This window comes from Miscanthus floridulus, chromosome 2 (genome assembly GCF_019320115.1).
Source record: "Miscanthus floridulus cultivar M001 chromosome 2, ASM1932011v1, whole genome shotgun sequence".
In the NCBI taxonomy this organism is placed as follows: domain Eukaryota; kingdom Viridiplantae; phylum Streptophyta; class Magnoliopsida; order Poales; family Poaceae; genus Miscanthus; species Miscanthus floridulus.
The window spans coordinates 49,274,810-49,333,794 of record NC_089581.1 but is presented as its reverse complement, the minus strand read 5'-3'; the positions used below and the strand labels follow the sequence as shown (position 1 = coordinate 49,333,794).

At 45.2% G+C, this 58,985-nt stretch overlaps 2 protein-coding genes across 2 annotated transcripts; both read right to left on the bottom strand.

Annotated features, from left to right (window-relative positions):
* Positions 1 to 5,262: 5,262 nt before the first annotated feature.
* LOC136536515 (uncharacterized) lies at positions 5,263 to 8,296 on the bottom strand. Its single transcript, XM_066528783.1, has 3 exons — positions 7,792 to 8,296; positions 6,067 to 6,325; positions 5,263 to 5,950 (listed from the first exon to the last, which is right to left on the bottom strand). The coding sequence occupies exons 1-3, from the start codon at positions 8,294 to 8,296 to the stop codon at positions 5,263 to 5,265; spliced, it is 1,452 nt and encodes a 483-aa protein (XP_066384880.1).
* A 24,761-nt stretch (positions 8,297 to 33,057) lies between these two features.
* LOC136523574 (mRNA-decapping enzyme subunit 2-like) lies at positions 33,058 to 36,894 on the bottom strand. Its single transcript, XM_066517210.1, has 9 exons — positions 36,543 to 36,894; positions 36,076 to 36,215; positions 35,827 to 35,978; positions 35,611 to 35,738; positions 35,119 to 35,217; positions 34,351 to 34,503; positions 34,056 to 34,159; positions 33,785 to 33,852; positions 33,058 to 33,460 (listed from the first exon to the last, which is right to left on the bottom strand). Exons 1-9 carry the CDS (start codon positions 36,549 to 36,551, stop codon positions 33,276 to 33,278), a joined length of 1,038 nt encoding a protein of 345 aa, XP_066373307.1. The 5' UTR covers positions 36,552 to 36,894; the 3' UTR covers positions 33,058 to 33,275.
* Between the last annotated feature and the right edge of the window lie 22,091 nt (positions 36,895 to 58,985).

The following is a 58,985-nucleotide window of genomic DNA, read 5'->3' as shown; positions in this document are numbered from 1 at the left end:
ACTTTAAAGTGGATGAATAGGGCATGTTGTGGTTTGACGACCGTCTTGTGGTTCCCAAGGATCGAGAGCTTAGGAATAAACTCATGGATGAAGCTCACCTTTCTAAGCTATCTATCCATCCCGGAAGTAGTAAGATGTATCAAGAACTAAGGTCTCGCTATTGGTGGACCAAAATGAAGAAAGAAATTACAGCATATGTTGTCAGATGTGACACATGTTGTCGAGTGAAAGCAATTCACATGAAACCTGCCGGTATGTTGCAACCCTTATCAGTCCCTAGTTGGAAGTGGGACGATATCAGTATGGATTTTATCATGGGTTTGCCCACTACTCAAAAAGGACATGATTCGATTTGGGTAATTGTGGATCGTCTTACCAAAACCGCTCATTTCTTGCCTGTCAAAACAGATTATCGACCACCTCAATATGCCGAGAAGTATATCGCAGAAATTGTGAGGTTGCATGGTATACCAAAGACCATAGTATCTGATAGAGGCTCACAGTTCACGGCCCACTTTTGGGAACATTTACACAAAGGCTTAGGAACTAGTTTGATTCGCAGTACCGCTTATCATCCTCAGACAGATGGTCAGACTGAACGAGTGAATGCTATTTTGGAGGATATGTTAAGAGCCTGTGTATTGTCTTCTAAAGGATCATGGGAATCATGGTTACCGTTAGCTGAGTTTTCTTATAATAATAGTTATCAAGAAAGCATCAAGATGGCCCCATTCGAAGCTTTATATGGCAGAAAATGTAGAACACCATTGAATTGGGTCGAGCCTAGTGATAGAAGGTATTATGGCATTGACTTTGTAGAATAAGCCGAGAAGAAAGTTCATATTATTCAGCAGAATATGAAAGCTACCCAATCACGTCAGAAAAGCTATGCAGACAAAAGAAGGAGACCCCTTGCGTTTGAAGTTGGTGACTATGTTTATCTGAAAGTCACGCCAATGAAGAAGAAAAGGTTTGGAATCCAAAGGAAGCTTGCTGTGAGATTCGTAGGACCATACAAGATCCTAGAACAAAGAGGTCCAGTAGCCTACAAGTTAGAGTTACCTGAAACAATGAGTACCGTTTTCCCAGTTTTCCATGTATCACATCTCAAGAAATGTTTGCGTGTTCCAGAGGAAAGAATAGAACCTCGAGGTATTCAACTCAAATCTGATTTGGTGTATCATGAACAGCCAGTCCGAGTGTTAGACACTAAGGAACGTGCTACTCGGAATAGTGTGGTGAAAACATACAAGATACAGTGGGATCATCATAATGAGGGAGATGCAACTTGGGAAACAGGAGAGTATCTACAAAAAGCTTATGAAGAATTTTATAACAAATGGTTCGTAACCCAAATCTCGGGACGAGATTTTTATAAGGGGGGAGAGCTGTAACACCCCGGTGTTATGCCTGCATTTAAGCACTGCAAATCATGCATAGCATGCGTCATCAAGCATCCAAAGCATACATGCTTAATCGTGTGAATAACAATTGAAACATTGCTTTGAAACATCTGAAACATGTTGTGGAACCTAAATGTTGCATACCTTTGTTAGAATTGTTTTGCCCTGATTTTGCTTGCTAGGATAGTAGAACTTGTTTGGTTATGATTGTAAATCATCTAGAATTGTTTATCACAATTTTTGGAGCAAGGTTTGTATTTGAATTATTGCCAAATTTTGCTTTAAAAATAATTCTCCAAAAATTAGGGTCCAAGTCAAAATTGACTTTAATTGTATAATTCAAAATCTATAATGAATTGGACGTTGGTCTTAAAATCAAAGTTGTAGAGGATAAAATTTTGAGCAACTTTTATTTTTGACCCAAAGTTTGAAACTGCTTTGATTTAGTCCAAAAATTCATTTGAATGAAAAAGGAATTCAAATTAATTTGAAAAATCTTGTTTTTACCTTCGTGGGCCTTGCGCCTCGCTTCCGGCCCAGCCGCACTGGCGGCCCGGCCTGCCTTCGTGCCGCACCTTGCTCCCGCAGCCGCTTCGCCGGCCCAGGCCCACGCCGCGCCTCCTGCTCGCCCGCACTCGCGCGCCCGTCGCTGCGCCACGCTGCGACCGCGGCAGAGAAATCCCGCCGCGTGGCGACCGCACGCTGGCGTCACCCGCTGCGCGGCAGCCGTGGCCTAACACCGTGCCCATGCGCCCGCCTTCACCTGCTGGTGCCCGCGCACTCGCTCACTCGCGCCCGTGCTTCCTCTTCTCCCCCTCTAGAGCCGAGAGCCCCGAGCTCCGCCCTCGCCACGCCCACAGCTCCGCCGGCGTCGAGCTCCCGCACCACCGCGCCATTTCCCGATTGCTCGCGCCCATAGCTCCGCCTCGCCTTCCTTCGACTCATGCTCACGCTTGCACCGCTTTCCGAGCCTAGGGTGAGCTTCCCCGCGCTTCGCCACCGACGGCCATGGCGCCGCCGTGCTCGGCCGCCATGGAAGTCGTCTTCCTTCTCCCCTCCAGCCTCGCCTAGCTACCCTACTGCACTCGCCTTCTCCTCGCACATCTCCTGCGCTCGCTTGTTTGCACTGCCGTGGCCAGAGATGGCCGCTGGCTGAGCCGCGCCGCCGCGCCAGCGCGCGCCCCGGCGAGGCACCCTGCCTCGGCTGGCCAGGCCGAGCCAGGCCGTGGGCTGACGCCCTGTTGGGCCATCTCCCGTCCCTCGCGCTCAGGCTGCGTAGGCCGGTTGTGGCCGTGGGCCAGCTGTTCCCCACGGGCCGGCCCAGTATTTCTTAAATGAATTGATTTCCATTTATTATTTGTTAATTGAAATCTGAAATGGTTTGAAAAATGTTTGGGTGATCAAACTTGCTCCAAATTTGTTGAAACAAAATTTGCTAGGTTCATTATCACCAGATCTACTTGGGAAAATTATTGCATGTCAATTTTGGGATACTTTTCTGTAGGATTTTATTTAATCATGGATATTGCTGATAACTTGAAAAATATGTAGAAAATTCTATAGGCTTTAGAAAAATATGATCTCCAAGTTTGTTAATCTTCTTATGTCATGTACTTCCTAGGAAAAATATGTTTCATGCATGGGCTGTGGAAAACTTTGGAGGTGTAGTTCAAGTGCCTTTAATGGCTGATTTTTGTTATTTTTGCTAAAGAGCAAACTTTGTATGAAACATGCATGTGAAAATTTTTGGACAGTCATTATATGCTATGAAGAACCTAGGAAAAATATTAATTCTGTTGTTTGACACTTTTCATAGTACAAAGTAATTTCAAGCTTATTTTTATGCTATAGCTTGTCATTTTTGTGTAGGATAGTTTACTTATCCAAATGCCATGAAATTTTTATGGTAGTCTGTTTAGGGTAGTATTATGCTACTGTAATTTTCTCAGATTTTGAGGAGCATCAGAAATATATGTTGATATTCAAACCTATTATTAATTAGGGTTTAAGCAAGTGTTGCTTTAAGTGTGATTAAGAAATTAGTAAAGCTTTGGTGTATCTTTGAAGCATTTCATAAGATATGTTAACTTAACATATTAGTAGTAGAAGAGAATGCAGTAGATGACATGTGCTTGTAGTATAGTTTCTTGGATGATGTTGACTACCTTGCATTTAAACATATCCATGGCATTCATCTCCTTCGATGCACCGTTTGCATAATCACTTACGTGCATTGCATCATACAGGATCGCAAACCGAGAACCCAGTCGTCATACCCGAGGAGCCCGAGGAGCAGCTCGAGGTGCAGCAGCAGGAAGTGCCAGAAGCCGATGAGGAGGACGTTGAGGAACTTCCGGAGTGCCCCGATCACCGTCCGAGCTCCTTCGAGAGAGGCAAGCCCCGAAGCATTTTTCTCCCGGTTTGCAATGATTTAATTAAATGCTTTACTTTAATTGATGCATTACGTTCAGGAGTTGTTTGCAACCGTTGCTGCATTATACCTTGCTTACCTTTGTTATACTATATCCTTGTTACCCTGGTATCCATAGTCGAGTCAATGCTTAGCTGGCTTAGACCGATAGAAGTCGGGTGATTTCCTGTCACCTGCGAGCTATAGGTGGTTACCTGGATCTGCTTGGATGACTATGAAGTCATGGTATAACTAAGTGTTAAATGAAGTTGAGACCGGACGGAGACTTGCAGAGTTTTGGACTGTAGTGTTTCCGTCTGTGTCGATTAAGGACCGACCGTTGTTGGGCCTCGAGTCATGTTGAACGCATGTCTTACATTTAGCTGGCCGGATAAAGTACCTTCCGACCGCGAAGCTGGGAGATTTTTCGGGCCGAGTGGATTGCCCGCAACGCACTGTGCCGGAGCAGGTGTGGTAGGACACGGGGGCGGGATGATAAGACCAAAGTGCAGTCGGTCGGCCCCTAGGTACATGTGGTTCCTGGCAAACTCGAGATTCCTGGAAAGTTGACTCGGTGATCAATATCTCACTTTAGCGGGTGAGTGAGGTTTGTGTAAGGAATAAATCACTAGCTGGTTAGGAAACGATTCGAATCGCCATCGCTCCTGGATAGTGAGCACTGACTTGAGTTACTTCATCGTAGTAAATGTTATGGAACACTTGGACAGTTATAGTGAATATGACAGTACGGAAGTTGTTTAATGATCATTGGTTATCATTATCTGCTTAATCACATGTTTACTCTAGTATAGGTGCAAACCTAGTTGACATGTTAATAATAATTAACTTGGCAATAATGCTTTTAGAAAGGTTCTTGAAATGCTAAAAATGCTTCTTTTTGCAAATGAGTCAGCTACCCTACTATAAAGCCCTTCATAATCCTTGGTGTCATTTATTTTCGGTTATGTCGGGTAAGTCTGGCTGAGTACCTTCTCGTACTCAGGGTTTTATTCCCACTTGTTGCAGATGGGCAGATGTATTACGGCTACTGTATCAACTGCCTGTATCCTGCGATGGGTGATGCTTAGGACCATGGGCATGGTCATTCCTTACGTCTCATCTGATGCTTTTGTTGGAGATGATCATTCGCTGGCACTATATTTAAACTTCGCGTGAGTGTGTGTATGGTTTGAACAAATGACTTCCGCTACTTTTATTCGAACTGGTTTTGTAATAACTATGTTGAAACTCTGATGTATCCGTGATGCAAACTTTTATGTAATATGTGATGGTGACCGCTAAACTTATTACGATCATGGCTGGGACACGAGTTGGTTTGAAATCCTTTGTGATTTCATGGACTACCGGGTTATACGGGCTTAAGTTTGCTCAATCGTCTGCTCTGGTGGATGATTTTCTTACTTAATTTTGTATAATTGGTCGGTTCTGTTACAGATAGGTAGATCTTATGATATTATCAATAGGGGAGCCAAGTTTTGGAACCAAGATGTCATGAGGTATCTCAACCAGCTCAGAGTCTCCATCATCTGTATGATTACTACCAACAGTAGTGCCATCCCCAATACTCAACACCCAATCATTAAATGCTCTCACCTGATCAGTTGGCAAACCACTACGAGACATCCCAAGTAAGCGCATATTGATTGTTAGCTTTAGAATCCTAACATGGTTCCATAGATAAGAGTTAGTTATGGATGCATCAATGGTGTCTAACCTGCTGCTGCCCTCGACCATAGGCAACACTTGGCGGAAATCTCCGCCGAGCACCACGGTCTTACCACCAAACAAGTTATTAAAACATGAAGAGTTTGTCTCCCCAAGAATGTCATGCATACTATGATCTAAAGATTCAAAGCAATGTCGGTGGGTCATAGGCGCCTCATCCCATATGATCAAAGAGCTATATGCTATTAAGTCAGCAAGAAAAGTTCCCCTCTTAATATTGCACACGGACGACTCGTCAATAACTATAGGAATTTTAAACCGGGAATGCACAGTACGAGGTCCAGGTAGTAATAGGGAAGCAACTCCAGATGAGGCCACAATGAGGACGATAAGCTTCTCAGATTGCAGGCGCGAAATAATTGCATTCCAAAGGAATGTCTTGCCGGTGCCACTGCATACATACACAAAAAAACACTGGCCTGACTTCCCATAGACGGACTGTGTGATAACATCATAAACATTTTTTGTTCAACGTTCAGCTCACCAATGAGGGTACCATGGATTCACACAAGGTCCTCACAGTCATAGGCTAGTTCCTCAGCTAGAAGCCTATTTGTAACTTTACTACGCATGGTTCGATCACGCTCTGGTAAACCATAACCAGTCATTAAACCACCATTTTTGACAAACAAACTATCCAGTTCAAGGAAAACATAGTTTTTTAGGTGATCCTCTGGAACATTATAGGTAGGCAATTGCACCATCTTTTTTATGTTGTAAAGTATATCATCAGTAAAATATTCATAGAATTCATTGAAGAGGGAGGCTGCGTCACAGACAGTGCAAAAAAGGACTATAGTAACAAGAAGTTGCCGCATCTGAGCAGCTGATCCCCACATAGATGCTTCCCTAAGGGCCTCGCGCCACTCATTATCATTGCCAAGAAGACCCATAGACTGGCACGCATCCTTAAATGTTGGATATAGTTCACCACTAATAGTTCGGAGGTCTTCGTACGAAGTAGCACCCTTGGCAACGTTGAGCAGCATACGAAGGTAATACAGCTCACCACAACTAGGATTGACATATATAGCCCTACCAATTTTTGTAGGCCCCTTGCGTGGGCGCCATTCCTTGTACTTTTTATTCTAGACCCACTTTGTTGGGAATTCTATATACGTTAACTCTCGAGCGCATGGGAACTTCCTATTAGCAGAAAACCATTCAGTGAGGGTTGTCTGCATGTAACGATGGTCATGTACAATAGCAGACAAGGGTTGGTTAGCTGGGTACACAATGTTATTCATGAAAGGAAGGTGCATAGCCAGCCTTTCCACCACAGGGGCCCTATAGTGAATATCAAATTCAAACAAGCGCCAGATAGCTTCATGCGAAGATAGATAGTGACAATCGATGTACTCACGGACCTCATCCACATCCTCAGGCTGCCTCTAGGAATCTAATGGCTGGGCACTAAGGCAGCTACTACCAACCTCAACGTGTGAATTATCCCCAGTAACGTTAGGTGTGCACGTTTCAATGACAGCCCTAGCACGGTCCAACCCTTTTGTAATATATTTAAATAGGTACTTGATAAGATGTGTTTTGTTACACCATTCAATGTTTATATGTGCTCTAAATCTTTTTAACAATGTCATATTGTATGGGACAACCCATTCGTTATCAAGTTTAACACCATATCGCTCGACAAAGTGCCCTATGTTAGGACGACGCCTATACTGCACAAAGCCATCCTCACCAATAATTGTGTTTGGTTGAGTGCCCTTTGGGAAGAACTTGGAGCACTTGTTGTTTTTCATGCACGGGCAATTCTAATTTAGCTAACCACAAGGGCCATGCACCATGAATTCATCGACAAGACTATAACCTAGTGGGTTAGATGACCTATCTGGTATCTCTGCACATATTATTGAGTCAATAAAAGAAGGACAAGGGTCTTTAGTGTTACCTTCAAGCCAAACCAGAATATGAACATGGGGCAGGCCACGCTTTTGGAACTCGATGGTGTAGAGTACTGAAATAGGAAATGGCGGCACCAAGATTAGAAAGATGGCATGCAATCAAATAAGTCATTCCATGGGACACTATTAGCATGTACGTCCCTAACTGGATGGCAAGGAATAACACATGGGACCACACTTAGACAAATCAGCTACCCAAATGGTTTGCCCTGGTAAATCCATTGTGCAGTAAGCATCCACTAGATGCCTAGTGAAGCCTATTTTCCAAATAAGAAACATAGTGACAGAGGGTGGAAATTGCTAGCTATACCTGCACGTGCCTTCCCAAAATAAGTTCCTTTCTTCAACCTAGAAACAAGCTCGGCCACCTTTAGCTTGAAGACTTGACTAACTATATCAGGTCTAGCGTCAGGCCTTTGCCCTAGAACAAATGTAAGGGCATTAGCTATCTCCTGCCACTTTGGATTACATGTAAAAGTGATAAACATATCTAGAGGCCCAGATGATCGGCAGATGGCCATTGCATCCTGGTAATTCTGAACCATATACCGTTTGCTCCCTGTAAAGCTAGCAGGCAAAATAACCTTCTTACCAACGCCACTGCCATCAACATCACCCTTGTGAAGTGCATCCTCGAGGCCCTTGTACACCTCTGACCTCAGGTTCTTATTGTTTCTAACTATAAACCTAAGCCTATTCTCCTCCACGGATGCAAAGGCATCAACAATATATTGCTGGAATAATCGGTCGCCATGTATCAATGTGGTTGCCTCACATCTATGTTGTTGTAATCTATAAGCATAGTACTCAAGCATTGTGACCTCACCTCTAGCTCCAACCCTCAAGGGCGCTGACCTTTTGTACCTAATTCCTATTTTGAAGCCCTGGTCCCCATAAGGGAACAAAACTAGGTACTGTAATGCCATATAGTTTGCATGTAGGTTGCTAATTCGTTTAAGGCCGCCACCCTATCCTGAATGATTATATCTAGGCTCTTTTTTTCTCAGAAAAGTCCTCGACTATCAAAGCAGCTATCTCAGACCCTACCGACGCACTATGGGGCGTGTTCTTGGACCTATCATGTAATAGCCTAAGGCATAACGGCTGACATCGGCTCCGTACCAGTAAGTCCGTAGCTGCCCTAAATGATTTTACCAGTGCATTTGATTCATCAAACATTCGTACCAAGCCTTCAACTATCTGTTTGTCAACATGGCTACCATCGTCAGACTCCCTATGCTTATCAAAAATCGATATTCGATTTTGAACTTCATTTTCAGTGTAAAAAATATAGAGCTGTGCATAAACTAGGGACACATCCTCATCCGACAGCAAAGATCTAATTCTATGGTGGACCTAACCATTAATCTTAAACACATATGGACCAGGCCCCTTGTTTACACCTGTGTCAATCTTAGCACCAAGCGATGTGAAAGCAAACATAGAATTGTACGACCGAACAGATTTAATAAAATATTTGGAAAGAACACCACCATTTGGATTCAATAGCCCATCTAGGAATGGAGGAGGGTCTTTTTGGAAAGGCAAACTGACCTTGCCTCCCTTGCAGCAAAGATGGAAATGAATAGTGGTTGCGTCACCTAGATATGACCTTTTCACACGCTCTTGGTACCAAAACTGCGCACCACAGTGTTGGCACTCATGTGCTGGAGGCCCGTAATATGAAGTTTCAGTGGAAAGGCAAACTGCACAAGGCACAAGGCATCAGACAACCTAGGAATCTATTTTACCACCACCTAGTACATATGTCTGTAGGGTAATCATAGATTTGTAGGCCATATATTGGCACCTGCTTTTTGTTGTGGCCCACCACAATTTCCTACGTATGGAATCAAAACTTGCATGTTAACATAAGGGGAAAGCAACGCAACACCTACGCACACACACCTATACAAACAAGAAGGTACACAACTAACCTTTTTTCTTTAGCTGTCTTTTAGAACTCGGACGTTGCTGCCTTTCATGTACTGTCCCATCAACTATAGCTAGAGGCGGAGGGCAGGGAAGATAGCCAGAGCGAGGAATGTCTAATTAGGGCTGGGAACAATGTAAATGAAAGGGGAGCGGTAAACAATCAAACACCTAGAATTAAAGCTGCACTCTCCCCACGTTGCCTCTTCCTTGGATGGCTAGAGGAAGCTCCTTCCATGTGCCATTAATGTGTGCCTATACACGTCGTTCGGAGCACCACAAAAATTACATAATGACGAGACAAAGGTTAGGAGAGGAGAGGACCGACGCAAACAAAAGGAAAAGAGAATAAGAGAACAGGAAGCCAAATGTATAGCAGCAAGGGCACGAGCAAGGCTGCAAGCACCACTTCCGAGGATTGAGATCATGCGCTAAACACATATAGGCATAGCGAAACAATTTGGTCGAACATGATCAGAACATGTGTATATGCACAAAGTGTGCCTATTACGTTCATATGCACATGCTAACTAAGTGACGTCAAATTCAAAGCTTTGTCGAGCCACTCGCTACGTTCATAGTTAGGCGTTAATTTTACATAATCTTTCATTACGATAGGTTCACAGCACAGACCTACTGTGTCATGCTTCCTAGGTAGTCTATGCTGGTTACGCCATTATCCATGCCTAAGAAATGCCACAGTATCTATGCTGGTGGTTTTAGTGTAACAAAGGCCAGGAACAACAACACAAGCTACTGCAGGGGTGAATTATATGAACTACAAGGACGGCACTTGCAAGCAATGGGAGGAAGCGATGAAGCACCAGGCAGCACACCACATGCTTATATAGGCAAGAGCTAGAGGCTTGGATGAGGCATGGGCGCCTCTGCCACCACCAGGTGCAAGGACCTCATCAATGGGAGTGGGGTCCAACCTAAATAAGGTGTGCATGCATGCTTGGATGGCTATGCAGTGCATTGGTATGAACACGTTAGGGCCCAGTGGGTGCATGCGTTACTGCGATTACACAAGTTGTACCTTTTGTCCACTGGCATGGTCACTTGAGGGCCCTTCTAGGCGTCGCCTCCTACCCTACATAGGCTTTTAGGAGTCTTTGTCAGTGTGTAGTAGGTGCACCTCAACTGTCCCATACCATAGATAGGTTTGTGTGCCTACCCTAGATAGGGTTTTAAGAGTTTGTGTGGGTTTCACTATGTGCACGTGTGCACAGAGAACTACATTTTTGGCCACCTACATGCATCCATCCACACCATAACAAAACACACATTAGGTACACCTTGTGTATTAGACCTTTCACCCTGCTGATGGTAGTGCAGATGCTGGAACAGGAAGATGTCCACAGTTCTGAAGTGAAACTACAGTTGCACACATCATTTTCTGCTTTTTTTAGACAACCATTCAAAAAGTCAAACTTCTTCGTCCCTGCTGAATTCCACTAGAGAAACAAGCCTTTGTTGTGGCCACAATTGATTAGCAAGTGGTGAAGCTTGTATTTTCATTCCTTATTAGGCACAAGGGTGATCTGTATGCACTTAACAACAAATCATGTGTTAGTCATGGCACCGTTGCCCAGTTTTACTGTAAACCATCATAGGAGATAGCCAAATTTGTCCAGTGAAATATCCTTTTTCTGATTACTTTGATTTGAAGCTAGTTGATTATGATAGCATCTACTGATTTTTGCTATCTTCATTTCCACTTGCAACTTAAATGTCTAAAAGGGCCTGAGAAGGAGCTACTTTAGCTTGCAACGTTTGGGGAACTACGTGCACTCTTTCTAGGTGTCCAGATTCACATTGAGCTTGTGGGACCAGAAGTTCCCCAGTCTAGGTAAGCCACACAAACAGGTTTTCGTTTTGGCCCTATACTCCTATGATATAGGAGAAGCTTAGTGTCCAATTTGGTGTTTCCTTTTATTTGTCTGACATCCATAGTTTGGTATTTGCCTTATAATTTGATCACAATACCTTTCCCATTTTATATCTCTGAACTAAAATATTTTTTTAAAGTAATCTGTACGTTGATAAGCCTAGTGTTTTTTACCAAACATGCAGCAGATCTGTTTATCATTATATTAAGAAGGGAAAGGGGAAGAACCCTTACAAACCACACACCCACATTCCCACAAAATGTTCTTCATCTCATCTTCTTATTTGTTTGTTGTGTGCTTTATTCAACAAGATCTACATTTTAAATTAGCTACTATATGCTCCTCAGTGATATATTGGTTTGAGTTTATGTTCTTTTCCCTGGTTCTGTAACTGGTATGGTACCTATTCATAGGGATGGTGAGGTTGTAAACATTTCCAGATATGCATGTTGTTCTGATGAGAGCTGTTGTTGTAAATCTTCTATTGGTTCCAAAGACTTGAGCTGCACTGCAGCGACACTCAAACTGTGGAAAGGCTTCTATCATGAGAGATGCAGTGATATAATGAAGGTTCTCTCTACAACTACCACTATTTTATGAAATTATGTGAAGTTACCCACCATATTATAGACCCAAGCATGCCATTGACTGTAAAGTTTAGAAACAATGATAATACTGACAAGCTTTCACATGCATCGCCCACAGTTCTGTATTGACTAGGTGCTGTGCATAGTTTTAGATCCAGTTAATTCTAGAAGTACTAAGTTATTTGCAGTTTTTTTCTTTTGTTGTATCTTGTATGTTCAGCTCTCCAATAATCACTGGAATGTGTAGAACTCATCTCCTAGCAGGTCTATTTCTGATTTTCTTCTAATTTACAAACTAAAGTAAGAAAAGAAAAGAGCACCACTCACCCATGAGCCTGCCGCCGCTGCTTGCTGATCCTACCAGAGCTACAGCTGGCCCTATGCGCTGAACCATAGACCCAGTGGCAGAGCGTAGTGGAGGCGAAGCTAGGGCTTCTAGGCCCCCCTTGCCTAGCATTGTCACAATCACATCTGCTACTTCTGCAGGCGGCTGTAAGAAATAGGACAAGGTACGGTTAGGTAGGTCATAACTCCCCTCCTATGTCCACATTTATGGCACTAGTACAGGTTGCCCAATATACCACTCGGGTAGGTCATGAATCCCTTCCTGAGTCCACATTTATGGGACAGTACATGTTGTCTAGTATACCACTGTCATTTATGGTGCAGTCTAGTTTGTCCAATATAGCAATGCCACCCAAGTCCATTAAGTAGCCATTCTCGGGACTGCATTGCGCAGACAGTTCAGTGCATCCTGTGAATCGAGTCCCCTTATTAGAGTCTAGAACAAACATTGTGCAGCATGCTAGGTGCTGAGTGCATGGCAGCGTTGGTTGGCAACTAGTTTTGCCAGCCATGCCCACTGCACCATAGAGCCTGTAACTACATCTGCCTAGATTGCCAAGGACTACATCAAGAAGCTTTGTGCCTACACTGCCGAGTAGACCATGTATCCCACCGGACCCTACAGGTTCTAGGATTCGCCCTTTATAGACAACCCTAAGCCTTTCTTTATGGCCATCCCTAAGTAGCTCATGTTTAATTGAATAACCGCCTAACTCATCATGCAGGTGCTAAAGAAAGCAACGAGAGACGTGGTACGTGTACGAGATGTGTCGAGTCTCATTGACATATCAGAGGTGCAAAAGTGCGTCTGTAATGAGTATAAAGTGGTTTACCTCAAGAAATGGTCTGGTAATAAAGGCTCCGTGTTTAGGCCCAAGCTTCGGTACCTCATGATGTCTGCATGTGTTGGCTGCAGATGGAGACTCAAGAGTGCATACAGGTTTTGCTCCATTGAGTGCAAACACGTAGGTTCCTGTTTCTTTTCTTTTAAAAAACAGTCATGGTCTTAAGCTTGGTGATCATTTCTTTGAGTCATTGTTATGTAGGAAGCGACTGCAACTCACATGGCACAGGACGCTAGGGCTGCCCAAGTGCCCATTCAAGCTGGAGGATGGCGTTGAATCTAGCCGCTCACTCAATAAGGTCGCAGCGCTTCGGAGGACATCACGCAAGGGGCGCCCGATACGCACGCCATTTTATTGAGGCATACGTAGTGGGGGAGGAGGAGCGTACAGATGAGAGCCAGTATGGAGAACATACTATTGTAATCAGATACATCGCTGCATGTCTATCGACGTTTGTAATATATCGATGTTTGTAATATATGGATGCGGCAACTTAGATCTTGTTTTAGGTAGGGACCGGGCTACTGCATGGCATGGGCCACTTGTGCGCATGCACCGCTGGTATGCTATCCATATGTCTAGATTTTCAGCACGCAAATGATGTGTGGGCAAGACCTAATTTCGTTTCTAAGAATGGAAGCAAGGGCTCGCATAATAGGTGTTTACATGTGTTGGTAGTACTATGTTTTTTGGCCATGCGTGGGCAACATCTAAGATTTTCTGGATACGGCGACACAACGATGGAACGGGCGCGCGGCAATAGCCATCGGCCGGCTTGCCAGGCAGGGTAGGGCCCAACGTACCAGGGGTGCGAGCGCGCGGCTTCCGCCTGGAGGTGGCCGCCTGGGCCAACAGATAGGCAACCGGCTTGGGCGCTGAGCTAGGGCCGACTGGCGCTTGGGCGCAAGAACCCAGCAGCTGGGTACGCAGGCAGCAAAGGCTGGGCAAGCAGAGGACGAGCAGAGGAGGGTGTCAAACTTAATCAAGTTCCCTAACTAAGATCGTGATGTCATGAAATATCACCTATAGAAGCCTTAATCAACTGCGATCGTACGATCAAAATCTGGTTTGGCTGAAGCTTTGCAAGTAGAGTCATTCTTCTTCTAACCAAACCATCTTAGCCAACGGCGACCGCAAGTAGCGAAGTATGAACCTAAAAAGAATGGAGGTGACCAAATTTGAACTAACTTTTTCAACGCCTTGGAAGCGTAGACCATGTCTTTAAGCTTTTGTATGGTCCTAACAAAGTAGAAGGCAATTCCTGATGTTCACATCACGCTATCTCTGGCCGCGTCTTTAAAACCACACCCTCTATCTCATTGATTAAATTTAAAATTGTCTGACATATTGAAAAGTGAGAATTATATTCATTTTAGGACGGAGAGAGTACTTAAGTGTTAGCCGACGGTGAAGAATAGTTTAGTTGATTATCCCGTACCAACCCTTGAGGAAATTAAATTCGTTCCTCTTATAGCAAACTTGCTTAAAATTGGTATGGAAAAAGTACAAACCGCGCTGCTATTCTTTGTGCCTTTCACTAGAATAACATCGTCATCAGCAATTCTTTCCTCCACAACTTCATCAGCATGTCCAAGGAATGATGAATCAAATGTTTCTTCACCCTCCATGTCTGCAAATGTACTCACCTGAAAGGTTCAATTGTTAAGCCACCAAAAATCCTAATAATGCAGTCAAACAGCATGATGATTAACGCTTAGTTACTTCTAGAGAACCTCAAGAATAGAAGTTCGGCCAGTATTTTTTTTCCAAATTTTGTCATGTAAGCATGACAAGAACCTTTATTTCGAAATTCAAAGAAAAAAATCTATTCGCGTCGGAAATGAGAGATATTTTGTTTCTCCATACATAATTAGTTTCTTCTGATTCTGACGTAGCAATTTCTATGAAACATCAGAAACCCCGTTTACCCCTATTTATACGATTTAAGTATACATAAAGGCACAAAGCAAATTATTTACTTTAACTTAAACTACACTTTTGACCTTAGAATGCTAACAGGTCTCATTTTTTATTTTGAATTTTAATTTTAATTAATAAATAAAAGGAATCAGTTACCATAGTTGCACCAGTGGCTTTGGCAACATGGCGCAAATCTTCCTTGCGCACACGCCTTACTGCAATCGCTCCAGCCTCAACAAAGTACTGAAATATGTTCCATGACACAATAACAAAGTGATTTAGCGACAGTCATCAGGATGAGATGTCTGTACAAATATTAGCATGGAAAGATCAAAAGTTCCCAATAGATGTTAAAATGACATCATCAGAATCAATTTAAATCATGGAAGAGAAGCTTCATTTTGAGATCTCAAAAGTCACATGAACCACAGGAGACAGGTAGACAAAAATATGTTAGTGCAAGCTCTGGTAAGTTTTACAAGAATCAGTTAAATGAAACATACTACATTAAGTGTCAGCAAAAGGACAATGCATCGGACAACCAAAATTACTAGTAAGAAAGCTAAATGTGCCATTCTGTTGAAAAGTCAACCAGAGCAACTAAAATGCTTTGGTGCTAGACAACTATAATAGGAAATTACTGCTGCCCGCGCTTCGCTACGGGTGATGTGCTTGGTATAGGAAAAATCTTGGAAAATATGACTTATATGTCTAATATGTTTTCTCATCGTGCTACTACGAAAGGTTGGTCTATTTGGTACATTAAATGAGAAAATATGGGAAGGAAAGGTAACACGACCTTTTTCATTACAATGTTATAAATGAACATAGAGGTTGGTTGTCATTACATGGTGTCTATTCTAGGCCAGCAAATCAATGATATGTTAGTGAAAAGAAGTATTTGATGGAGTTAGGCTCAAGCAACTGACACACTTAGATTCAAAACACAACATTGGCTAGGATTACATTATAGGTGGAAAGAGCAAAAACTACAACACAAGTAGGATCCACTTTCCTTAGGCGAAACTGCAACACATTTCGTAAATCTAGAATGACACGAAAGATTACACGGCGTCGAACACTAAATTACACCGGGATTTAAAGTTACATGGTTAAGAGCAACCTAGTATAACCAAGTCTTACTCCAGAAGTCGGGATAGACAAGGCCGGGCAATGGAGAAACAACAAGATAATTGTCAGTGTTTTGAACAAACACCGGCTAGTAAATTTATGATTACTGCACGTTAGGCCCGGATGGTGCACTAAAGGACATGAGGTTTATATTGGTTCGGGCTGAACGTCCCTACGTCCAGTTTGCTGCTGCCGCTCGTGTTATTAATACCAAAAATGGTTCGTAGTAGGGGTACAAACAGTCGAGAGAGGGACGAGTCCCAAGTCTCTGATGGAATGATCGAAAAGGTCGCCCAGAGCTTGGTCGCTGATCAGCTGTGTGTGAAGTGTTGTGTGTTCAACTTATCTGTCAAGAGTCGATCCCTTAGTGAGGGGCCCCGCCCTCCCTTTTATAGACCAAGGGGGGAGCAGGGGTTACAGATGGGAGAAAAACCGGAAGCCAAGAAGCCCCTTCGAAGGTGTTGGGCCCTCCTTTTCCGATGAGCCAGCCTTGCTGACATGGCCAGACGGTGTCAGGGATTGGCACGTTCGCCGGGTGCCCATGACCTGCCGACGCCATGCCCTTACCGGATCAGCAAGTGTCCCGTCCCGCCCCTTCGGGCGGCGTGTCGGACAAGGGTGTTGACCTGTGGCCCTGTGGGGAGCGGGCGGCGCGGTGACAGCACGTCCGTCCCTGTAGAGGGCGCGAGTCTCTTTCTGGACCGTAGTGGTTGTCGTATGCCTATGTCAGGTTCTGTGTCTGATGGCTGAAGGCGGTGCCTACAACACTATTTGGACTATGCAATGCTGGAATGGTCTAAAGTGCCCATCCCGTCGTGCCCTGGTGGTACTTTTCCTGCCGCGGCACAGGGTATGGTCCATGGTGCTGCGTTTGACTTGAATATCATGTCGTACCCTATGCTCATCCTTATGAAGGCGTAGGGTGTACTTGTTGGGCGAGGCGGAGTCTGCCCTCGGCCGTCGGGTGAGGCGGAGCCCACCCTCGGACGTCGGGCGAGGCGGAGCCCACCCTCGGACGTCGGGCGAGGTGGAGCCGGCCCTCAGCCATCGAACGAGGTGGAGCCTGTCCTCAGACATCGGGCGAGGCAGAGCCCGTCCCCGGTCGCCAGGCGAGGTAGAGCCAGCCCTTAGGGGTTGGACGAGGCAGAGCCAGCCCTTAGGGGTCAGACAAGGTGGAGCTAGCCCTCGGGGGTCGAGCGAGGCGGAGCCAGCCCTTGGGGGTCGGGCGAGGCGGAACCAATCTTTCGTCGTTCGGGCAAGAAGCGTAGTAGCATTCTTGTCTGACTGGAAGCGTCAATGTTCGATGGTTATTAGTCCTACCTCATTGGGTACCCCGGTGTTAGGTCCCCGACAGTAGCCCCCGAGCCCTGGGTGATTCGGATATAATCGCCCGGAGGGTATTTCGATTCGCCAGAGGGTGCGCATGAGCGCACCCGTTGGGTGTAGCCCCCGAGTGATTCGGATAGAACCGCCCAGGGGGTAATTTTGGATCCTTCATGGGTAAGGTTGTGGGATTTGGTTTTTGTCAGCTAGATAGTTTTTAAGGGGACCCTGGTATCCCGTTCACGAGGATTTCATCCAGGGTCAGCCTGGCTGGGACTCGATTGTGGATCGAGACCTCCCTGCTGATGTTTGCGTACCTAGGTCTTAGTTGCCCGTGGCCCCGTCCGTCGTTAGGATGGCCATTGAGACCATCGGGCTGACCCTTGGGCTTTCTGGGCCCTCCTGGGCCGGCGGAGAGATTTTCTAGCCCGTATCCCCTTCGCGGGGGGAGAGTCCGATTCATTCGGGAAGGTGAAGCGTCCGGAGCAATTTTCATGGGAAAGGATAGGGATCGCGGGTGCGTATCCCATGATATGACGTGGTGACATGTCATGGCAGGCTCGGAGATTGAGGCGGACGGTTGCGCTTCTCGCATCCGTCGCCCCAATAAAACCACGGGGTTTGCCCCCAGGGTTTCATACTCCGTCTTTTCGCCTTCGCATAGCCAACCTCCACCGCCAATCACCAGAGCTTCCCACACCAGTACTGCCGCCACCATCGAGCTTGCATCCGCATCGCAGCTACCGTTGGGCTCACATCCGCATCGCAGCCGCCGTTTCAATGGAGCCGTGGTGTAGATCCAACATTACCTCTCAGTGCCTGGAGGGCCTCGTCCGCTGCGACCTCCTTACCCCGTTGTCCACCTTCGTGGAGTGGCTACTTCCTAGTGATGAGGATGAGCCGTCGCCGCCCGAGGGGTATGTTGTGTCCTTCGCTCTCTTCCACGAGCGGGGATTTGTTGTCCCTACCCATATGTTTCTTCGGGGGCTGTTGGATTACTACCAAGTGGAGTTGCAGCATCTTAATCCCAATGGAATCTAGCATATCGCGGCGTTCGTCGCCCTGTGCGAGGGGTTCTTGGGGATTAGTCCCCACTTTGATCAGTGGCGGCACTTCTTCACCGTCAGTCTATCGAAGAAGTGGGTCAGGAAGCAGGAGCTGAGCACGCTGATAGGTTGTGCCAGCATTCATCTGCGCAACAACCGGGCGTCCAACTACCCGTTGATGCGCTTGTTGAGCTCTAACAAGGGGTGGCACTCGCAGTGGTTCTACATCAAGAACGACATGACCGCCCCTTTGCCGGTGTACACCGGGCGCCTCCTGGAATAGGCTCTAGGGTCGTGGAGATGGGGTGTCCCGGACAAGGATAAGAAGAGGGTCAAGGACCACCTCGCCGCCCTCCAAATTCTAAACGATAGGGGCATGAAGGGGTTGGGGATCATCGGCGCCTACCACACGTGGAGGGTTGTGCCGCTGATGAGCCGTGCACTCCCCCTATACCTGATGGCACCTGGGGCGTCATTTGAAGGGACAACGCTCGTCGACGGAGCGCTCCCTCCCACCGAAGTGGCGCAGTGGATCAAGGAGGCGATGGAGCTTTCGAAGGACACCAACAGCGTTGTCCTTAACTTTGTGTATCCGGTGCTAGGACATCCTCCGATGCGGCCAGAACCAGGGTTCATCGATTTTGTAAGTTCTCCTTTCCCGTGTCTTTTACTTAAACTTCCGACCCTTTGACGCTGACCTCAGGATTGCAGGACCAGCTGAGGAGTCTTGTCCTTATGGATAGCCTGGCTCCACTGCCGAAGGACCGGATCCTGGTGGCCACGAATCATATCACGGCTGCCTAGGACAAAATGACGAGGGAGCTCCAGAAGAAGGAGCGGCTACGAAAGTAGCAAGCGCGTGATTGAGGAGAGGAGACAGATAGTGATGATGATGATGACGATGACGACGATGAGGTAGCCACTGGTGTGGATTGGGATGTCCTAGAGGACGAAGGTATGCTGACGGTCGCCCACTGACCCATGCAGGGACCCTTCCCCTTCCACATGGAGGGAAGCGAGTCCTTAGGGTCGGTGGGAGCCGGAGAGTCTACCTCCCCATCCAGGGTGCCGCCGAAGGATCGGTGGATAGGAGGAGACATGTCGCCCACCGCCCCCGTGGTGCTGATGGAGGGGGCGGCTCTGCTGCCATGCCCCATGAGCTGATGGGGGCGAGTGGGTCCGCCACCTCATCCGAGGCATCGACGGAGAGGGGTGGCTCTGTTGTCATGCCCTCGGAGATGAGGGAGACAAGCCCCCCCTACCCAGGAGCAGGGGGTAGGCTCGAAGTGGTCCCGCCCAGACGGCTTAGGACGGGGGTCTAGGGGTTCATCCCTAAAATGTTCCCACCGCCCAAAGGCGTCAGAGTAGGCCACTGACTCTCCTATTTTTTCCCCTTTTTATTCTTTTGTTTCGACCTTATGCCTTTTTTCCTCTTGCAGATTCTTGCGACGGGGCCACTCTCTGGGGCTTGCGCCCAAGAAAAGCCTTGCCCATCAGGCAGGACAGACGGCGCTGCCCGACGTCGCCCCTGTTTTGAGCAGGAGCAGTTGCTGATGCTGTGGCCCCATTGGCCGATCCGGTGGCGCCCGTGGTGGCGCCTACACCCTCGGTGGTTGCCGAGCGGGCGATGTCTTCCATGGCGGGTGCAGCACCGCCAGCCGGGGGTCCGGTGTCACCGGTGGGGGTGGCCGTGACCGCGCCAAGCCAAGAGCAGCCAGACGTGGCCATGGTGATGTCTGAGGGGGTGGCGCAATCCGCGCCTTCGCGGCCCAAGCAACGGCGCCCGACGCGGGCCGGGTGGAGGAGGACGCGGTCAGAGGGTCCCCATCCCCGATGAGCCAGGCGCAGTCGGACACAGCCGTGGTGGCTTCTGAGGGGGCAGCATAATCCATGCTACCGGTGGCCCAGGCTGTGGTGCCCGAGGCAGGCCAGATGGAGGAGGACACTGCCGGAGGGTCTTCAGGCGTCATGGCGGTGGTGGAGAGGACCAACAGGCGGTCGCCCTTGGCCTTGTTGTCGGGGGGCAGCTGCTCCCCCATGTGGGGGGAGCCACCGCTCCAATGGATGGCCGCCGAGGACCCGACATCGGCTCTTTTCTCGCTTGATGATGCTGCCAAGAGCTTGGAGCGGGAAAATCTTGACATCGGGTTCTCAGCTATGACGAATGCCTTGAGCCAGGCCAGTGGTGCCTTGCATGAAATCCTCATTCCTACTAGCAAGGTATCTACTTGATCTTCTCCCTTGTTTCCTTCTTTCTTCACGCATTTTTGTGTTTTCGTATTTTTGATACCGGTCTTCTTTTCAGTGTATCGCTGCTCGCAGCCGAAACAAGTCCTGGTTCCTCCATGAGCAAAAGGCAGAATGGGACCACCTTACCAAGGAGGCCCGGCTACGAGGAGAAGTGGGCGCGCAGCTTGCTGCCACCCAGCAGTGGGAGGCCGAGGCGCGTCGGGACGTGGAGGAGGTCCATGGGATGTTCGAGGACTTGTCGGTGAGGGTGAAGCTGGACAAGGAGGAGACCGCCAGGATCCAAAAGGAGCGGGATGAGCTGCTCCAAAAGGATGCCACGGCCAATGAGTGGGCCATCGAGGTCCTAGCTGAGCTGGAGATGGAGCAAGATCTTAGGCGGAAGGCCGAGGATAGGTCCACAGCCTTGCAGTAGAGGGCAGACCGGGACGCCGAGGTGATTGTCCGGTTGCACAGGGAGCAGGACGAGCTGCGCAGAACCAAAGAAAGACTTCAATCAGAGTGTGGCACGGCCCACGAGGAGCACGACCGGGCCGTTTGGGAGCACGACAAGGCGTGTCAGGTGGTCAAATCCCTCTGGGCGGATCTTGGAGCTGCGGTGAGCCGAAGGTTGGACGCTGAGAGCATCTTGGCTAGGCTAGTCGAGGAGCTCACCAAAGTGGAAGGGATCCTTCAGACTAAGAGTGATGAGCATGACCTTCTGCAAGCCGCTGTCAGGGTGGTCATCGATGCCCTGAGGGTGGCGCAACCAGAGGGAACCAGCTCGCTCGCGGCTCATGCCATGGGTATCACGGCGTGGGTAGGCCAACTTGAGGAGGACGCCTTTCACGCCGGGATCACCCAGGCCTTCACCGTTGCTTGTTCCCATTATGACCGAGAGATCAACTTGGAGGTAATGAGCCAAGGCTTCATGCCTATCTATGAAGATGCTGAGCTAGACGAGATGGAGAGGGTGGTGACTCCCCTTGCGCGGAACCTGGCGAATAGGCTGAAAGAAACAGTTCTCCCTCCGCGGAAGTAGTTAGTTGAATCAGTTCGATAAACATTTATCCATAATATGTGAACAAGTGTCGGTTCTTTTTGTGTCTGAAAACAGATTCGTGGCTTTGTTTCATAATTTCGTTTCATTTGTTTGATCTTACCTTCTTCCCTTTTTGCGATGCGGCTTGGTTCCTATCTTCGTGCTTTGGACTTTGCTTGATATGTTGGGTCTTCTCTTGTGCTCCTAAGGTCTTGCTTGTGGTGTTGATCCTCGAATCATCATGTCGCCTTTGTCCAAGTCACGTCTTGCACCCTATTGAACTACAAAACAAACACTTGCAAATTCATTAGTCCAATTTGGTTGTGTTGGTCATCAAACACCAAAATCCAAAGTAAATGGGCCTAGGGTCCATTTTCCTTACAATCTCCCCCTTTTTGATGATTGATGACAACACAACCAAAGCAAGCAAATAATAGAATTTTGAAATTTAAAAACTACCTACTTGCTAGGATGCAATGCAAGGTGCAAGATTATATGATGCTAAAAGATACTACTTGTAAGACTATAAAAATTTATCTTGCCCTTGTAAAAGTCCCCATGTGGTATTATGGATTTAAGCCTTGCTTCCTACAAATTCTCCCCATTACACATAGGCTAATCCATAATTCACTATCCTCCCTTTCTCGGACCATTACTACAAATTAATGCTTGCTTTTGGTCCTCTAAATTCTCCACCTTTGGAATCAAACACCGAAAAGGAAGACATTAGTAGCACAAGGGAGGGTCAAACTTTGAGATCCTTTGTGTGTAGAGTGAAATAGATCACAAAATTTAACTCCCACATTATATAGACTAAGCTCCCCCTAAATATATGCATGCATATGATAGAAGGCAAAGCATATGCATAATTGGCAAAGTATTGCACAAGGGAGTTTAATCTATATAATGCTTGGAGAGAGCATATAAATATCAAAATAAAATCAACATGGTGATATTGGTTTAGAAATACCATATGTAGAAATCAATTTGCAATCGGTGGTGGATATTTGTAGTATGATGCTTAACTCTGAGGACTCTATTTTCCTTGCAAAGAGACTACTACACACATGATAAGCTTGAAAAGGTGTTAGTCTCAAAGCATCCAACTTGTAGAGTAATCTCCCCCTAAATTTGTGCACACAAGTGTGGAATACTTGTAGGAAACATGCACATTGATTTTAGAATAAAAATTACCACTTGAAAGATGACATCACATGAATGTGAGAGTCATTTTCGGAGGTGATATCCGGGAGAAATTATCTACAATTTGGACTATGGCACATATTAGATGAACAATTGAAGGACAAGCTATGTGCGGTGCTCCTAAACAATTTTAAACCATGTAGGATTGCTCCAAGGAATAAGAATGAAACCGAGCAAGCCTACCATATGAAATACCTAGTGTATGCATGACAAAATATATAAGAATGCAAATGCAAACCTAGGCATGAAGAGTAACTAGATGCTAAAAGATACCAATTGTAGGAAAATTTAAATCTAATACCAGTTGAAGTAAATTGAATCTAGTTACCTAACATGGGAAGGAGAATTTGGGTCCATGGTATTCACTAACCCACTTGGCAATGATTTTATCCATCATGATGCACCCCATGAAATGCACCCATACTTTGTCAAGTCTTCAAATTCCCCAAAATCCATTGGACTTCTCACTTTCCTTTCGGGATCCAAACCTTCTTGATGCTCTTCGTGTTGGAAATGATTTCCTTTGGCACTCAAAAGCGTTTGACCCCATTGTTGGCTTGCTTGTTCACCTTGATGGCCACCACCTTGTCATTTTTCTTCTTCTTTAACAAGTATGGTGTGGAGGCCTTCTTGTCCACCTTGTTGGTGTAGGTGTTGGAGAGCTTGCTTGTTTGCTTCTTCTCTTTCTTCTTTGCTCCTCCCCCATTCTTCACATTGCACTCATAGGACTTGTGACCTTCCTTGTGGCACACGTAGCAAACCATGGTTTATCCTTCATCAAGCTTCTTCACTCCCTTGATGGTGTTATCTTGATAAAGTTGGGCTTGCTTCGCCTTGCCTTTCACTTGAGTCAAGTCCTTGGTGAGGCGAGCTACTTCTTGCTTGAGTTGCTCATTCTCCTTTGCAACCTCTTGTGTGCATGTATCTATAATAACTTTCTCAACACAAATTTGGTTGCACAAAGATGAGTCTAAACATAAATCATTACAAGAAGTAGAGGCATCCTTTTTAGACATGTTAAAGATAGAACTTTTCTTTTTAGATGCCTTGGTGGGGGTTGTACTAACGGCTTCAAGCTTAGCAACTTTGTTAGTTAGCTCATCACAATGTTTGCACATGGTTTCCATTTTAGCAAGCAAACTTTTATAAGCATCTTGTGAGCTAGCTAACTTTTCTTTTAATTTTTTATTTTTCTTCACAAGTTGCTCATCATTAATTGTGCATGCATTTGTTGTTGCACTAGCCTTAAGTTGCTCAATTTTAGTAGATAGTTCAACATTGAGATTAGCAAAGTTCTCATATTGTTGAAGCAAAGTTTTATATGCTTCTTGTGAACTATCTAGCTTCCCTTTTAATTTTTCTAGCTTCTTTTGTTGACTAGTGCAAACTTTAGCATAATTAAGATTTTGTTGCACAATTTCATCATAAGAAGGCATTTCATCATCACTATCACTCTCACTAGAGGATGAGCTTTCGTTACCTCGTGTCATAAGGCACATACGAGAAGAGCTTGATGATGAGTGCTTGTGCCCTCGCCTCTTGTGATGGTGTTCTTCTTCACTTGAAGAATCGTCCCATGACCTTATTGATGTGAGGGCTTGGTTCTTGCATGCCTTCTTATTTATCTTGGGTGTGGGCTTGTTTGGACAAACTTCCACAAAGTGCCCCAACTCGTCGCATCCATAGCAATTCTTTGCTCATTTCTTTGATTAGTGAAAATGAGATCTTAGATTTGGATGGGCACACCCTTGATATTAAGCCTTTGGATAATCTTCTCCACCTTGTTGATAAGTTTGATTGATTCTTTATCAAGGTCGGAGGTGGAGGAGGAAGATTGATCATCATCACTTGAACCTTCATCATCATCATCATCATTATCCTCATCTTTTTCTTCATCTTCACTTGAGGAGCTTGAGCTTGAGCTTGCTTGTCTCAACTTACTTGCCCTTCATCTTCTTTTTCTCGCTACATGCGAGAGCTTTGCCTTTGCTCGGCGAAGAGGCTTCTTCTTGACCCATCTTACATGACATTTCAAATGCCACTATCTTGCCAATGACTATGCTCGAGGTCATGGTGCTCAAGTTCTCCATGTTGTGAAGGATGGTGATGATGCTTGCATATTTCTTTTGTGGTAGCACGGAGATGATCTTCCTCATGATGTCCGCATCATCTAGCTTTGTTAATTCTATAGAATGGAGCTCATTGATAATTAGATTCAAACGAGAATACATATCACGAACAAGCTCATCATTATTCATTGTAAAGGAATCATAATTTTGCTTAGCTAGACAATGTTTTTGCTCATGGACATTACTTGTGCCGTCATGGAGCTCTTGGAGTTTTAACCAAATTTCATGTGCCATATTTAAAGTGAACACTTGGTTAAACACATCCATACTAAAAGATTCAAACAAGCAATTCTTAGCTCTAGCATTGAAATGCATTTCTTTTTATTCACTCTTTATGGGTTTTTGGGATTCTTAATGAGTTTCATACCGTCACGAGTGACTCTCCAAACACCCAAATCAACCGCCTCAAGGTAGCAAGCCATTCTATCTTTATAATAAGAGAAGTTAGTGCCGTCAAAGTATAGAGGCCTAGATGTATCCATCCCAACCACTCTAAATAGCGTCGGCTCAACGGTGGTTAAGCCAAAGGTCCAAAATGAGCCAACCGGCTCTCATACCAATTGAAGGGGACCATGACGCCTAAGAGGGGGGTGAATTAGGCAACTTAAAATTCTAACTCTAAACTATGGCCTCTTGTTCTAACCCTAGCAAAACCTATGCAAAAGATAAACTATCTAAATGTGCAACTATGATTTTGTTAGTGTGTTGCTATCTCTACTGCAAAAGGAGTAATGTAATCAATGTAAATGCGGAAGCTAAAGAGCAAGGTAGAGATATGCAAACTCCCATTGACGACTCCGGTATTTTTACCGAGGTATCGAGAAGCGCACAAGCTTCCCCCTAGTCCTCATTGGAGCCCCTCATAAGGAATCCCTTGCAAGGGCCAAGCTCCCGGTTGGGTAACTCCGTGGATAGCCTCAGGCCTTCCCCACGCGCAAGTGGCTCTCCGACGTGCCTTCCGGCAAGCCTCTCCCGGATGCTCCTCGCCGTCTTCACTATCAAGCTTCCAGCCAAAACGCCACGGGCCTTGTTCCCTCCGGTACACGGTGGCGGCCACACCACAAACGCGGTTGGTGTGATCTCGCAAGACTACAAGCCCCTCTGATGTACAACAATAGTGCGCGCAAGCACCGAGTGGTAAGAGGTATGCACACCTCACTAAACACTAGGCCTAAACCTAGAGCAAGCACGTAAGCGGCGGTCTAATCAACCTAAGCACTTCGCAAAGCACCTACGCTAATCACCTAATAAAACACTAAGCACTATGCAAGTGGAGATCACTAAAATGGTGTATCAACACCCTTGGTATGTTTCCTCAGCTCCACACTACTCAAATGGCCGGTTGGGGGTCTATTTATAAGCTCCACTAAGAAAGTAGCTGTTGGGGATGAAATTCCGCTTTTCTGCTACTGACCAGACGCTGGAGTCGTCCTGATCAGACGCGTCTAGTCGTCCCGACCGTTGGAGCCGTGAACAACTAATCGGACGCTGCTAGCGTTCGGTCGCAATTTCACCGCTCTAGAACCTCTCTATACTCGATCGAACGCTGCTGTCCTACGTCTGGTCGGTTTGCCGCCAGCGTCCGGTCACTTGCTGAGTGTGTTGTCGGACTGATGAATAGTGTCATCGGTGCATCCTGTCGATTCACTTGTTCAGCGTTCGGTCGCTGCTGCTAATGCCTGCTATTGTCGAGCCACTGATTGGAGCATCCAGTCACTTTCTTCTAGCGTCCGGTCCAACGTCCGGTCACTTTTGTGAGCTCGTTTCTTCGCGATCTTGCGTGCGGCTAGGTTCCTATCTTCGTGCTTTGGACTTTGCTTGATATCTTGGGTCTTCTCTTGTGCTCCTAAGGTCTTGCTTGTGGTGTTGATCCTCGGATCATCACGTCGCCTTTGTCCAAGTCACGTCTTGAACCCTATTGAACTACAAAACAAACACTTGCAAATTCATTAGTCCAATTTGGTTGTGTTGGTCATCAAACACCAAAATCCAAAGTAAATGGGCCTAGGGTCCATTTTCCTTACACCTTCCTTATCCACAATATGCGCCAACCTTTGTACGAAGTGAGATCTCAACATACATGCTTCCTCCGAAACACCTCCTATTGTTTACTTTGAGAGAACACTACTTCATCAATCCGTTGTGGATTTCCCATTCAAACACCCGATTTTTTGTATCAAAAGTGGTATGGCGATGTAACTTAGTAAAGGTACTTGGTCAACAACCTCGATACCAGCGTGTGCCGAGCAGCGTCACCATGTGGCAGCTGTTCCACAGGGGCCCTCAGTTTTATCACGGCACCATAAGCTATTAACCAGGCAACTACTATCAACTTACACGCAATGAAGACGGTGGGGTCATAGACCACAGAATCAGAGGAGTATTGCAAGAGAAGATTCAAACAACATGAGTTCCTTTCGCAACAAGGGACAAGGACTTCAAATCCAATAACGGATTTGATTTAAAGAGATTCAAGTGTTCTGCTGGAACATCCACAATTAGTCGATATAGTGTCCTATGTTATCCAATCATGGCTAGTCTACTCGCATTTGAATGGTAACTTATCTTGTAACCCACTTACTATCACCCTCAAAAACCCTAAGCACGTCTAACGTGACTTAAGGTAGATGGACGCAACAACACAGTGAAATAAATAAAATACATATTCCGAACGTCCTTATGTTGGTACATCATACAGGCACTTACTCTCCCATTCTCGACACATCGTTCACCTTTCCTATGATCGGACTACCTCAACAACTACAGACGAAATACAACGGAAAAGATTACAATACCGGTGGACAACAACGAAAGACACTACTAACTATGGGTACATCATCCCAAGGCAACTAATCTACTTTAGACCACACATCTTCATTCCCGGGCTTAGTGGATTCTTCTACGGCCCTGGCTATGGATCTGCCTCCTCTCTTGGCAACGGCTAAATGAGAGGAATCAACGGTTCTACTTCTGACACTTCCGAGGGTGGAGATGCTGGCGGTACTACAACACCGGTTCTCCTTCTTTCTAGCGGGTGGATAGGGATCCCCTCCACGATCAAGGGATCCTACCATTTAGCAGCCAGCGTCCTCCGCTTGGCCCTGGTGACAAGGTAGGCCTCTCCCAATTGATGGGCATGTCGATCTTCAGCCTCCTTCAAAGCTTCTGACATGGCAGTCTCCCGACTCTCAGCGGCTGCCGCACTGGCATGCGCTTCGACAAGCTGCACCTAGAGCATCCTGGAGAAGATCTCAGCTTCCTCGACTCGTTGAAGGCACTTCCTCAGCTCTAAGGCTTGCCAGTCATACTGCTCATCTAGAACAAGCAGATACGTGATCAAGTGCACCGCGGTAGGACTACCTTCTTGCGCATCCCGCCCTTGCAAAGCCTCCATGCGAGCCCTCCATGCTCGTCGATTCTTTTCCAAAGGTGGAAAGAACCTCATGGGGGTACGTGCAATGGGCTCTTCATAGATCTAGCAAAGGTACCACAAGGCTTTGCGGGCCACAACCTGGTAGGTGTCGACGAAGCGAAACCCAGTTGCGGTCATATTCCAGGCTTTAGTGATGTCGGGGAACTCTTCACTCTTTCCAATGTAGACGGTAACTTCACACCGCTCAGTGCCATGCTTTTCATACTCACGGCCCTCATACTCGGGACGATCTTTGACTCTGAGCTTTTGCAGGGTGGCATACAGGATCTTGGGAAAACCCTCAGTGTTCAGGCAGTAACTACTAACCTAGGCTCCTACCATCGCTGGCGGTGGTTGCAAGGAAGGACTGAGCGAAAAGTTGGCTCAAAAGGAAAAGCTAGGCGATCTAAAGTGCACCGGGTGGTGGTACCAACAGCTAAGCCAGACCCTGCTTATAAAGGTTCTAGCACGAGATCACTATAAATGAATCAAATGAATTTTTCGCACGTTCGAGGCGAGTGATGTCTGAGGCCATTAATGACTAATATGGCTGCAAGACAAGGTACCGACAAGAGCCCAAAAAAGAGTATGGGGATACGCGGGTCATGGTAGGCGTGAACCACAGGCGACGCGAAGCACAAAGCCATAGTTTAGCATTAACTCTAGAACAGGAACAAGTCAGGCGTGCACCTGAAAGCTCTAGTTTGGTTTTGGTAAATTGATGAAACCCTAAGTGCTAACCTAGTTTATCAAGTGATCATGAGATAGGTAGCACACTCCAAGTGGTGAAGCAAATGAAGATCATAGCATGATGATGATCAAGTGCTTGGACTTGGAAAGAAGAAAGAGAAAAACAAAAAGCTCAAGGCAAAGGTATAAACCATAGGAGCTATTTTGTTTTGGTGATCAAGACACTTAGAGAGTGTGATTACATTTAGGATTGATAGCCGTACTATTAAGAGGGGTGAAACTCGTATCGGAATGCGGTTATCAAAGTGCCACTAGATGCTCTAACTCATTGCATATGCATTTAGGATCTAGTGGAATGCTAACACCCTTGAAAATGTTTGTGAAAATATGCTAACACATGTGCACAAGGTGATACACTTGGTGGTTGGCACATTTGAGCAAGGGTGAAGAAGTTAGAGGTGAAAAGGAGTTAGTCTCGCTAGTCACAAGGTGACCGGACGCTGGTCTCAGAGGAACCGGCGTGTCCGGTCAGTTGTAACAGCGAAGACGCTGGCGTCGGTCAAACGACCGGACGTTGGGTCTTGGACTGACCAGACGCTGAGGTCTAGGGTCTGGTCCTGTTGTCAGGCAGCGTAGAGAAATGTCACTGAGTGATCGGACACTGGCAGGGTCCGGTCAAGCATGACCGGACGCGTCCGGGCGAAGTAAATTGTTTCTGGAACCTTACTGGAAATGACCGGACGCTGGAGGCTGAGCGTCCGGTTAGTTTTATGCGCTATGTATAGTCAATAGATGACCGTTGAAACCTGATGAATAGTATTTGAAGTAGGGGACACGTGGCGTGAATCACGTGATCGGACGCTAAGGACCAGCGTCCGGTCGATCAGACCGGAGCGTCCGGTTACCCTGCGTTGTGTCCAGTGAAGGGGTACAATGGCTCTATTTCGTGGGGGCTTCTATTTAAGCCTCATGGCCGGCTCAAGCTCACTCTCTTGGCCATTTGCATTGATATAGCAACCTTGTGAGCTTAACCAAAGCCCTCCCACTCATCTCCATCATTGATTCATCATCTTTGTGAGATTGGGAGAGAATCCAAGTGCATTGCTTGAGTGATTGCATCTAGAGGCACTTGGTGTTCGTGTTTCGCTGCGGGATTCGCTTGTTACTCTTGGTGATTGCCGCCACCTAGATGGCTTGGAGCAGCGAGGATCATCGAGCGGAGGTTGGTGATTGTCTCTGGCTCCGATCGTGGTGATTGTGAGGGGTTCTTGACCTTTCCTCGGCGGAGAGCCAAAAGGTACTCTAGTGAATTGCTCGTGGCTTGTGTGATCCTCATCTTGTGTTGGTTGTGCGGCACCCTATTGAGGGTTTGGCGTGTGAAGCCAATTAGCGCGTGAACCTCCAAGTGAGTGAATCGCCACAACGAGGAGTAGCTTGCTGGCTAGCAAGTGAACCTCGGTAAAAAATCATTGTATTCATCATTTGATTCCAAGGTGATTGGTCTTCATTGTTATTCATCCTTATGATTGATTGGTTCCTTCATCTACACGGCGATATAACCTTCTTGATCACTCTCTTTACATTACCGCAAACTAGTTGTCAAGCTCTTTAGTGTAGCTAGTTGTGAGAGCTTGCTTGGTTGGTTGGTGTGGCTCTTTAGTTAGCCTTTGAGAACACTAAAATAGAGTAGTGTCATAGCTATTGTGTGAATAGATACTATCTAAACTAGAATTGTGGTAGGTGACTTGTATTTTGAGTAGGCTAGCGCAACACTTGCTTGGCATCATAATTGTCTAACCATTTTGTTAAGTGTTGTTGTAGAATTTTTTATTAGGCTATTCACCCCCTCTCTAGCCATTAGGACCTTTCAGCACCATACGACACGCGTGACACCTATAGATGGCGTATCTGTAAACAATACGGGCACTACAATACACAAACAGGATATGCATGAATGCACGTCCTATACGTCCTTCTACTGTTGCCAACATATAGGGCAACCGTTCTTACATTTTTGGCACACCGATCTCTCCCTGTAGCTAGTCGATACTATCGGACTATGCTCGGGGTCAGTGTACCTGCAGAGAACTTGATTAAGCCTACCTAAGTCAGTAGAGTGCCATCTATCCTGGATACATAACCATAGTAATAGAGCTACTTATATAACTTCGCATGCAACATCCTAACTTTTTTAAAAGAATTTGTTGTCAAGTTTTAGTTTAGAAATAGGTTCCGAAGCTTTATTTTCTCATTTATGCCGATGGTGCTGCTGGTAGTGTAGGGCACACGAGCGGTGCAAGGAAGGCAACAGATCTTCGGACTACGACGCACTTCTTGGTCGAGACGTGGGACGAAGCGAACGCACCCGGCGGCGGCGATGGCGGAGCACACGGGCGCTTCTGGGCCGGAACGCACGCCGGCACGGCAACATCCGCCGACGCTGCACAGGCGCGCTTCTTGACAGGGAGGCACGCGGGCGCCACGTCCTCCGTCGGCGGCGCCAGGATGGATCTTTTCTTCGTCGGGAGGCAGAACGGGGCGTCCGCGACCTCCACCTGTGGCGCCATGATTGCTCTCTTCTTCACCGGGAGGCAAACAGCGACGGTTGCCTCCTCCGGCGGCTGCGGTGGCGGCAACACGCGCTTCTTGGCTGGCAGCAGCACGCTGGGAGTCGATCCGAGGTGGGAGCCGACGTGCCTGAATCGCTTCGATGGTGGCAGGTCGCGAACGCTGCTGCTCACAATGTCGTTCTTGGCGATCTCCGTGGACGACCGGCAGACGGCGAGACGGATGAGCTCAAAGATTATGGAGTAAGCCAGAGGAGGAGAATACTTTTCTGAGCGCGGGAATTCGAAACGGAGGGAAAGGACGAGGGTTTAAAGATCGCGAGAGCCCGAAAGTTTTTCGAGGTTGGGTGTTGAACGGCCAGAAGCAGAGGCGGAGAGCGCGGCTCGGTGGGAAGTCGGAATCGAAAGGGGAGGCGACGACGTCTCTCGTTTTGGGTTTGAAATTTCAAAATGGGCGGAGTGCTTCTGCCGCGAGCGAGAGGGAGCGGCGAGAAGATTGTGTCCTGTCGGCTCACGGTTGGCCGATAGGACACTGTCTGGCCTGATCGGGGGCCCAGTCAGCTACTGCCCTGCCGGATATGATCATGTCGGCCCTCCAGTTGCCGATAGTGGACCTATCAGCTATCCAGAAGCCGACAGGATAGTATATTTACAATTCTCATAATTCTGATGCAATTATTCATTAAAAAATTATTTAAAAAAAATCGACCTTCCCCAATCCAAACTGCGGAAAAAAACGAGCGGCAGCTGTGCCAACACTCAATACTTGAGACGGTTTGTTCCGAATGACCGAGCACAGCGAACCGAATGAAAATCAATGCTTATATCTGACACGCACAGTTCTAATCCTTTGTCAGGGCCTGTTTGGTTCATTACTTTCATGGATCCGATCACTTGCTGCCGCTTTCTTCACTAGTACTGCTACAGCTTGACTTCAAGGGATTTAATAGCAGTATAAAAAGGAAATGAATGCCTTTCATGCGTGTAGATAGGCTGCACTAGCCACTGCTGATCTCTTTGCTATTAAATCCCTGTACACAAACGGCGCGCATGTAAAAAATTGGCAGATGCTCTCGATATGCGACTCATGGTGGCATCAAAAAATTATGAAGAGCTATCGTCCGGAAAGGGGTCGGCTTCAAGCTGCACATTGCTCCGACCACGGGCTACGAGGTCAACCGGGAGGACCATGATCTTGCAAGGACTGCACATTGCCCGGTTTCTCAAAAAAAAAAAGACCAAACTTTATGGACAACCACCACGAAACCGGGCAGCAGAAAAAAATCAGATTCAACCATCTGGCAGGACACCACATATATAAAACACACTCCACATGCAAGACGAAACATCTGTTGCTGTGGAAGATTACAGGTGCAACGAACGAGTGAGAGAGACTGAAACGAAGACAGATTGACAACACCGATAGCGCTGGTCCTCAGTTTGTACACATCAAGGATGATGAAACACATCAAGGATGCAGGGTTCATCATGCTTCGTCAGGATCCTAGGTGCGTCGTAAGGAAGCCTCCATGGACTGCAGGATGCTTACCGTGTCAAACCTGAAGTTTCTGATGCTGCGACCGGGGCGGTTGTCAACATGATGCGCCTGCACGTCAGATACTGCTTTAGCAACAGGGTTCTCCACTGGGGTACTGCCACTTGACGAATTCTTCGCCTTCCACACAGTACCTGTCGGACACCACATAATAACCAAATGAATGCCACGACTTTAGGGAGAAAACCTAGGCTAGTCTGAAGTAAGACGTCAACTGACTGACTTCTGACATTAAAACTAGGCGAATTTGTAGCAAGAACTATTATGAATAATTCAAAGTTTTTTTTTCCATTTTGTAATCTTGGCCAGAATGGGTAAGGGCCCGTTCGGTTGAGGCCATTCCTGGCCGGAACGTATCCCAGCGATGCATGGCCGTATAAAATTCAATAGTATTCCTAGCCGGATCCGTTCCAGGCCTTATGGAAACCAAACGTGCCCTCAAGGGGAGCAGAAGAAACCTCTAGCAGATGTCTCTGGTTTCTGATGCAGTGGTGGAGGATGCGTGGCAATCCAAGCCTTAAGACCCCTGGAAAGAGAACAAGGCAGGAGACAACAATGTTTAAGCAACAATTTTACGCCTTGGAAAATTAGAAGTAGATCAAGCCACAGAATAAAAAAACACATTTTTGGTTTCCTTCTTTTTTGAGAGCATCTATAATAATGGCAATGCCCCCATAACAGCATCTTCCCCCAACAAATAAAGTAGAACGTGGATCATGAGGTACTTACGTCAAAAATGGAGCAACCATGTACAGCTTCATTCCATTCACTGCCCGAGATACTGCGTCATCACTAGCTGGTAAGAGTTCATCAATTCTGTGCCATGAGATTTCCTAACAAATTTGCAGAGGAAGATAGCTCAGTGGATCATTTCGTACCTTTTTAAAAGGGAAAAGAAAACAACAGAAACAGAAAAGGTACAATGAAGGACAATCGGCCAAAGAGAGCAGCAATAAGCCTTGCAAAGTAAAGGTGCATCACTGCCAATAAAAGCGATGCGAACAAGATTCAGAACTATGCATACACTGATTTCCTTCTTGGTTTGAGGTGCAAACACAGTATCTCTTTTAACCCCTGTTATGATGTAGAGCCGAACCCTTTGTTGTCCAATTGAAACTTCAATGTAATCATCCAAATGTAAAAATGTAGAAACATCACACCCAGTTTCCTCTAGAACCTGCATTGTTATTCAAGTAGATGTTAGTTAGCAAAAAACTACTATATGCTGAACAGGAGGAACTAACGAATATAAGCATTAGAAGTGCTCCAGATTGGAGAAAGGATGAAATTTTATCAACAAGGATCTTCGAGTATCTCATGCAAAGTATTGGCTTTATCGTATGAAAACCCACTCTACTATTCAAGAGGAAATGCCTTTAACAAACTAAATATTTTAATCAAGTTTTTTCCTTCATGTGGAAAAAAATGTTAGACAGGTGATTCACTTGTTATCTTTAACATTGATACATATTGCTGATAGCATAAAGGACAAAGATTGCTCCTGCAGACCACAAGAATGCCCTCTGCGAATGAAATGTATACATGTCTAACCAAACAGGCATTTGCCGCGAAGAAGAGATGAAAGTATTCAAAGATCTAGCGATATGAAAATTGCAATTTGTAAACTCAAACCAAGCAGGGAATACTATCGTATAAAAGCAGCAAATGGCGTTGAATGGTATCTAATATATATTTCATTGCTGCAAGTACAATATGCTTCAAAGAAATTGCAGGGTGCACTCAGAAAAGAAATTAAATTGCAGGCAGGAAGATGATACAGGCAGAAGTTTACTTCTCTAACAGCACATGTGTGATCTTCCTCATCTTTATTCCTCTTTCCACGAGGAAAGCTCCAGCTGGCCCCAGCCTTCCATCCCTTAACAAGCAAGCACTGTACATAAAGGGGAAGAAGTTAATTAGTCTTGAGAAGCAACACAACCCCACCCCACCCCCACCCAAACAAAATTGAGCTCCAAAGGGTCAGAAAAAAAAACTAAAATTCATGTATGTTTATAATTTTATTGCAGAACAGCGTGTGAAATTGTATGTGTAAGAAAATATATAGAAGATTTGCAGTGAAAACACCACATCCTAGCATCAGAAGTCACAGTTTTTCCTTCAATATATAAGGCCAACTATAACTCAGGATAATGTATGCCCACCGATTGCAAATGTAAGGAAAATGCTATTGGTGCAACCTACATTTAGACTCCTAATTCACAAATCCCAATCAGGGAACTCCTAAAATGCAATAGATTGGGGCAAAAAAAAATCAGTAAATTACCCTCTCATAAGTGTCATCTAGGATGATGGCGCCGGACACGGGGACACGGAACTTGTAGTCGTTGAAGTCCTTGTAGATATCATCCAGGTGCGCGATGTAGGGCCTGAGAGCAGTGCAGCTCTTGAACACTGCACACACCACCAATCGAATCCAAGGGACAACGCAACGGAACTGGCAACCATAATCTCCTATGCATCCATGCACAAGCGGGCTTACTGAGGGACGTGAAGTCCTTGAAGGAGAGGGACTTGAGGTTGGGGTTGTGCTCGACGGAGTTGTCCTCGTAGAACCAGTGCGCCTGCTCCAGCAGGAACAGGATCCGCTCGAACGACTCCAGCTCCTCCTTGGGCACATTCAGAATGAACCGGCTGCAGAGGTGATTCAGCTCAGATTGATTTACTCTAGATTGATCTAAGCAAATCCAAAAAGAACCTGAGAGATGGGGTTTGGGGGTTAGGGAAATACCTGCAGAGATCGTCAAGCAGCTCTTGGGGCGGCAGCTGCCCCCTCGATGAAGACCGGTTCAGTCCCCGGCCGCCCGCCATCGTCGCCTGCTGGCGTCCCGCGGCGTGCTGGTGCTGGACGCCGACATCATGGAGCGGCTCCTGTGAGAAGGAAGAGATGTAACCAACAAGCAGCTAAGGCAACAAGATAAGGGTAATCAACAATATCTATCCATGGACAATAATTTAGCGACCAAATCTTATGTTAATGTGAGAGAACATATATCCACGGTGTAGGCTGTGCTGTAGGAATCCACAGAAACCCATGAATGGAAATCAATTTATCAGAAAATAACTTGCCACACCACAAGTCGAAATTACAACAAAATAATCTCGCTAATACAAGCTACTTAAACGCCCCTAGCATATCAAAAATTTAAGAGCAAGAGGCTACTTAAACAACTAGTACTAGTTAGAACAAACACTTACAAGCGCCATCTCGATGAGAAGCTAGCTTCGTTCGATCTCAGATCTGAACACAGCAACAAAAACAAAAAAAAGAAAATTAGTGACATCAAACACCGAACAATAGAAATCAAGAAAATCACACGAATTTCTCTCGTTAAGGTTCTGTGTTCAGCGGCAGTCAATGGCACCGGCAGGCAAATCGCACGACATAGTGACAGCATGAGGGCAGTGCATGCATGCAGGGCGGGCGATGGCTAGCAAGGGGAAGGGGAGGACGTGAGAGAACCTGGGCGACGGCGTGCAGCGCAGCTGCAACTATGGACCGGTGGAGTGGCGGCGGCTAATGGGAGGACGGGGACTCAAGGAAGGAAGAGCAATGTGAATATGTCTAGGGTTTAGATTCATCCAACTATATATATGTGTGTCATTGTTGGGCTTGGGCCTCCGAAGGGTGTTTTTTTTGGGCCAATAGCTTTTAACACAGGCTGAATTTGAGTAGCCCCATAGGTCGACGCGGTTAAAAATTACACACGGGGAGCGGGTACGGGTAGTATGTAACCGCACCCGTACCCGCTCTACCCGCTGGATCCAATAGCCCGTACGTGAGTGAGTAGTTTTACGGGCTGGGCTTGGTAATGGGCCTAAAATGAAGAGAATGCTCACGAAACCAAAGCAATATTCTGCTCGTTGATCGATCAGTCGCGGTTTCCCTGCCGCGCCTGGCTCTCTGCGCCGCACTAGGCGCACCCCGGTGGCAGAGGCAGAGGCGGAGACGCATGTCGACATAGAATCCGGCGGACGGAGGCAAGGGGTCCCCGCCTCCTCGCGCTTATGCTGTGAGTGGTTAGGCTGATGGAAGCAAGCGGGAGACGTATGCCGCTCACCACGTGTTCGACGAAATGAGCCCTGGAAGCTTTGAGGTTTCGCAGGTTCCAGCTTCTTACGATCAGGATTCGCGAGGTCTTCGCTATAGTCAATTTCGTGTGAGTTTAGGTTTGGTTTCGCGTACAAGCTTGGTGACGGGAAAGTTTATATGATATATAGGCTGCTTTGTGCTGGAATAGCAACTGATCTATGACGCGTGCTATGCTGGAGCATCAATATTATAGCGCTGCTCATTTGTACACACCATACAGTTGTGTATATTATTAATTTTTACAAAACTTCATTGACCCTTTAAGCTACGTCTTGTTCGTTTGTGAAGATTTGGCAGAGAGTAGACAGAAAGCAATGGTTCAGAGCTCAAGAGAAGGCAACTTTCTGTATGATTACAACTTGCTACGGCAGAATCTGGCAACAGTGAGTTACCTGCCACTGCCAGTTTACCAACAAAGCCGCTGGTGTCTTATCAACCTTATCTCCAACATCTTCAACTAGTGGCGCGCGGTAAGCACCAAACATTTCATCTCATCTCATGATAGAAAGTATGCTTTTTTTTCCATTGTGTATTGTCTTAGCTTGAGGTAACTCACCAGACAAGCAGAATGCATAAATTTGTTACCTACGCTGAAATCATTGTGTGTGATTGTTTGGGTTGGGGATTTGGGGGGAGAGGGTAGTGCGCAGATCCCCTTTTTAACAAAAATACGAAAGATACAACCAAAATGGAAAAGTGTATATATTATCGTACTGGCCTATCGGAAAATAGAATTATTCATAGATTGAATTCCTATTATTATATTTACATTCTAGGAAACTAGAATTATATTAATATTCTAGGAAACTAGAATTCTGACGATTCTCCTCATCCTATCCACTAGCCGGACTTGTCAGTGTCATGCTTCTCAGCAAACTGCCCCCTTCTCGGTTTACCATCCGACACACATACAGACAAACTTGGCTATAGCATATGAGGGCCTCAAAATGTTTCAGAAGTATTTGAGTATTTGACAAATTCAAATCTTGGTTCTGCTTGTACTAATTTTTTTTATTTCAAATCTTTGAATGGTCTGCAAAATTTGCTTGACAGGAAAGAGGTATATGTGTTGTATCCTAGTATCAAGCTGGTTCTTCTTTCCCATATAAATGAAAAATGTGCTTATAGCCTGATGCTAAAGAAACATGTGGCACTTGAAGAATGCTTTCCAGACAAGTATGATTAGCATCACTTATTTTTTTTTTTAAATATGCAAGAGGGCAGCGTATCTTTGTATTCAGGTAGAAAATAGTAGTTTGGCTATAGAATGGCAACTACAACGCAGGCCTGGATCCAAGATCCATACAGATACGCTGGGACTGAAGTTAAGTGTAAGGTAACAGCAGCCCAAGGGCTTTTGCCCCGGCCTGATGCCAGAGTGCTGCCTCAGCATACCTAGTTACTACAGACCAATAGCATATTTTCATGTTTGAATTTTTTTTTAATTTTAACACTTTTTCGAACTTAATTTTAAATCTAACACCCTCAGGTTTTTTAAACTAACATTTTTGGCCGCGTCTATTGCTCTAGCGTGGCCAAATGCCTGTGCAGCGCCATGCATGGTGGCGCGGCACAGGGCTAACGTGGCGTGGGCCGGCCTGGGGGCCGATGACGTGGCGGGTCTTGCCGCGCCACCGACCCTGGCGCAGCAGTGCCGCGTCCTGATCCGTGGCGCAGCTGGATCAGATATATACCGCGTGCGAGCCCGCCCGCCCGCACGCACCTCTGCTCGCCCGCCCGAGCGCCGCCACCGCCAGCGCCCTGCCTGCGGCCGCACGCGCCCGCCTGGCCTCGCCTCGCCCCGCCCGTGCCCGCACGGCCTGGCCTCGGCCGCTCGCCCACGCCGCGCCCGGCCACTCCCGCCGTGTAGCGCCCTAGCCGGCCGCGCCACGAACGCCGACGCGTCAAGGCCGCTCGCTCCTAAGGTACATCCCTCTCGATTTCATATTTTCTTTATTATTATCTAGTATAGTTAGGATTTTTTTATCCTACGGTACCCCCACGTGCCCTCGTAATCCTTGAGCGGCCGGCGCAGAAGCAAAAGAGTTGATGATGGTCTGCTAGTGCTAACATTTCTAGGAGCATGTAGGGGCATCGAGGCTATTTTCATTGATTATTAGTGTCTTTGACCAAATTTATATAATAGCGTACTAATATTTATGATACATAATAGGTACTATTACATTAAGTATGGAGTATACTTTTGTAATAAACTTATTAGGAGATAGAAATATTGATACCGTTTTTTTAGTTTTGATCAAACTTAAACACATTTGACTACTCGAGAAGCAAGATGTGTATTTATTTTGAGACGGAGAGATTACTTGTAATTTTAGAACCAAAGTTTTATATGGATTGATTATGTATTTATTATCTAGTATAGTTGGGATTTTGGGTTTAGAGATTTAGGCTAGTTAGGTTAGTGAATTTGTTTGTGAACTTACTAATGTTAACTTGAATTTTGTTAATTTGAATACTCTAACGCTTTGTTTATCAATTTGTAACAGAATGGCCCCTCCCACGCAGCACCCGTTGTACCCCATTCTGGAGGTAGAGTACGACGACCAGCACCGAGCAAACATCTTGAGTGACAACGACGCAGAGGTGTCCTTGCCTCCTTTGAGGTTCCGCACTCACACTAGGGCGCATCAGTGGGACTAGCGTTATACGTCGTACATACAGTGTGCCGGCTTTCTCGAGCTTGTCTATGTTGTCAACCACGGTCTTTCACCCCTTGATCCAGCACTACTTACTGCAGCTGTAGACAGGTGCGAGTGCATTCTTTGTACGTAAACTTTCTTCTAACAAATTTGAGGCAACTAACAGTCGTTCTATTCTTATAACAGGTGGAGGCCTGAGACCCACACGTTCCACCTACCTTGTGGCGAGATGACCTTGACGTTGCAGGACGTGAAAGCTATTTTAGACCTTCGGTTGGGGGGGCTTCCAGTGACATGGATAGTTGACAACGATCACTGGAGGGAGCTGGTGGCTCAGTTTACTGGCTTTCTTCCACCGGACGACGATGCTTCCAAGAAAAATAAGTGAGTAATTCAAGCCTATTTAATACTTGCATTGCTTTCCTGCAGTCATGGAGTCTCATTTTCTTTGGTCAATTTCAGGAAAAGTTATGGGTTTCGTCATCCTGGATCACGGAGCGTTTTGATTACTTGGACCCACAGGCTGAGGAGGCTCTGATCGACAGGTTCGCTCGTGTGTGGCTCTAGCACTTTTTTGGTGTTTTCCTCTTTCCAGACGCCGGGCAACACGATCAGCTAGATGTTCCTTGACATACTACGACAGCCGTGGGAGAACATAGCGGCGTACAGCTGGGACAGCGCAGTCCTAGCATGGACGTATCGACAGCTATGCGTTGCCTGCCGTCGCACCTCAGGACATGCGAACCTTGGGGTTGCTCCTACCTACTCCAGGTTTGGTGTTGGGAACGATTGCCCGTTGGGAAACCGCTTAATAATGGTTTACCGGTAAGTACTTTGGTTCATTATATTATTCTAGACAGTTAGATATGATGAGATTATTTGTTGCTAATTCATTATCGTGTTCAATGCAGCAATGGAACGGGCATGATACACTCCCTACAGCTCTGTATATCTGGACGGAAGCACAGTTAGTTAGAGGGAATGCGTGGCGCAAGTACAGGAAGTATACGGACGGTCTCGACGTCCTGACACAGCACCAGGTTACGCTCTCTATACTATCGTAGCAGTGTCTTCTTCGATGTACACTATATCATAACCTAACACAATTACGAAATTTCAGGTGTTTTGGTGTCCTTGGGATTCTCCGTAGCTCCAGAACTATCTGAGTCCTGTCACTAGAGATGAGTCACACGAGTATCGCTGCGACGTCCCTCTTATTTTCTTCCATGTGGTCGAGATTCACTTGCCCATCCGGGTCTGCAGACAGTTTGGAAGAATGACAGGCTGCCCACCACCGCTTTACTCCACCAATCAAGTATTGCACGGGTGCGTTATTGATTAATAACAATGCTACAATTCAGAGGTGTGTTTGGTACAACTAATATCGTTTTGTTACAGGTTTGACCGCGGGAAGAGGTACAAGATCAAAGATTGGCGTGTGACACACAGCTCGTACATCCATTTGTGGCAGACTAGGGTACCACATGTGGTCCTTGCGGGTCCTCCACATGACCAGCACACCTTCGACGAGTACCTGTGGTGGCTTCACAGGTCTATGAGGACACATATCAAGCCTCCATACACTGACGTGGCGATTGATGAGGACTCAGAGGAAGATGTCATCGAAGATGTGTACGACGTTACCACTAGTGAAAGGTCCTAATGGCTAGAGGGGGGGTGAATAGCCTAATAAAAATTCTACAACAACACTTAGCAAAATAGTTAGACAATTATGAGGCGAAGCAAGTGTTGCGCTAGCCTACTCAAAATGCAAGCCATCTACCACAATTCTAGTTTAGATAGTGTTGATTCACACAAGAGCTATGACACTACCCTATGTTAGTGTGCTCTCAAAGGCTAACTAAAGAGCCACACCAACCAACCAAGCTCTCACAACTAGCTACACTAAAGAGCTTGTCAACTAGTTTGCGGTAAAATAAAGAGAGTGATCAAGAGTGTAACACCCTAGGTGTTTAGCTTCCACATTTGCACTGCATTTCATGAACATGAGCATCATGCATCCATTCGTGAACTTATATTACATGAAACATGATTTCGAAACATTGCAACATGTTGTATATTTCATGGGTGTTGCCTCTTTTATGAAATGTAAAGTGTGCAACACTTAAGTGCAACATGTGCCACTCACTTAGTGAAACAAGGTTAGTTAGTGCTATGCAACCCAATCATGAAACAAGTGAAACATGACGCTGTAACACCCTAGGTGTTTAGCTTCCACATTTGCACTGCATTTCATGAACATGAGCATCATGCATCCATTCGTGAACTTATATTACATGAAACATGATTTCGAAACATTGCAACATGTTGTATATTTCATGGGTGTTGCCTCTTTTATGAAATGTAAAGTGTGCAACACTTAAGTGCAACATGTGCCACTCACTTAGTGAAACAAGGTTAGTTAGTGCTATGCAACCCAATCATGAAACAAGTGAAACATGACTATGAAACAGTTGTAACATTTCATGTGTTTTTCATTGTTTCAGTACACACCTTGCTTGATTCTTGTGTGACCAATGTGTGGTGTGGCTAATAATCATCCTAAGTAACTTAGTTACACTTAGAATGTCATTAGGAACAATGTTCATGTTGATCATTTTGCCTAATTAGGTTTCCAAGTCATGGTTGACCAATTTGGACCCCTAGAGCTCCTGTGTTTGACTGTTTAAAAAGTGTAGCTTAGGATGATTGCATGTCTGAGCAACCTAAAGCAAAGATGTAGAGAATTTTATAAGGAACAAACTTTGTTTAGAAGCCAAGTCATGAAAATGTGCACAACATGTTCAAAAATGGCCCACAAGTCAGTTTTGGGGTTGTATTTGACACTTAGAAATTTTCTAAGTATAAGGGCTGGATTTCAGTTTCATGTACCCAACTTATTCATCTTATAGCTCCCAAATCAAGCCGATTTAGCTCTTACTCCAATTGGCAACCTTGTAGTACTCACCTGGATCTTGAACTTTGTCAATAGCACCATAAGCTGGATCATCACGGTTGAGGAGTTGCAACTCGATGAAGGTACGCTGTCAGGCTCGATATGGTTAACTGAATCGACGCTACAGTGATCTACGTTTTCAGAAAACGGCCGCCGCGTGGGGGACGCGCGTCGCCGGTCGCCTGACCGCGCAGGCCACGCGCCGTGGCTGGCCTGACGCCGCTGCCGGTGTCCTCCACTTGAAGCCGCGTCTGCCTACCTGTCTGCTCACTCTTCCTTCCTCCTTCACTTCTCCAGCTCGCAGCAGCAGCCGAAGCGCAGCAGCGGAACCCCCGCTCCCCATTGCCGCCGTGAGCTTCGGCAAGCTCCCACGCACTCACCACCGCGAAAACGCGCACTACACCTTCACCGAAGCTCCGCCGTGATCCCCTCTTGCTCGTTGTCATCTCCGCGCGGTCATTCGACCTCAGGTGAGGCCGCTGTCGGCGTTCCCGCACCGTCGCACCCTCGCCGGAGATGGCGCTCACCGCGGCCAGCGCACCGCCGCACCACTCCTCCCTCCTTAGCCCGCGTCTCGTCTTCCCCGTCATGCGCTGATGCTCGGGTGATGATGTCACCACCCACGCCGGTCCAGCCAAGCCGGAACACGGCCGCGCGCCGCCGTGCGCCATGGCCGAGCCACCGAGCTCCGTGGCCGGGGTACCTAGAGGTCGGTAGGGTTTGCGGTTAGGGTGCCAATCGACGCAGTAGGTCTAGGCGGTCACGTGGGTGCCGTCATCGTCGCCGGAGAAGCCGCCGTCGGCGAGCTCCACCGGATTCCCATCGTGCGAGCCGCCTCCCCTGTTTCGCTGTCGCTGACCGGTGGGGTCGGCTGACAGCCGGGTCCCACACGTCAGCGGCTGTGCAGTCATAGGGCTAGTTCAAAAATTCAGTTTTGAATGCTGATTTGTGATTTTTGTAACTCCCAATTGGTAGATCCAAATTGAGTACTTCCAATTTTGTTAGACTCACAGTTAGGTCTAGTATTTAAGAAAAATATATCTTGAGCACATTTTGTAGAAATTTTGGATGAATTAAATAGGAACTTAAAAAGTGTTTTTGAGTGCATGCAAACTTGTTTAAATCATATCTTGAGTTTATGTGATCCAAAAATTATGAAATTTTGTGGGTAAGCTAGTCTTGTATATTAGGAGCTCTGGTTAAAATTTAAGAGTCATTGCATGTGTAGTTTTTGAGTTATAGATTTTCCTTTTATCATTGGATGATTCTTGTGTAAATTTTAGTAATTAATCTATGAATCCAATGGCCATGAAACTTGGTAGGTAGTATCCTAGTACCCTAAGGATGCTAGGAAAAATATGAAATCTGTTGCTTGACACTTTTCATTAGGGTTTCCTAATTATGCCATTTTAAGCCATTCTGCCTTACCATTTTTGTGTAGGTTGTTGTACTTACTAAAATGGTGTGAAATTTTTATGGTAGTCTACTTAGAGCATGTAGTGTCTACTGTAATTTTTGTAGAATTAATGGGGCAAGTTTCATATATGTTTACTATTTCCCCTAATTAATTAAATAAATTAAGAAATGTTTAAAAAAAATGTTTTGGTGATGAACACTCTACTTTCTGGTGTTCTTATGATATGTGTGATGAGATAGTAAAGTTGGTTTTGTCTAATTATATGTTTACATCATAAGTTGCTAATTATTTGTTTGCATTATGTCCCTCTGGATAGATCTGGGGACTTTGAAAGGTTCCCCATGATATTTTGGGTTTCTGTGAATAAGTTGAATACAAGAGTTGTAGATAAATTAGGTAGCTGGCTCCTGTCAAAATTTGAGGGCAATTGGCCTAGTAGTTTAGAAACTACAGCTGTTTAAAGTTGGGTTGCAGTTTTTGCTGATTCTCTGCCTTGTGAGGATAGACTTCTGTTGATTGATGAATTCGACCTGGTAAAGGTTTGAATCATGCTTTGAGGTCTGAAAATGTTTTGTAGATAATTTTATAAGCTTTCCAGATTGTCTTGTTGCATATCATTTGGATTTATAAATCTCCAGTTATGGCTAGTTTACTGCACCGCTACATAGTAGTTATCTTGCTGAAATACAATTGCTTGAGTGTATGTGGTTGCAATGTTCTCGTTGATTGTTTAGGGGCTAGCCTAACTTGAGAATATGCTTAGGTGCAGGTGCTAGGTCATTAACTGAAGATGAGCAATTATACATTAGGTTGTATAAACTTGGTAAGTAAAGTGATTTGAATAGGGCTTAAGTTGGAATATGCAAACTACCGCGAACGTGTGCATTCCCCGAGCATCCCTGACATGCGTTCATGTGCATCCATGATATTTATCTTGCGCATTCATGCAATAGGTGTGCCGGAGGGAGTGACGTTGCTGGAGTTCGAGGGAGCCAACCAGGAGGAGGAACCCGAGGTGTAGGAAGCCGACGAAGCAGTCGCCGCGGAGGAACTGCCCGAGTGCCCTGACCACCAGCCTTCCTCGTTCCTGAAAGGCAAGCCCCGGAGCATATTAAGCCTCCTATGTTTTCACAAGTACATTGAGTATCTTTTATTGTGGATGATGCATTAAGTATAGGAATTGGTTGGAACCAATTGCTGCATTATATATCCTTCCTTGTCCAGATATCGCACTGGAATCCTAATTAAGTTCAGGAACGGGTTAAAATGCTTAGCCATGCTTAGTGCGGTAGAAGTCAGGTGATTTCCTGTCACCTGCGAGCTTTAGGATGAGGTGGATCACGGTTGGCTATATTTGCTATCGTGGAAAAGAACCATGTGAATAATGAATTAAGACCGGGCGGGGTCTTGTGTAGGTTTGAACATAGTGACTCCGTCTGAGTCATTTAAGGACCGATACGCTGTACGTCCTCATGTCATGTTGAACGCAGCCTAACACTTAGCTGGCCGGATAAGTCGTTCTGACCGCGAAGCCTAGTAGCTCGACTCAGGCCGAGGACGCGAGCGGTGGCGACATTCTGGAGGTAGTAAGGATGTGCGGAGAGCCATTGGCATAAGTCCAAGGCGGGTTAGAGTCCCGAACAACCTTGGCAGAGTGGTTCTCTAAGAATGTCGATCTGTTCGGACTCGCGACTCCTGAATCGTACCAAAGGTGACTTGTTTGCGACCCTGACGGGGGAAGCAGGGTTTGTGTTTAGGAATACCCCTCCAGCTAGATAGGAATCGATTCGAATCGCCGTCTCTCCCGGATAGTGAGAACTTGACTGAGCAGCGGCAACGTAGATTCAATTAATTTAACGATATGGTTAAATGGATGATGATAAGGTTGCCACAATGAATACCTGATATGGTTATTAATGTTTGCACCCTAATAAAATGATTGCTTAGTACAGGTGCTAATATAGATGACAGGTTAATGACTAAAAAGTCACTGCTAGTTCAGGTTAAGAGTTGATCATTATTACTTATGCTTTTCTGCAAAAAGAAAGTGTCAGCCAGCTCCACTACATTAAGCTATGCATAATCCTTGGTGTCATTTGTTTGGTTTTTGACGGGTAAGTCTAGCTGAGTACATTCCCGTACTCAGGGTTTATTCCCTCTTGTTGCAGATGACCTTCTATATCAGGGATTCTGCAAGTACTGTCTCCACCCGGCGGGTGAAGAGGACTAGATCATGGGCATGATCTCCTTTCTCTTATCTGAATGCTTTTGCGGTCTGTGATCAACCAACCAGTATGTGTATTTGAACTCGGTGTGTGAGTTAAACTATTTGCTTCCGCATGTTTTACAAGACTTATTTTGTAATAACAATGACTCTGTGATGATGTAATCTATTTGCGAACATCTGTGAAATGTTGTAACGTACGATATGTTATGTTGAATTACTGTGATCTTGGTTGTATGCAAGTTGGTTTGAAATCCTTCGAGATTTCGGTTGACTACCGGGTTTATATGGGCTCAAGTTCGAGAATTTGATCGTTTCAGCGATTGTTTTTGTACTTGTGCTCTTATAAATTGGTCGATTCTGTGACAAAGAGGGTTATACCGCCGTGTAGATGAAAGAACCAATCAATCATAAGGATGAATAACAATGAAGACCAATCACCTCGGAATCAATGATGAACACAATGATTTTTTTTTCGAGGTTCACTTGCTTGCCGGTAAGCTAGTCCTCGTTGTGGCGATTCACTCACTTGGAGGTTCATGCGCTAATTGGCTTCACACGCCAAACCCTCAATAGGGTGCCGCACAACCAACACAAGGTGAGGATCACACAAGCCACGAGCAATCCACTAGAGTACCTTTTGGCTCTCCACCGGGGAAAGGTCAAGAACCCCTCACAATCACCACGATCGGAGCCAGAGACAATCACCACCCTCCACTCAATGATCCTTGCTGCTCCAAGCCATCTAGGTGGCGGCAACCACCAAGAGTAACAAGCGAACCCCGCAGCGAAACACGAACACCAAGTGCCTCTAGATGCAAACACTCAAGCAATGCACTTGGATTCACTCCCAATCTCACTATGATGATGAATCAATGATGGAGATGAGTGGGAGGGCTTTGGCTAAGCTCACAAGGTTGCTATGCCAATGAAAATGGCCAAAAATTCTGAGTTACAGCCGGCCATGGGGCTTAAATAGAAGCCCCCACGAAATAGAGCCGTTATACCCCTTTACTGGGCATGACACGGGCTGACCGGATGCTCTAGTCCAATTAACCGGACGCTGCTCCTCAGCGTCCGGTCGCTCGATGGCGGCCACGTGTCTCCTGCGTTCAATAGTGAATGTTTGATCTCAACGGTTAAAATGTTGACCGGACGCTCCGACAGAGCTGACCAGACGTTGGACCCTCAACGTCCGATCGTTTACAGTAAGGGTCCAAAACATGTTTTTGTCGACCAGACGCGTCCGGTCATGCTTGACCGGACACAGACCAGCATCCGGTGCTTAACCCTAACCACTGTGCCGACCGACAACACAACCGGACACAGCCCTTCAGCGTCTGGTCGCAGAGCGACCCAGCGTCCGGTCAGTTGACCGATGCCAGCATCATTGCGACCAACTCTATTTCACTTCTAACTTCTCCACCCTTGCTCAAAAGTGCCAACCACCAAGTGTATCACCTTTTGCACACGTGTTAGCATATTTTCACAGACATTTTCAAGGGTGTTAGCATTCCACTAGATTCTAAATGCATATGCAATGAGTTAGAGCATCTAGTGGCACTTTGATAACTGCATTCCGATACGAGTTTCACCCCTCTTAATAGTACGACTATCAAACCTAAATGTGATCACACTCTCTAAGTGTCTTGATCACCAAAACAAAATAGCTCCTATGGTTTATACCTTTGCCTTGAGCTTTTTGTTTTTCTCTTTCTTCTTTCCAAGTCCAAGCATTTTGAACATCATCATCATGCTGTGATCTTCATTTGCTTCATCACTTGGAGTGTGCTACCTATCTCATGATCGCTTGATAAACTAGGTTAGCACTTAGGGTTTCATCAATTCACCAAAAACAAACTAGAGCTTTCAATCTCCTCCTTTTTGGTAATTGATGACAACCCTTATACAAAGATATGAATTGAAATTCAATTGAATCCATGTTGCTTGCCCAAGCATATTTACCATGTGTAAAAGGATATGGACAAGTTTCATGAACCCCAAATGGTAGCAATTGCTCCCCCTATATATGTGCTAAGAGTTTGGATTATAGCTTGCACATATGCTTAGATAGGAAATATAGGAGTCGATGTCTACCAAATGATGCTAAGGTATAAAAGATGGACCTTTGAAGCGTGATACCAATCGGAGTGCACCAATATACCATCCTTAGCACCATGGTTAGCTCAATACCACTTGGAAACAATACTTGGAATAAAAGTTATCTAGTGATTTCATTTCATCATTCAATCTTACAACTAACATACATCACACAAGCATGGATGTTTAAATTTAGAACTTATGCCATGCAAGCAAACATATGAAATGCACATTCAAATGCACCATACAAGTTCATGAGCTTGCTCCCCCTACTTGTGTGCTCAAAGTTTTAGTATTTTAGTTGATACCTTTCCTTTATCATATCTCTCCCCCTATGTCATATATCAAGATATCTTTATGTTTTTCTCCTTTTATGATATTTCTCCCCCTTTTTCACTAACTTTACTACTATCTTTGTTTCTCTCCCCCTTTGTCATCAATGACCACAAAGGTTTAAAATATAGATAGTATTACTTGTAGGGTCGAGATTATCAATGTCAATCAATGGGGTGAGGATCATTTTTCCAAATTTGGTCAAGTCTAGATCATTTATCAAAGATATTTAACTCGGTTTGATCTAAGGACAAGCTTCTTCACACCTCCAAATAAGGATTATCTTGTACCATGTTGAGTTAAATACTTAGAGCTTATTTTCTAGATTAAACACTAGGTTTACAAGCCCATAAACATGTCATATGCTATCACTAGATCAAATCAAGTATAGAAGCAATAGTGATACCATATAGACATCAAAATCATTTGATTTTCATGAATGAGCCTAATGAAATAGAACCACTTGAAATGTCCTAATAAAATTGAAAAAGTGACTAGTTGCACTAATCATGTCCTTAGCAAAGATGTATGTCATGTCAATCAACTTTTACCTTAGATAGCTCGAAGGAGAGGCATGTCATATAAGTTGGGGGTGCATCAACACATATTTGAGAAATCCAATATGTTCAACTCATTCCTTAGCTTGCAAAACCTTTTCTCATCCAATGGCTTGGTGAATATATTGGCAAGTTGATCTTCGGTGCCTATACTCTCAATGCAAATATCTCCTTTTTATTGGTGATCTCTTATAAAATGATAACGGACATCAATGTGCTTTGTTCTTGCATGTTACATTGGATTGTTGGTTAGCTTGATTGCACTCTCATTGTCACATAGCAATGGCACTTTCTTGAACTTGATTCCAAAATCACTCAAAGTGGCCTTCATCCAAAGTATTTGTGCACAACAACTACTGGCGGATATGTATTCGGCTTCGACGGTTGATAATGCAACACTATTTTGCTTCTTTGATGACCATGAAACAAGTGATCTTCCCAATAATTGACATGTGCCCGAGGTGCTCTTCCTTTCAACTTTGCATCCCACATAGTCCGAGTCGGAGTAACCAACTAGCTCAAACTTTGCTCCTTTGGGATACCACAAACTAACATTTGGTGTATGCTTTAAGTACCTCAATATTCTCTTTGTAGCCTTCAAATGACTTTCTCTTGGTGAGGCTTCAAATCTTGCACACATACATACACTAAACATGACATCCGGCCTTGATGCGGTCACATAGAGTAGGCTTCCAATCATAGACCGGTACAATTTTTGATCCATCATATTTCTACTTGCATCACTATCCAAGTTGCCATTGGTTTCCATTGGTGTGCTAATGACCTTGCTATCAATCATGCCAAACTTCTTGATCATGTCCTTGATGTACTTGCCTTGACTCACAAATGTACCATTCTTCAATTGCTTGATTTGAAGACCAAGGAAGTAACTTAACTCTCTAATCATGGACATCTCAAATTCATTAGCCATCATCTTTCCAAACTCATCACAAAATTCTTGATTGGTTGATCCAAATATGATATCATCAACATAGATTTGCAATACAAATAGATCTTTTCCAATCTTCTTGATGAAAAGAGTGGTGTCAACCTTGCCCATTGTGAATCCTTTAGAGAGTAGGAAATCCCTCAATCTCTCATACCATGCTCTAGGTGCTTGTTTTAATCCATACAAAGCCTTCTTCAACTTGTACACATGGTTGGGCTTCTTATCATCTTCAAAACTAGGAGGTTGCTCAACATATACTTCTTCATTGATATAACCATTGAGAAATGCACTTTTAACATCCATTTGATAGAGCTTGATGTTGTGGGCATAAGCATAGGCTAGCAAGATTCCTATTGCTTCCAATCTAGCAATCGGGGCATATGTTTCACCAAAGTCAAGACCTTCAACTTGTGTATAGCCTTGTCCTACTAATCTTGCTTTGTTCCTTACAACTATCCCATCTTGATCTTGCTTGTTTCTAAAGACCCATTTTGTTCCAATCATATTGTGTCCCTTTGGTCTCTTTACTAATTCCCATACTTGATTTATTGTGAAGTTATTCAATTCTTCATGCATAGCATTCACCCAATCAACATCTTTCAATGCTTCATCTATCTTCTTTGGTTCAATGGATGACACAAATGAGAAGTGTTCACAAAATGATGTCAATCTTGATCTTGTTTGTACACCTCTTGAAATATCACCAATGATAGTGTCCAAAGGATGATCTCTTGCAATATTGGTTGGTTGGAGCATTGGGACTTGATTGCTTACACTTGCTTGATCATTTGGTTGAGATGATGTACTAGCCACTTGTTCTTGTTCATTATCATGAGAGCCACTTGCACTAGCTTGATTTGTATCATCTTGCACATTTGAGTTTGAGAGCACTTGTACTTGATCATCTTCATCATCATTCACTTGCCTAGGCCTTAATTCACCAATGTCCATGTTCTTCATGGCATTTGAAAGTTGAATGCCTTTAACATCTTCCAAGTTCTCATTCTCTTCTTGTGAACCCTTGGTTTCATCAAATTCCACATCATGAACTTCCTCAAGAGTACCATTATCCAAATTCCAAACTCTATATGCTTTGCTTGTGATGGAATAACCAAGTAGGAATCCTTTATCATATTTTTTGTCAAACTTGTCCAATCTAGTGCCTTTCTTCAAGATATAGCATTTGCAACCAAAGACCTGAAAATATGCAATGTTGGGCTTTCTACCATTCAAGAGCTCATATGGTGTCTTCTCTTTCAATCGGTGACAATAGAGGCGGTTGCTACAATAGCAAGCCGTGTTGATAGCTTCGGCCCAAAAAGATTGACTCACATTGTACTCACTAAGCATAGACCTTGCCATATTAATAAGTGTTCTATTCTTCCTCTCAACAAGGTCATTTGATTGGGGTGTGTACTTGGCCGAGAATTGATGTCTAATTCTAAATTCATCACATAACTCATCAATTCTAGTGTTCTTAAACTCACTACCATTGTCACTTCTAACTCTCTTGATGGTTGTTTTAAATTCATTGTGAATTCCTTTGATAAATGATTTGAATGTTGCAAATACATCACTTTTGTCCACTAGAAAGAATACCCATGTGTATCTAGTGTAATCATCCACTATCACAAAGCCATATTTGTTTCCACCGATACTAGTGTATTGTGTTGGCCCAAACAAATCCATGTGCAATAACTCAAATGCTTTACTAGTGCTCATCATGCTTTTCTTAGGATGGATGTTTCCAACTTGTTTGCCGGCTTGACAAGAGCTACAAAGCTTATCCTTTTCAAACACAACATCTTTCAAGCCTTTAACTAAGTCATGCTTAATCAATCTATTCAATTGTTTCATTCCAACATGACCAAGCCTTCTATGCCATAACCAACCCATGCTAGACTTAGTGAACAAGCATGTAGATAATCTAGCTTCACTAGCATTGAAATCAACCAAGTATAGATTCTCATATCTAAAGCCTTTGAAGATCAAGTTAGAGCCATCTACACTTATGATCTCTACATCATCTACCCCAAATATTCATTTGAATCCAAGATCACACAATTGTGCCACGGATAGCAAATTGAAATTCAAGCTCTCTACTAGCAACACATTGGATATACTCATATCATTTGATATTGCAATCTTACCAAGCCATTTGACTTTGCCTTTGCCGTTGTCACCAAATATGATACTATCATAACCATCATTGCCATTGGTGTTGATTGAGTTGAATATTCTTGCATCACCGGCCATGTGTTGAGTGCACCCACTATCAAGAACCCAATGCCTTCCTCCGGCTTTGTAATTGACCTACAAAAAGAAGATCAATTCTTTTTAGGTACTCAAACTTGCTTGGGTCCTTGAAGGTTAGTCACTAGGCTCTTTGGCACCCAAATGGCTTTCTTCTTTGAGCCCATCCATGGTTTGCCAATGAACTTAGTATTTACACCATTTGTACCCTTAATAAGCATATAGGAAGAATTAAGCTTAATGGAGGATACATTAGCATTTTTGCTTTTGTTGGTGCATTCTTACTCTTTATGACTAACTTGCTTGCAACTAGTGCAAAACCGACCATTGTTCTTCACAAAACTAGTCTTGTGAGGAGCAAAGGCCGCCTTACCTTTCTTGGGGGTATAGCCCAATCCCTCTTTATAGAGAGAAGCTCTTTGGCTACCCAAGCATATAAGCAAGCGGTCCTCACCACCATAAGCCTTAGCTAAGGTGTGAGTGAGCTTAGTGACCTCCTTCTTGAGGTTCTCATTCTCAACCACTAGTGAGGCATCACAAGTGAGACCATCACTACTAGATGAGGTAGAAGTGAAAGTGTTACAAGAAGGGTTAGTTGGAGCAACAATGATAGGAATAGATAGTGATTCATCAATTATATCACAAGTTAGACCTACATCACAAGTTTCAACATGCTTCCTTTTATCTTGTTCATTAAGCAAAGTGGAATGAGCCTTTTCAAGCTTTTTGTGAGCCTTGCCAAGCATCTCATGAGCTTTCTCTAGCTTCTCATGAGTTGCTTTGAGCTCATCAAGGGCTTGCTTAAGGGCTCTTACCTCCTTATTCAAGCTCTTGCATTCCCTTCTCTTAATGTCAAAGTGTTCTTTAGCATCTTCTAGCATGTCAAATAATTCATCCTTAGTAGGTTCATCATCATCACTATCACTATCATTTTCATTTTCATGTTTATTATCATTATCATGTTCTTCATCACTTTCATCATCATAAGATTGTACCTTAGTGGACTTAGCCATGAAGCATGATGAAGATTCGAAGAGAGAAGGCTTCTCATTGATGGCAATGCTTGCAAGAACCTTCTTCTTGGTGGTCTTGTGATCATCACTATCATCATCATCATCACTTGAGGAAGCATCACTATCCCAAGTGACTACATATGACCCACCCTTCTTCTTCTTAAAGGCCATCTTGTCCTTCTTCTCTTTCTTTTCCTTCTTGTCCTTCTTGTTCTTCTTGTTGTCATCATCATTGTCGCTATTATATGGGCATTGAGCAATAAAATGATCTTTGCTTCCACACTTGAAGCACCTTCTTGACACTTCTTTGTTCTTGGATGAAGACTTCTTTCTTCTAGCACGGTATCCCTTCTTTACCATGAACTTGCCAAATCTCTTGACAAATAGAGCCATCTTCTCATCATCATCATCATCCCATGAATCATCATCCTCACTTGATGTTTCTTGCTTTGCTTTGCCCTTGGATGATGTGGCTTTGAATGCCACGCTCTTCTTCTTGTCATCCTTCTTCTCATCTTTCTTCTCTCTCTTTTCTTCCTTCTCATCATCATCTCTATAAGCATCATCGGTCATGATATCTCCCAAGATTTGATTTGGTGTCATTGTATCCAAACTGGACCTCACTAGAATAGTGACCAATGTACCAAATCTTGAGGGTAAGCATCTCAAGAACTTATTAGAGAATTCCTTGTCCTCTATCTTCTCACCAAGTGCCTTGAGATCATTTACAATCACTTCCATCCGATGGAACATGTCCGGCACACTCTCATCTTCCTTCATCTTGAAACTAGCAAATTTATCCTTGAGAATGTATGCCTTTGCACCCTTGATTGCCTTGGTGCCCTCAAATGATTCTTCTAATTTCTTCCATGCCTCATGAGCTCTCTCAATGTTCTTGATTTGCTCAAATGTTCTCTCATCCAAAGCATCATGGATGGCACTAAGAGCAATATCATTGTTTTAGAGTAGCAATTCTTCGATGGCGGTGGGGACCTCTTCATCTTCTATCTTAATTTTTGTTTCTACCACCTTCTAAATCTTCCTATTGATTGACTTAATATATGTTGTCATCTTAGCCTTCCAATAGGGATAATTTGTGCCATCAAATTGGGGTGGCTTCTTGGTGTTGTTGATTTGAACCATTTTTACACCGAAGGTTGTTAAGCCTCAAATCACGGTGACCTCGGCTCTGATACCACTTGAAAGGTCCTAATGGCTAGAGGGGGGTGAATAGCCTAATAAAAATTCTACAACAACACTTAACAAAATAGTTAGACAATTATGAGGCGAAGCAAGTGTTGCGCTAGCCTACTCAAAATGCAAGCCACCTACCACAATTCTAGTTTAGATAGTGTTGATTCACACAAGAGCTATGACACTACCCTATGTTAGTGTGCTCTCAAAGGCTAACTAAAGAGCCACACCAACCAACCAAGCAAACTCTCACAACTAGCTACACTAAAGAGCTTGTCAACTAGTTTGCGGTAAAGTAAATAGAGTGATCAAGAGGGTTATGCCGCCGTGTAGATAAAGAAACCAATCAATCATAAGGATGAATAACAATGAAGATCAATCACCTCGGAATCAATGATGAACACAATGATTTTTTTCCGAGGTTCACTTGCTTGCCGGCAAGCTAGTCCTCGTTGTGGCGATTCACTCACTTGGAGGTTTACGCGCTAATTGGCTTCACACGCCAAACCCTCAATAGGGTGCCACACAACCAACACAAGGTGAGGATCACACAAGCCACGAGCAATCCACTAGAGTACCTTTTGGCTCTCCGCCGAGAAAAGGTCAAGAACCCCTCACAATCACCACGATCGGAGCCGGAGACAATCACCACCCTCCGCTCAACGATCCTCGCTGCTCCAAGCCATCTAGGTGGCGGCAACCACCAAGAGTAACAAGCGAATCCCGCAGGGAAACACAAACACCAAGTGCCTCTAGATGCAAACACTCAAGCAATGCACTTGGATTCACTCCCAATCTCACTATGATGATGAATCAATGATGGAGATGAGTGGGAGGTCTTTGGCTAAGCTCACAAGGTTGCTATATCAATGAAAATGGCCAAAGATTCTGAGCTATAGCCGGCCATGGGGCTGAAATAGAAGCCCCCATGAAATAGAGCTGTTATACCCCTTCACTGGGCATGACATAGGCTGACCGGACGCTCCGGTCCAACTGACCGGACGCTGCTCCTTAGCGTCCGGTCGCCCGATGGCGGCCACGTGTCTCCTGCGTTCAACTGTGAACGTTTGATCTCAACGGTCGAAATGTTGACCGAACGCTCCGACAGAGCTGACCGGACGTTGGACCCTCAGCGTCCGGTCGTTTACAGTAAGGGTCCAAAACATGTTTTTGCCGACCGGACGCGTCTGGTCATGCTTGACCGGACATAGACCAGCGTCCGGTGCTTAACCCTAACCACTATGCCGACCGACAACACAACTGGACGCAGCCCTTCAGCGTTCGGTCAGTTGACCGACGCCAGCATCATTACGACCAACTCTATTTCACTTCTAACTTCTCCACCCTTGCTCAAAAGTGCCAACCACCAAGTGTGTCACCTTTTGCACATGTGTTAGCATATTTTCATAGACATTTTCAAGGGTGTTAGCATTCCACTAGATCCTAAATGCATATGCAATGAGTTAGAGCATCTAGTGGCACTTTGATAACCACATTCCGATACGAGTTTCACCCCTCTTAATAGTACGGCTATCAAACCTAAATATGATCACACTCTCTAAGTGTCTTGATCACCAAAATAAAATAGCTCCTATGGTTTATACCTTTGCCTTGAACTTTTTGTTTTTCTCTTTCTTCTTTCCAAGTCCAAGCACTTTGAACATCATCATCATCATGCTATGATCTTCATTTGCTTCATCACTTGGAGTGTGCTACTTATCTCATGATCGCTTGATAAACTAGGTTAGCACTTAGGGTTTCATCAATTCACCGAAAACAAACTAGAGCTTTCAACTAGGGAGGACACACAACTACAGAGAGCCCCGCTTCAAAGATACGTGGTAAGATACTTGAATGGTACAATTTGTTATCCTTTTGGTATTAAGTATGTGTACTAAAACTGTCCAACCGCGTTTCTGTACCCAGGCGACACAATTGTCAAGGCTGTCCAACGAAGCAACGTTCTAGCTTCACGAGTCTAGAGGGCGGGGGCCAGGCATTCTCGCAGCTTTTGTGGAGGTAAACATAAACTTGTCTGTTTCGAAAATATTTCTTTAGTGTATATGCGTTTGGGTAATGAACTAACTTTAACGTCTATTTATGCAGAAGGTGAAGAAGAGCTGCAGGAAGCTAGCTCAGAAGTTGAGCTGCATGGACGCTCCTTATGAGGAACCGCCACTCCCCGCGCACAGCCTCTTTGAGGACACCAGCCGGATCTTCTCAGCCGATGACGCAAGGTGCCACTTCTGCGGTGCGTATACCACCACATCATAGCGCTGGGAAGGACCCTGCAACCGAGGACGAGGAGGAGGACGATGACGACGAACCCCCGGGCTTCCGCGGACAGCACGGCCAGTGGGACGAATGGCCGCAGGACGAGATCGGCATGTCTCAGCTAGGTAGTGCCCTGTTTGGCATCCAAGGAGCCTCACAGATACTAACAAAGATAGTTTGTTTCAATACGTAAGCTCCATAAACTAACGATCATAAAGAATTATAAGTAATCGTGCGTATCATATACCTGCAGGGTACGAGCCGTACGCACCGTCGACACGACCATACCGACGTTGGCTACACTCCCAATGTGTTGCCAACAAATTCGAAGAGACAGAGGTGTCCGAGGGATCCTTACACTCCTGGGTCTTAGTTTGTTAGGTCAAACGAATATTGGCATCCGAAACTTGCGGGGTTATTTGGTTATGTTATGTCAAACTTATGTAAAAACAATGAATATGTTATGTGGCAGCTTGTCAACTTGTTTCTTATTCGTTTCTTTAAGTCGCGGCAGCACTGCCGGTGAGATTAAGTACCCTGCGTTCGGGAACCGGCAGTCCCGGCGTATCTGCACGCCGGTGGCAATTTTTCGTAATTGATTAGTTAAAATGGTGCATAACCGTATTATGAAAGATGAAAAACTAATCATTGGTTTATCAAATTCTCTATTCCGCCGTGAAAAAAACTCAATAGAATACGGGCGCGACGCGTTTCGATTCTACCATCCAGATAGCCCAGGCCGACGGCTGGCGTAGCGGCCAGATGGTGTGGCTGCTCGTGCGGTATATTTGGTCCAGTCGCGCCAGGGTCGGTGGCGCGGCAAGACCCGCCACGTCATCGGCCCCCAGGCCGGCCCACGTCACGTCAGCCCTGTGCCGCGCCACCATGCATGGCACGACACAGGCATTTGGCCGCGCCAGGGCAATAGGCGCGGCCAAAAGTGTTAGTTTAAAAAAACCCGAAAGGGTTAGATTTAAAATTAAGTTCAAAAAAGTGTTAAAATAAAAAAAAATTCTCATGTTTCTTGTTCCTGATTATTTTTGAATTCACAGATTACACTTTTGATGAAGGTGTAAAATATTGCTTTTATTAATACAAAGCCATTGCAACTGTAGCTCGAAAAACTTACAGAGAAATAAATAATGGTAAAATTTTCACTCCCACGCCCATTTTGATTTCTTGTGCATCATGGTAACTGAGAGGCTGGATGCAGAGAGAATCAATACAGACTGATGAGGACTGGAGGCTCAGTTGTCAAGTTCGCAGGGTGCTCGGGCAGCCAACCTGCGTACGAGTGGTGTCTGATGCAGGTGCCTCAGCCTCACCTTTCTCTCTTAATTGATTGGGAAGGGTGCCCCTTTCAAAAAAAAAGAAAAAGAAAATTATGACGACTGATAGATTTGTGCTTGGCAATCGATGTTTTCCATACTAATATTAGTTTCTAACATCACCTGAGCTGTCATTCATGCCTAACATAATCTCGAAATCTTGTGGCATGGCATTTAGTTTCCAAATAAGTGGCTGTGGCTCAACCCTCCATCCTACCCCTAGGTTACCTTATCCACTAGCTCACAGTTAGTGTATTCTCTGTTTTCTTCGATCTTTTTGTTGTTTCTTT

Bases quoted from the DNA above. Each gene is read 5' to 3' on its own strand.
- LOC136523574 (XM_066517210.1), bottom strand. The intron at 35,979-36,075 runs GTATTTCCCTAA...TCACCTCTGCAG, and splicing joins CTGCTTGACGATCTCTGCAG to CCGGTTCATTCTGAATGTGC. The intron at 35,739-35,826 runs GTAAGCCCGCTT...TGGTGTGTGCAG, and splicing joins CAAGGACTTCACGTCCCTCA to TGTTCAAGAGCTGCACTGCT.
- LOC136536515 (XM_066528783.1), bottom strand. From the start codon at position 8,296: ATGCTTGAGTACTATGCTTATAGATTACAACAACATAGATGTGAGGCA. The intron at 6,326-7,791 runs GTATAGCTAGCA...TCTGTGACGCAG, and splicing joins TTTTGGGAAGGCACGTGCAG to CCTCCCTCTTCAATGAATTC. The intron at 5,951-6,066 runs GTGAATCCATGG...GTATGTATGCAG, and splicing joins TATGACTGTGAGGACCTTGT to TGGCACCGGCAAGACATTCC.